At 44.8% G+C, this 64,505-nt stretch overlaps 7 non-coding genes across 7 annotated transcripts; all 7 read right to left on the bottom strand.

The window, feature by feature from the left end:
• Positions 1-827: 827 nt before the first annotated feature.
• Positions 828-909, bottom strand: trnal-cag (transfer RNA leucine (anticodon CAG)). The gene has a single exon. It is a non-coding gene; the product is annotated as a tRNA-Leu (tRNA).
• Positions 910-4,260: 3,351 nt separating this feature from the next.
• trnal-cag (transfer RNA leucine (anticodon CAG)) lies at positions 4,261-4,342 on the bottom strand. The gene has a single exon. It is a non-coding gene; the product is annotated as a tRNA-Leu (tRNA).
• Positions 4,343-7,696: 3,354 nt separating this feature from the next.
• trnal-cag (transfer RNA leucine (anticodon CAG)) lies at positions 7,697-7,778 on the bottom strand. The gene has a single exon. It is a non-coding gene; the product is annotated as a tRNA-Leu (tRNA).
• A 3,355-nt stretch (positions 7,779-11,133) lies between these two features.
• Positions 11,134-11,215, bottom strand: trnal-cag (transfer RNA leucine (anticodon CAG)). Its single transcript has one exon. It is a non-coding gene; the product is annotated as a tRNA-Leu (tRNA).
• A 3,352-nt stretch (positions 11,216-14,567) lies between these two features.
• On the bottom strand, positions 14,568-14,649 carry trnal-cag (transfer RNA leucine (anticodon CAG)). Its single transcript has one exon. It is a non-coding gene; the product is annotated as a tRNA-Leu (tRNA).
• A 3,352-nt stretch (positions 14,650-18,001) lies between these two features.
• On the bottom strand, positions 18,002-18,083 carry trnal-cag (transfer RNA leucine (anticodon CAG)). Its single transcript has one exon. It is a non-coding gene; the product is annotated as a tRNA-Leu (tRNA).
• A 3,355-nt stretch (positions 18,084-21,438) lies between these two features.
• trnal-cag (transfer RNA leucine (anticodon CAG)) lies at positions 21,439-21,520 on the bottom strand. The gene has a single exon. It is a non-coding gene; the product is annotated as a tRNA-Leu (tRNA).
• Between the last annotated feature and the right edge of the window lie 42,985 nt (positions 21,521-64,505).

Raw genomic sequence — 64,505 nt, 5'->3', positions numbered from 1 at the left:
AGCAGCAGGGGGAAAGGAGAGTGTTAGAGATGGGGAGGAGGAGAGTGGGTGAGGTGTGGGGGCGAGGAGGAGGAGAGCAGAGGTGGATATTAGCGGGGAGAGAAGAGGTGAGGGGGAGGAGGTGGTGGTGCGGAGAGAGGGAGAAGACAGCAGGAGGGGGTGGGAGCAGAAGGAGGTGGCGAATCTCACAACTAACAACAGGGCAATTCCAAACTAATCTTTCAAACATACTGCAGCCTTAGTGCACCAACACTTCCCAGACAATGCTGAAAAGAGAGAAAGAAAGAACATAATAAGAACGGGCCAGAAAAAGTGAATTTCACCAATCACAGTCTCAATGAGATTCCCTTTCCCTTCCAATGTCTCCAGGACGGAAATAAAGGAAATGGGAGAAATTCAATAACATGTGACATCGAAATTCATTGGATCGATTTTCCCATTGGCCAGAAAACCAAATAACGACGAGTCGAGTCACCACATTCCGAGTTAACAGGGTTTCTGAGGTAACTTCCAGCAGCAAAAATCCTCAACTGTGGGTCTGGGAAAATTTCACGGAGTATGGTCAGTCGGAGCAAAAGTAAGGAAGTCGTTCGTTTCTGCAGTGTTTCATCACAACAGCGATGAAATAACAGTCTCCATTCGGTTCCAGCAAACGCACAAATTGCCTGGAACATCAGAGCTGTTTGCGATTTTCCGCGTGGGACTATCCCACACCACAGTTAATTCCCCGGGAAGCAAACCCATTTTACTTTTGTTTTCAACATCAATACAGTGGGGGCGGAAACAGCATTTTAACAAGCTGCAGCATTGGAGTTAAACAGCAGATATAGCAGTGGCGGGACTCGAACCCGCGCCCCTTTCAAGACTGGAACCTGGATCCAGCGCCTTAGACCGCTCGGCCACACTACCAGCCGACCGCACGACCCGTTTTCTTGCATTTCCAATTGGGCCCCTGCAGAACAACAGACGCAAAGTCACATGAAAAGGGTTCCATGATCCCTCTCCGACTCGCACAGCTGCTGGGATGTGCCCGGCTACAATGTCAATGTCGCAGTAGATAATGATAGCCAATCAATCCAGACAAAAATCAATGGTAAGCTGAGTCTATCTTCTCAGACTCTTTCCGGCTACATATGTATCTGTGAGTGCGTGACAATATACGTTCGCTTAAGATTTGGTCAAATAACCATGAGCTGCTTGACATTACTGCAATTTCGATTCTTGCTTTGCTAAATGATTTCACCCATTGCTCGAAACAGGACGACTTTCACGTTTACACGGAACACGAAACTCGCCGGACTACAGGGAAAATGCACAAAACTGAGCAGGCCGTGTTCCAAATCATACCGTGCAGCATTTATTCAGTCACTGTGTCTGTTTTGCAGAATAAGGGTCCCAAAGAAAGTTCTCTACCCTAAAACCGGAGGTCGCATTACATTCCGAGAGCGACAGATCACATTGTGAGGATGCTCTGACCTCGGAGCCTGTTCGAGATGACACTTTCCGTGCCTTTTACCTTAACCGTGCAATTTGCTGCAGAGATGTTCACTCCTGGACATGAGCCACATGGATACCAAGTGAGTCGGAAACCTGTGCGGGAATCGACGAGAAGCGACTCAATACATTTTGCTAACTTCCATGGTGCTTATTAGAAATGGCGTTTCTGTTCACCTCAATCTAAAAGGCAGTTTCTGAACATAGTAACAGAACTCAAAAGGTAATTACCTCACCCCACCGCCACTCCGGAAGAGGTGCTAACTGCCCTTGATTGCTTTTTGTTCTCGATGTGAAGAGCTCTCACGCCTGAGTCACCTTCACGTCTCTGTTTGCTGAGTGAATCACAAAGAAGGAGTTTCACCAGAGCTTCAATTGCCACACTTCTCCACTCGCCCTCTCCGTGAACATTTTCCTGCTCGTCAGTGATTTAAAGAAAATCAAATGGATGCGATGTCATTCTGTAGCCTCTCTGTCGATTCCTCCGTTACAGTTGCAACATGGCTTAGATCTCGGGGCGCACCTTAATACTAGCGACGCTATGACAGCACAGGTCCGGAGGTTCCTCTCAGAGTGTATGTTTTTTTTTCATTGCTGTTGCTGATTGAATGAGCCACTAACGTGCGAACTGCTCCAAAACATGATTCAGGACCTCCGGTGCCAAATCTCGCGCGTTGAATAACGACAGACAGCTTCCAAATGAAGCCTTTCAGAGACGACTTTGGGGTACGTTTGACAGACAGACAAGTTCAGGAATTCGTGGTGCGCTGTGACACCAGCGCATCAGCTTCTTCCCTGCCTTTGAACCGGGTCGCCTGCGCAAGGAATGCAAATGCGGTACTGCTTTTCGTGGAAGGATCAGAACGCGGCAACTACACTCTCAAACAGAATGGCATATGATCAGAACCAGGTTGGAGAAAAACTTTATAACGCTTTGCACAGTAATTAAATGGAGTTGCCTTGCATTTCACTACGAGAGCAGATTCGTTCAAGCAAATTCGAAGGCAGGTTGCAGATGGGAAAGCAAGCAAGGAAGCTCCGTTCTTGTGCATGTGAAAGGCTGCACTTGAAAAAGAAAGCAGTTTCTACCCAGTCTCGAACTGGGGACCTTTCGCGTGTTAGGCGAACGTGATGACCACTACACTACAGAAACCAGCCGAGGCAACCGTACTGCAGCTCAGTGGCATCCAGCACTGAAAGTTGAAGCAATTCTACGTTTCACCTTTCTGTTTCCAATAGCTTGTTATTGTCCAGCGAAATTAACATCTTGAAAACGTAAAAAAAAACACGTGAAATTGATGACAAAATATAGACAAGGATGTCGTCAATGTTTGGACCGTAGGGCGAGGTGGAATAAGCTGGGACGACTTTCCCCGCAGCATAACGGCTGCGACATGATCTTATGGAAGGGTTGTAAACTGAGTATTTATGTGTTTTACCCAAGTTGGGGTGAGTTGAAAAATCGAGAGCATCGGTTTAATGTGAGTGGGCTGAAATTGACAAAGGACCTGAGGCACATTTCCCACACGGAAGGTTGTGCGTGTTTGGAATGAGCTACCAGAGGAAGTGGAGGAGGCGATTACACTCAGAAAATTGCAAAGGTAATCGGATGAGTTTCTGGATAGGATGGGTTTAGCGGGATTGGGGCCAAATGCTGGGGAACGGGACTTGTTTAACTTTGGCTATGTGGTGAGCATGGACGAGATACACCGAAGTATCTGATTCCACGCGGTGTACCACAATACCGTCGTGTTGCTTCCACCGGCTTTAAAGGATTACTTTTTAGCAGAGCTTGCCGTCGCAGTCTGTGGCACAATCGTTTCGTCTGTTCGACTGCTCACGGGAAAGGTAGTATTGTGAAACACTGCAGAAACGAACGACTTCCTTACTTTTGCTCCGACTGACCATACTCCGTGAAATTTTCCCAGACCCTCAGTTGAGGATTTTTGCTGCTGGAAGTTACCTCAGAAACCCTGTTAACTCGTAATGTACTGAGCGAATCGCAAAACAGTAAGCATTTAACACGGAACACAAACAAAACTGGCATGCCTAATGCATTTTCAGACACAGAGATGCATGAATGCTAAATGTGAGACAGTCCGAGGGCATGAGTCATAAAGTAATCTCACAACTAACAACAGGGCAATTCCAAACTACTCTTTCAAACATACTGCAGCCTTAGTGCACCAACACTTCCCAGACAATGCTGAAAAGAGAGAAAGAAAGAACATAATGAGAAGGGGCCATAAAAAGTGAATTTCACCAATCACAGTCTCGATGAGATTCCCTTTCCGTTCCGATGCCTCCAGGACGGAAATGAAGGAAATGGGAGAAATTCAATAACATGTGACATCGAAATTCATTGGATCGATTTTCCCATTGACCAGAAAACCAAATAACGACGAGTCGAGTCACCACATTACGAGTTAACAGGGTTTCTGAGGTAACTTCCAGCAGCAAAAATCCTCAACTGTGGGTCCGGGGAATTTCACGGAGTATGGTCAGTCGGAGCAAAAGTAAGGAAGTCGTTCCTTTCTGCAGTGTTTCATCACAACAGCGATGAAATAACAGTCTCCATTCGGTTCCAGTAAACGCTCAAATTGCCTGGAACAGCAGAGCTGTTTGCGATTTTCCGCGTGGCACTGTCCCACACCACAGTTAATACCCCGGGAAGCAAACCAATTTTACTTTTGTTTTCAACATCAATACAGTGGGGGCGGAAACAGCATTTTAACAAGCTGCAGCATTGGAGTTAAACAGCAGAAATGGCAGTGGCGGGATTCGAACCCGCGCCCCTTTCAAGACTGGAACCTGGATCCAGCGCCTTAGACCGCTCGGCCACACTACCAGCCGACCGCACAGCCCTTTTTCTTGCATTTCCAATTGTGCCCCTGCATAACAACAGACGCAAAGTCACATGAAAAGGGTTCCATGATCCCTCTCCGACTCGCACAGCTGCTGGGATGTGCCCGGCTGCAATGTCAATGTCGCAGCAGATAATGATAGCCCATCAATCCAGACAAAAATCAATTTTAAGCTGAGTCTATCTTCTCGGACTCTTTTCAGCTACAAATGTATCTGTGAGTGCGTGACAATATATGTTCGCTTATGATTTGGTCAAATAACCATGAGCTGCTTGACATTACTGCAATTTCGATTCTTGCTTTGCTAAATGATTTCACCCATTGCTCGAAAAAGGACGACTTTCACGTTTACACGGAACACAAAACACACCGGACTACAGGGAAAATGCACAAAGCTGAGCAGGCCGTGTTCCAAATCATACCGTGCAGCATTTATTCAGTCACTGTGTCTGTTTTGCAGAATAAGGGTCCCAAAGAAAGTTCTCTACCCTAAAACCGGAGGTCGCATTACATTCCGAGAGCGACAGATCACATTGTGAGGATGCTCTGACCTCGGAGCCTGTTCGAGATGACACTTTCCGTGCCTTTTACCTTAAACGGGCAATTTGCTGCAGAGATGTTCACTCCTGGACATGAGCCACATGGATACCAAGTGAGTCGGAAACCTGTGCGGGAATCGACGAGAAGCGACTCAATACATTTTGCTAACTTCCATGGTGCTTATTAGAAATGGCGTTTCTGTTCACCTCAATCTAAAAGGCAGTTTCTGAACATAGTAACAGAACTCAAAAGGTAATTACCTCACCCCACCGCCACTCCGGAAGAGGTGCTAACTGCCCTTGATTGCTTTTTGTTCTCGATGTGAAGAGCTCTCACGCCTGAGTCACCTTCACGTCTCTGTTTGCTGAGTGAATCACAAAGAAGGAGTTTCACCAGAGCTTCAATTGCCACACTTCTCCACTCGCCCTCTCCGTGAACATTTTCCTGCTCGTCAGTGATTTAAAGAAAATCAAATGGATGCGATGTCATTCTGTAGCCTCTCTGTCGATAACTCCGTTACAGTTCCAACATGGCTTAGATCTCGGGGCGCACCTTAATACTAGCGACGCTATGACAGCACAGGTCCGGAGGTTCCTCTCAGAGTGTATGTTTTTTTTTCATTGCTGTTGCTGATTGAATGAGCCACTAACGTGCGAACTGCTCCAAAACATGATTCAGGACCTCCGGTGCCAAATCTCGCGCGTTGAATAACGACAGACAGCTTCCAAATGAAGCCTTTCAGAGACGACTTTGGGGTACGTTTGACAGACAGACAAGTTCAGGAATTCGTGGTGCGCTGTGACACCAGCGCATCAGCTTCTTCCCTGCCTTTGAACCGGGTCGCCTGCGCAAGGAATGCAAATGCGGTACTGCTTTTCGTGGAAGGATCAGAACGCGGCAACTACACTCTCAAACAGAATGGCATATGATCAGAACCAGGTTGGAGAAAAACTTTATAACGCTTTGCACAGTAATTAAATGGAGTTGAATTGCATTTCACTACGAGAGCAGATTCGTTCAAGCAAATTCGAAGGCAGGTTTGCAGATGGGAAAGCAAGCAAGGAAGCTCCGTTCTTGTGCATGTGAAAGGCTGCACTTGAAAAAGAAAGCAGTTTCTGCCCAGTCTCGAACTGGGGACCTTTCGCGTGTTAGGCGAACTTGATGACCACTACACTACAGAAACCAGCCGAGGCTACCGTACTGCAGCTCAGTGGCATCCAGCACTGAAAGTTGAAGCAATTCTACGTTTCACCTTTCTGTTTCCAATAGCTTGTTATTGTCCAGCGAAATTAACATCTTGAAAACGTAAAAAAAAACACGTGAAATTGATGACAAAATATAGACAAGGATGTCGTCAATGTTTGGACCGTAGGGCGAGGTGGAATAAGCTGGGACGACTTTCCCCGCAGCATAACGGCTGCGACATGATCTTATGGAAGGGTTGTAAACTGAGTATTTATGTGTTTTACCCAAGTTGGGGTGAGTTGAAAAAAAGCGAGAGCATCGGTTTAATGTGAGTGGGCTGAAATTGACAAAGGACCTGAGGCACATTTCCCACACGGAAGGTTGTGCGTGTTTGGAATGAGCTACCAGAGGAAGTGGAGGAGGCTATTACACTCAGAAAATTGCAAAGGTAATCGGATGAGTTTCTGGATAGGATGGGTTTAGCGGGTTTGGGACCAAATGCTGGGGAACGGGACTTGTTTAACTTTGGCTGTGTGGTGAGCATGGACGAGATACACCGAAGTATCTGATTCCACGCGGTGTACCACAATACCGTCGTGTTGCTTTCACCGGCTTTAAAGGATTACTTTTTAGCAGAGCTTGCCGTCGCAGTCTGTGGCACAATCGTTTCGTCTGTTCGACTGCTCACGGGAAAGGTAGTATTGTGAAACACTGCAGAAACGAACGACTTCCTTACTTTTGCTCCGACTGACCATACTCCGTGAAATTTTCCCAGACCCTCAGTTGAGGATTTTTGCTGCTGGAAGTTACCTCAGAAACCCTGTTAACTCGTAATGTACTGAGCGAATCGCAAAACAGTAAGCATTTAACACGGAACACAAACAAAACTGGCATGCCTAATGCATTTTCAGACACAGAGATGCATGAATGCTAAATGTGAGACAGTCCGAGGGCATGAGTCATAAAGTAATCTCACAACTAACAACAGGGCAATTCCAAACTACTCTTTCAAACATACTGCAGCCTTAGTGCACCAACACTTCCCAGACAATGCTGAAAAGAGAGAAAGAAAGAACATAATGAGAAGGGGCCATAAAAAGTGAATTTCACCAATCACAGTCTCGATGAGATTCCCTTTCCGTTCCGATGCCTCCAGGACGGAAATGAAGGAAATGGGAGAAATTCAATAACATGTGACATCGAAATTCATTGGATCGATTTTCCCATTGACCAGAAAACCAAATAACGACGAGTCGAGTCACCACATTACGAGTTAACAGGGTTTCTGAGGTAACTTCCAGCAGCAAAAATCCTCAACTGTGGGTCCGGGGAATTTCACGGAGTATGGTCAGTCGGAGCAAAAGTAAGGAAGTCGTTCCTTTCTGCAGTGTTTCATCACAACAGCGATGAAATAACAGTCTCCATTCGGTTCCAGTAAACGCTCAAATTGCCTGGAACAGCAGAGCTGTTTGCGATTTTCCGCGTGGCACTGTCCCACACCACAGTTAATACCCCGGGAAGCAAACCAATTTTACTTTTGTTTTCAACATCAATACAGTGGGGGCGGAAACAGCATTTTAACAAGCTGCAGCATTGGAGTTAAACAGCAGAAATGGCAGTGGCGGGATTCGAACCCGCGCCCCTTTCAAGACTGGAACCTGGATCCAGCGCCTTAGACCGCTCGGCCACACTACCAGCCGACCGCACAGCCCTTTTTCTTGCATTTCCAATTGTGCCCCTGCATAACAACAGACGCAAAGTCACATGAAAAGGGTTCCATGATCCCTCTCCGACTCGCACAGCTGCTGGGATGTGCCCGGCTGCAATGTCAATGTCGCAGCAGATAATGATAGCCCATCAATCCAGACAAAAATCAATTTTAAGCTGAGTCTATCTTCTCGGACTCTTTTCAGCTACAAATGTATCTGTGAGTGCGTGACAATATATGTTCGCTTATGATTTGGTCAAATAACCATGAGCTGCTTGACATTACTGCAATTTCGATTCTTGCTTTGCTAAATGATTTCACCCATTGCTCGAAAAAGGACGACTTTCACGTTTACACGGAACACAAAACACACCGGACTACAGGGAAAATGCACAAAGCTGAGCAGGCCGTGTTCCAAATCATACCGTGCAGCATTTATTCAGTCACTGTGTCTGTTTTGCAGAATAAGGGTCCCAAAGAAAGTTCTCTACCCTAAAACCGGAGGTCGCATTACATTCCGAGAGCGACAGATCACATTGTGAGGATGCTCTGACCTCGGAGCCTGTTCGAGATGACACTTTCCGTGCCTTTTACCTTAACCGGGCAATTTGCTGCAGAGATGTTCACTCCTGGACATGAGCCACATGGATACCAAGTGAGTCGGAAACCTGTGCGGGAATCGACGAGAAGCGACTCAATACATTTTGCTAACTTCCATGGTGCTTATTAGAAATGGCGTTTCTGTTCACCTCAATCTAAAAGGCAGTTTCTGAACATAGTAACAGAACTCAAAAGGTAATTACCTCACCCCACCGCCACTCCGGAAGAGGTGCTAACTGCCCTTGATTGCTTTTTGTTCTCGATGTGAAGAGCTCTCACGCCTGAGTCACCTTCACGTCTCTGTTTGCTGAGTGAATCACAAAGAAGGAGTTTCACCAGAGCTTCAATTGCCACACTTCTCCACTCGCCCTCTCCGTGAACATTTTCCTGCTCGTCAGTGATTTAAAGAAAATCAAATGGATGCGATGTCATTCTGTAGCCTCTCTGTCGATAACTCCGTTACAGTTCCAACATGGCTTAGATCTCGGGGCGCACCTTAATACTAGCGACGCTATGACAGCACAGGTCCGGAGGTTCCTCTCAGAGTGTATGTTTTTTTTTCATTGCTGTTGCTGATTGAATGAGCCACTAACGTGCGAACTGCTCCAAAACATGATTCAGGACCTCCGGTGCCAAATCTCGCGCGTTGAATAACGACAGACAGCTTCCAAATGAAGCCTTTCAGAGACGACTTTGGGGTACGTTTGACAGACAGACAAGTTCAGGAATTCGTGGTGCGCTGTGACACCAGCGCATCAGCTTCTTCCCTGCCTTTGAACCGGGTCGCCTGCGCAAGGAATGCAAATGCGGTACTGCTTTTCGTGGAAGGATCAGAACGCGGCAACTACACTCTCAAACAGAATGGCATATGATCAGAACCAGGTTGGAGAAAAACTTTATAACGCTTTGCACAGTAATTAAATGGAGTTGCCTTGCATTTCACTACGAGAGCAGATTCGTTCAAGCAAATTCGAAGGCAGGTTTGCAGATGGGAAAGCAAGCAAGGAAGCTCCGTTCTTGTGCATGTGAAAGGCTGCACTTGAAAAAGAAAGCAGTTTCTGCCCAGTCTCGAACTGGGGACCTTTCGCGTGTTAGGCGAACTTGATGACCACTACACTACAGAAACCAGCCGAGGCTACCGTACTGCAGCTCAGTGGCATCCAGCACTGAAAGTTGAAGCAATTCTACGTTTCACCTTTCTGTTTCCAATAGCTTGTTATTGTCCAGCGAAATTAACATCTTGAAAACGTAAAAAAAAACACGTGAAATTGATGACAAAATATAGACAAGGATGTCGTCAATGTTTGGACCGTAGGGCGAGGTGGAATAAGCTGGGACGACTTTCCCCGCAGCATAACGGCTGCGACATGATCTTATGGAAGGGTTGTAAACTGAGTATTTATGTGTTTTACCCAAGTTGGGGTGAGTTGAAAAAAAGCGAGAGCATCGGTTTAATGTGAGTGGGCTGAAATTAACAAAGGACCTGAGGCACATTTCCCACACGGAAGGTTGTGCGTGTTTGGAATGAGCTACCAGAGGAAGTGGAGGAGGCTATTACACTCAGAAAATTGCAAAGGTAATCGGATGAGTTTCTGGATAGGATGGGTTTAGCGGGTTTGGGACCAAATGCTGGGGAACGGGACTTGTTTAACTTTGGCTGTGTGGTGAGCATGGACGAGATACACCGAAGTATCTGATTCCACGCGGTGTACCCCAATACCGTCGTGTTGCTTCCACCGGCTTTAAAGGATTACTTTTTAGCAGAGCTTGCCGTCGCAGTCTGTGGCACAATCGTTTCGTCTGTTCGACTGCTCACGGGAAAGGTAGTATTGTGAAACACTGCAGAAACGAACGACTTCCTTACTTTTGCTCCGACTGACCATACTCCGTGAAATTTTCCCAGACCCTCAGTTGAGGATTTTTGCTGCTGGAAGTTACCTCAGAAACCCTGTTAACTCGTAATGTACTGAGCGAATCGCAAAACAGTAAGCATTTAACACGGAACACAAACAAAACTGGCATGCCTAATGCATTTTCAGACACAGAGATGCATGAATGCTAAATGTGAGACAGTCCGAGGGCATGAGTCATAAAGTAATCTCACAACTAACAACAGGGCAATTCCAAACTACTCTTTCAAACATACTGCAGCCTTAGTGCACCAACACTTCCCAGACAATGCTGAAAAGAGAGAAAGAAAGAACATAATAAGAATGGGCCATAAAAAGTGAATTTCACCAATCACAGTCTCGATGAGATTCCCTTTCCGTTCCGATGCCTCCAGGACGGAAATGAAGGAAATGGGAGAAATTCAATAACATGTGACATCGAAATTCATTGGATCGATTTTCCCATTGACCAGAAAACCAAATAACGACGAGTCGAGTCACCACATTACGAGTTAACAGGGTTTCTGAGGTAACTTCCAGCAGCAAAAATCCTCAACTGTGGGTCCGGGGAAATTTCATGGAGTATGGTCAGTCGGAGCAAAAGTAAGGAAGTCGTTCCTTTCTGCAGTGTTTCATCACAACAGCGATGAAATAACAGTCTCCATTCGGTTCCAGTAAACGCTCAAATTGCCTGGAACAGCAGAGCTGTTTGCGATTTTCCGCGTGGCACTGTCCCACACCACAGTTAATACCCCGGGAAGCAAACCAATTTTACTTTTGTTTTCAACATCAATACAGTGGGGGCGGAAACAGCATTTTAACAAGCTGCAGCATTGGAGTTAAACAGCAGAAATGGCAGTGGCGGGATTCGAACCCGCGCCCCTTTCAAGACTGGAACCTGGATCCAGCGCCTTAGACCGCTCGGCCACACTACCAGCCGACCGCACAGCCCTTTTTCTTGCATTTCCAATTGTGCCCCTGCATAACAACAGACGCAAAGTCACATGAAAAGGGTTCCATGATCCCTCTCCGACTCGCACAGCTGCTGGGATGTGCCCGGCTGCAATGTCAATGTCGCAGCAGATAATGATAGCCCATCAATCCAGACAAAAATCAATTTTAAGCTGAGTCTATCTTCTCGGACTCTTTTCAGCTACAAATGTATCTGTGAGTGCGTGACAATATATGTTCGCTTATGATTTGGTCAAATAACCATGAGCTGCTTGACATTACTGCAATTTCGATTCTTGCTTTGCTAAATGATTTCACCCATTGCTCGAAAAAGGACGACTTTCACGTTTACACGGAACACAAAACACACCGGACTACAGGGAAAATGCACAAAGCTGAGCAGGCCGTGTTCCAAATCATACCGTGCAGCATTTATTCAGTCACTGTGTCTGTTTTGCAGAATAAGGGTCCCAAAGAAAGTTCTCTACCCTAAAACCGGAAGTCGCATTACATTCCGAGAGCGACAGATCACATTGTGAGGATGCTCTGCCCTCGGAGCCTGTTCGAGATGACACTTTCCGTGCCTTTTACCTTAAACGTGCAATTTGCTGCAGAGATGTTCACTCCTGGACATGAGCCACATGGATACCAAGTGAGTCGGAAACCTGTGCGGGAATCGACGAGAAGCGACTCAATACATTTTGCTAACTTCCATGGTGCTTATTAGAAATGGCGTTTCTGTTCACCTCAATCTAAAAGGCAGTTTCTGAACATAGTAACAGAACTCAAAAGGTAATTACCTCACCCCACCGCCACTCCGGAAGAGGTGCTAACTGCCCTTGATTGCTTTTTGTTCTCGATGTGAAGAGCTCACACTCCTGAGTCACCTTCACGTCTCTGTTTGCTGAGTGAATCACAAAGAAGGAGTTTCACCAGAGCTTCAATTGCCACACTTCTCCACTCGCCCTCTCCGTGAACATTTTCCTGCTCGTCAGTGATTTAAAGAAAATCAAATGGATGCGATGTCATTCTGTAGCCTCTCTGTCGATTCCTCCGTTACAGTTCCAACATGGCTTAGATCTCGGGGCGCACCTTAATACTAGCGACGCTATGACAGCACAGGTCCGGAGGTTCCTCTCAGAGTGTATGTTTTTTTTTCATTGCTGTTGCTGATTGAATGAGCCACTAACGTGCGAACTGCTCCAAAACATGATTCAGGACCTCCGGTGCCAAATCTCGCGCGTTGAATAACGACAGACAGCTTCCAAATGAAGCCTTTCAGAGACGACTTTGGGGTACGTTTGACAGACAGACAAGTTCAGGAATTCGTGGTGCGCTGTGACACCAGCGCATCAGCTTCTTCCCTGCCTTTGAACCGGGTCGCCTGCGCAAGGAATGCAAATGCGGTACTGCTTTTCGTGGAAGGATCAGAACGCGGCAACTACACTCTCAAACAGAATGGCATATGATCAGAACCAGGTTGGAGAAAAACTTTATAACGCTTTGCACAGTAATTAAATGGAGTTGAATTGCATTTCACTACGAGAGCAGATTCGTTCAAGCAAATTCGAAGGCAGGTTTGCAGATGGGAAAGCAAGCAAGGAAGCTCCGTTCTTGTGCATGTGAAAGGCTGCACTTGAAAAAGAAAGCAGTTTCTGCCCAGTCTCGAACTGGGGACCTTTCGCGTGTTAGGCGAACTTGATGACCACTACACTACAGAAACCAGCCGAGGCTACCGTACTGCAGCTCAGTGGCATCCAGCACTGAAAGTTGAAGCAATTCTACGTTTCACCTTTCTGTTTCCAATAGCTTGTTATTGTCCAGCGAAATTAACATCTTGAAAACGTAAAAAAAAACACGTGAAATTGATGACAAAATATAGACAAGGATGTCGTCAATGTTTGGACCGTAGGGCGAGGTGGAATAAGCTGGGACGACTTTCCCCGCAGCATAACGGCTGCGACATGATCTTATGGAAGGGTTGTAAACTGAGTATTTATGTGTTTTACCCAAGTTGGGGTGAGTTGAAAAATCGAGAGCATCGGTTTAATGTGAGTGGGCTGATATTGACAAAGGACCTGAGGCACATTTCCCACACGGAAGGTTGTGCGTGTTTGGAATGAGCTACCAGAGGAAGTGGAGGAGGCGATTACACTCAGAAAATTGCAAAGGTAATCGGATGAGTTTCTGGATAGGATGGGTTTAGCGGGATTGGGGCCAAATGCTGGGGAACGGGACTTGTTTAACTTTGGCTATGTGGTGAGCATGGACGAGATACACCGAAGTATCTGATTCCACGCGGTGTACCACAATACCGTCGTGTTGCTTCCACCGGCTTTAAAGGATTACTTTTTAGCAGAGCTTGCCGTCGCAGTCTGTGGCACAATCGTTTCGTCTGTTCGACTGCTCACGGGAAAGGTAGTATTGTGAAACACTGCAGAAACGAACGACTTCCTTACTTTTGCTCCGACTGACCATACTCCGTGAAATTTTCCCAGACCCTCAGTTGAGGATTTTTGCTGCTGGAAGTTACCTCAGAAACCCTGTTAACTCGTAATGTACTGAGCGAATCGCAAAACAGTAAGCATTTAACACGGAACACAAACAAAACTGGCATGCCTAATGCATTTTCAGACACAGAGATGCATGAATGCTAAATGTGAGACAGTCCGAGGGCATGAGTCATAAAGTAATCTCACAACTAACAACAGGGCAATTCCAAACTACTCTTTCAAACATACTGCAGCCTTAGTGCACCAACACTTCCCAGACAATGCTGAAAAGAGAGAAAGAAAGAACATAATGAGAAGGGGCCATAAAAAGTGAATTTCACCAATCACAGTCTCGATGAGATTCCCTTTCCGTTCCGATGCCTCCAGGACGGAAATGAAGGAAATGGGAGAAATTCAATAACATGTGACATCGAAATTCATTGGATCGATTTTCCCATTGACCAGAAAACCAAATAACGACGAGTCGAGTCACCACATTACGAGTTAACAGGGTTTCTGAGGTAACTTCCAGCAGCAAAAATCCTCAACTGTGGGTCCGGGGAATTTCACGGAGTATGGTCAGTCGGAGCAAAAGTAAGGAAGTCGTTCCTTTCTGCAGTGTTTCATCACAACAGCGATGAAATAACAGTCTCCATTCGGTTCCAGTAAACGCTCAAATTGCCTGGAACAGCAGAGCTGTTTGCGATTTTCCGCGTGGCACTGTCCCACACCACAGTTAATACCCCGGGAAGCAAACCAATTTTACTTTTGTTTTCAACATCAATACAGTGGGGGCGGAAACAGCATTTTAACAAGCTGCAGCATTGGAGTTAAACAGCAGAAATGGCAGTGGCGGGATTCGAACCCGCGCCCCTTTCAAGACTGGAACCTGGATCCAGCGCCTTAGACCGCTCGGCCACACTACCAGCCGACCGCACAGCCCTTTTTCTTGCATTTCCAATTGTGCCCCTGCATAACAACAGACGCAAAGTCACATGAAAAGGGTTCCATGATCCCTCTCCGACTCGCACAGCTGCTGGGATGTGCCCGGCTGCAATGTCAATGTCGCAGCAGATAATGATAGCCCATCAATCCAGACAAAAATCAATTTTAAGCTGAGTCTATCTTCTCGGACTCTTTTCAGCTACAAATGTATCTGTGAGTGCGTGACAATATATGTTCGCTTATGATTTGGTCAAATAACCATGAGCTGCTTGACATTACTGCAATTTCGATTCTTGCTTTGCTAAATGATTTCACCCATTGCTCGAAAAAGGACGACTTTCACGTTTACACGGAACACAAAACACACCGGACTACAGGGAAAATGCACAAAGCTGAGCAGGCCGTGTTCCAAATCATACCGTGCAGCATTTATTCAGTCACTGTGTCTGTTTTGCAGAATAAGGGTCCCAAAGAAAGTTCTCTACCCTAAAACCGGAAGTCGCATTACATTCCGAGAGCGACAGATCACATTGTGAGGATGCTCTGACCTCGGAGCCTGTTCGAGATGACACTTTCCGTGCCTTTTACCTTAAACGGGCAATTTGCTGCAGAGATGTTCACTCCTGGACATGAGCCACATGGATACCAAGTGAGTCGGAAACCTGTGCGGGAATCGACGAGAAGCGACTCAATACATTTTGCTAACTTCCATGGTGCTTATTAGAAATGGCGTTTCTGTTCACCTCAATCTAAAAGGCAGTTTCTGAACATAGTAACAGAACTCAAAAGGTAATTACCTCACCCCACCGCCACTCCGGAAGAGGTGCTAACTGCCCTTGATTGCTTTTTGTTCTCGATGTGAAGAGCTCTCACGCCTGAGTCACCTTCACGTCTCTGTTTGCTGAGTGAATCACAAAGAAGGAGTTTCACCAGAGCTTCAATTGCCACACTTCTCCACTCGCCCTCTCCGTGAACATTTTCCTGCTCGTCAGTGATTTAAAGAAAATCAAATGGATGCGATGTCATTCTGTAGCCTCTCTGTCGATAACTCCGTTACAGTTCCAACATGGCTTAGATCTCGGGGCGCACCTTAATACTAGCGACGCTATGACAGCACAGGTCCGGAGGTTCCTCTCAGAGTGTATGTTTTTTTTTCATTGCTGTTGCTGATTGAATGAGCCACTAACGTGCGAACTGCTCCAAAACATGATTCAGGACCTCCGGTGCCAAATCTCGCGCGTTGAATAACGACAGACAGCTTCCAAATGAAGCCTTTCAGAGACGACTTTGGGGTACGTTTGACAGACAGACAAGTTCAGGAATTCGTGGTGCGCTGTGACACCAGCGCATCAGCTTCTTCCCTGCCTTTGAACCGGGTCGCCTGCGCAAGGAATGCAAATGCGGTACTGCTTTTCGTGGAAGGATCAGAACGCGGCAACTACACTCTCAAACAGAATGGCATATGATCAGAACCAGGTTGGAGAAAAACTTTATAACGCTTTGCACAGTAATTAAATGGAGTTGCCTTGCATTTCACTACGAGAGCAGATTCGTTCAAGCAAATTCGAAGGCAGGTTTGCAGATGGGAAAGCAAGCAAGGAAGCTCCGTTCTTGTGCATGTGAAAGGCTGCACTTGAAAAAGAAAGCAGTTTCTGCCCAGTCTCGAACTGGGGACCTTTCGCGTGTTAGGCGAACTTGATGACCACTACACTACAGAAACCAGCCGAGGCTACCGTACTGCAGCTCAGTGGCATCCAGCACTGAAAGTTGAAGCAATTCTACGTTTCACCTTTCTGTTTCCAATAGCTTGTTATTGTCCAGCGAAATTAACATCTTGAAAACGTAAAAAAAAACACGTGAAATTGATGACAAAATATAGACAAGGATGTCGTCAATGTTTGGACCGTAGGGCGAGGTGGAATAAGCTGGGACGACTTTCCCCGCAGCATAACGGCTGCGACATGATCTTATGGAAGGGTTGTAAACTGAGTATTTATGTGTTTTACCCAAGTTGGGGTGAGTTGAAAAATCGAGAGCATCGGTTTAATGTGAGTGGGCTGAAATTGACAAAGGACCTGAGGCACATTTCCCACACGGAAGGTTGTGCGTGTTTGGAATGAGCTACCAGAGGAAGTGGAGGAGGCGATTACACTCAGAAAATTGCAAAGGTAATCGGATGAGTTTCTGGATAGGATGGGTTTAGCGGGATTGGGGCCAAATGCTGGGGAACGGGACTTGTTTAACTTTGGCTATGTGGTGAGCATGGACGAGATACACCGAAGTATCTGATTCCACGCGGTGTACCACAATACCGTCGTGTTGCTTCCACCGGCTTTAAAGGATTACTTTTTAGCAGAGCTTGCCGTCGCAGTCTGTGGCACAATCGTTTCGTCTGTTCGACTGCTCACGGGAAAGGTAGTATTGTGAAACACTGCAGAAACGAACGACTTCCTTACTTTTGCTCCGACTGACCATACTCCGTGAAATTTTCCCAGACCCTCAGTTGAGGATTTTTGCTGCTGGAAGTTACCTCAGAAACCCTGTTAACTCGTAATGTACTGAGCGAATCGCAAAACAGTAAGCATTTAACACGGAACACAAACAAAACTGGCATGCCTAATGCATTTTCAGACACAGAGATGCATGAATGCTAAATGTGAGACAGTCCGAGGGCATGAGTCATAAAGTAATCTCACAACTAACAACAGGGCAATTCCAAACTACTCTTTCAAACATACTGCAGCCTTAGTGCACCAACACTTCCCAGACAATGCTGAAAAGAGAGAAAGAAAGAACATAATGAGAAGGGGCCATAAAAAGTGAATTTCACCAATCACAGTCTCGATGAGATTCCCTTTCCGTTCCGATGCCTCCAGGACGGAAATGAAGGAAATGGGAGAAATTCAATAACATGTGACATCGAAATTCATTGGATCGATTTTCCCATTGACCAGAAAACCAAATAACGACGAGTCGAGTCACCACATTACGAGTTAACAGGGTTTCTGAGGTAACTTCCAGCAGCAAAAATCCTCAACTGTGGGTCCGGGGAATTTCACGGAGTATGGTCAGTCGGAGCAAAAGTAAGGAAGTCGTTCCTTTCTGCAGTGTTTCATCACAACAGCGATGAAATAACAGTCTCCATTCGGTTCCAGTAAACGCTCAAATTGCCTGGAACAGCAGAGCTGTTTGCGATTTTCCGCGTGGCACTGTCCCACACCACAGTTAATACCCCGGGAAGCAAACCAATTTTACTTTTGTTTTCAACATCAATACAGTGGGGGCGGAAACAGCATTTTAACAAGCTGCAGCATTGGAGTTAAACAGCAGAAATGGCAGTGGCGGGATTCGAACCCGCGCCCCTTTCAAGACTGGAACCTGGATCCAGCGCCTTAGACCGCTCGGCCACACTACCAGCCGACCGCACAGCCCTTTTTCTTGCATTTCCAATTGTGCCCCTGCATAACAACAGACGCAAAGTCACATGAAAAGGGTTCCATGATCCCTCTCCGACTCGCACAGCTGCTGGGATGTGCCCGGCTGCAATGTCAATGTCGCAGCAGATAATGATAGCCCATCAATCCAGACAAAAATCAATTTTAAGCTGAGTCTATCTTCTCGGACTCTTTTCAGCTACAAATGTATCTGTGAGTGCGTGACAATATATGTTCGCTTATGATTTGGTCAAATAACCATGAGCTGCTTGACATTACTGCAATTTCGATTCTTGCTTTGCTAAATGATTTCACCCATTGCTCGAAAAAGGACGACTTTCACGTTTACACGGAACACAAAACACACCGGACTACAGGGAAAATGCACAAAGCTGAGCAGGCCGTGTTCCAAATCATACCGTGCAGCATTTATTCAGTCACTGTGTCTGTTTTGCAGAATAAGGGTCCCAAAGAAAGTTCTCTACCCTAAAACCGGAGGTCGCATTACATTCCGAGAGCGACAGATCACATTGTGAGGATGCTCTGACCTCGGAGCCTGTTCGAGATGACACTTTCCGTGCCTTTTACCTTAAACGGGCAATTTGCTGCAGAGATGTTCACTCCTGGACATGAGCCACATGGATACCAAGTGAGTCGGAAACCTGTGCGGGAATCGACGAGAAGCGACTCAATACATTTTGCTAACTTCCATGGTGCTTATTAGAAATGGCGTTTCTGTTCACCTCAATCTAAAAGGCAGTTTCTGAACATAGTAACAGAACTCAAAAGGTAATTACCTCACCCCACCGCCACTCCGGAAGAGGTGCTAACTGCCCTTGATTGCTTTTTGTTCTCGATGTGAAGAGCTCTCACGCCTGAGTCACCTTCACGTCTCTGTTTGCTGAGTGAATCACAAAGAAGGAGTTTCACCAGAGCTTCAATTGCCACACTTCTCCACTCGCCCTCTCCGTGAACATTTTCCTGCTCGTCAGTGATTTAAAGAAAATCAAATGGATGCGATGTCATTCTGTAGCCTCTCTGTCGATAACTCCGTTACAGTTCCAACATGGCTTAGATCTCGGGGCGCACCTTAATACTAGCGACGCTATGACAGCACAGGTCCGGAGGTTCCTCTCAGAGTGTATGTTTTTTTTTCATTGCTGTTGCTGATTGAATGAGCCACTAACGTGCGAACTGCTCCAAAACATGATTCAGGACCTCCGGTGCCAAATCTCGCGCGTTGAATAACGACAGACAGCTTCCAAATGAAGCCTTTCAGAGACGACTTTGGGGTACGTTTGACAGACAGACAAGTTCAGGAATTCGTGGTGCGCTGTGACACCAGCGCATCAGCTTCTTCCCTGCCTTTGAACCGGGTCGCCTGCGCAAGGAATGCAAATGCGGTACTGCTTTTCGTGGAAGGATCAGAACGCGGCAACTACACTCTCAAACAGAATGGCATATGATCAGAACCAGGTTGGAGAAAAACTTTATAACGCTTTGCACAGTAATTAAATGGAGTTGCCTTGCATTTCACTACGAGAGCAGATTCGTTCAAGCAAATTCGAAGGCAGGTTTGCAGATGGGAAAGCAAGCAAGGAAGCTCCGTTCTTGTGCATGTGAAAGGCTGCACTTGAAAAAGAAAGCAGTTTCTGCCCAGTCTCGAACTGGGGACCTTTCGCGTGTTAGGCGAACTTGATGACCACTACACTACAGAAACCAGCCGAGGCTACCGTACTGCAGCTCAGTGGCATCCAGCACTGAAAGTTGAAGCAATTCTACGTTTCACCTTTCTGTTTCCAATAGCTTGTTATTGTCCAGCGAAATTAACATCTTGAAAACGTAAAAAAAAACACGTGAAATTGATGACAAAATATAGACAAGGATGTCGTCAATGTTTGGACCGTAGGGCGAGGTGGAATAAGCTGGGACGACTTTCCCCGCAGCATAACGGCTGCGACATGATCTTATGGAAGGGTTGTAAACTGAGTATTTATGTGTTTTACCCAAGTTGGGGTGAGTTGAAAAAAAGCGAGAGCATCGGTTTAATGTGAGTGGGCTGAAATTAACAAAGGACCTGAGGCACATTTCCCACACGGAAGGTTGTGCGTGTTTGGAATGAGCTACCAGAGGAAGTGGAGGAGGCTATTACACTCAGAAAATTGCAAAGGTAATCGGATGAGTTTCTGGATAGGATGGGTTTAGCGGGTTTGGGACCAAATGCTGGGGAACGGGACTTGTTTAACTTTGGCTGTGTGGTGAGCATGGACGAGATACACCGAAGTATCTGATTCCACGCGGTGTACCCCAATACCGTCGTGTTGCTTCCACCGGCTTTAAAGGATTACTTTTTAGCAGAGCTTGCCGTCGCAGTCTGTGGCACAATCGTTTCGTCTGTTCGACTGCTCACGGGAAAGGTAGTATTGTGAAACACTGCAGAAACGAACGACTTCCTTACTTTTGCTCCGACTGACCATACTCCGTGAAATTTTCCCAGACCCTCAGTTGAGGATTTTTGCTGCTGGAAGTTACCTCAGAAACCCTGTTAACTCGTAATGTACTGAGCGAATCGCAAAACAGTAAGCATTTAACACGGAACACAAACAAAACTGGCATGCCTAATGCATTTTCAGACACAGAGATGCATGAATGCTAAATGTGAGACAGTCCGAGGGCATGAGTCATAAAGTAATCTCACAACTAACAACAGGGCAATTCCAAACTACTCTTTCAAACATACTGCAGCCTTAGTGCACCAACACTTCCCAGACAATGCTGAAAAGAGAGAAAGAAAGAACATAATAAGAATGGGCCATAAAAAGTGAATTTCACCAATCACAGTCTCGATGAGATTCCCTTTCCGTTCCGATGCCTCCAGGACGGAAATGAAGGAAATGGGAGAAATTCAATAACATGTGACATCGAAATTCATTGGATCGATTTTCCCATTGACCAGAAAACCAAATAACGACGAGTCGAGTCACCACATTACGAGTTAACAGGGTTTCTGAGGTAACTTCCAGCAGCAAAAATCCTCAACTGTGGGTCCGGGGAAATTTCATGGAGTATGGTCAGTCGGAGCAAAAGTAAGGAAGTCGTTCCTTTCTGCAGTGTTTCATCACAACAGCGATGAAATAACAGTCTCCATTCGGTTCCAGTAAACGCTCAAATTGCCTGGAACAGCAGACCTGTTTGCGATTTTCCGCGTGGCACTGTCCCACACCACAGTTAATACCCCGGGAAGCAAACCAATTTTACTTTTGTTTTCAACATCAATACAGTGGGGGCGGAAACAGCATTTTAACAAGCTGCAGCATTGGAGTTAAACAGCAGAAATGGCAGTGGCGGGATTCGAACCCGCGCCCCTTTCAAGACTGGAACCTGGATCCAGCGCCTTAGACCGCTCGGCCACACTACCAGCCGACCGCACAGCCCTTTTTCTTGCATTTCCAATTGTGCCCCTGCATAACAACAGACGCAAAGTCACATGAAAAGGGTTCCATGATCCCTCTCCGACTCGCATAGCTGCTGGGATGTGCCCGGCTGCAATGTCAATGTCGCAGCAGATAATGATAGCCCATCAATCCAGACAAAAATCAATTTTAAGCTGAGTCTATCTTCTCGGACTCTTTTCAGCTACAAATGTATCTGTGAGTGCGTGACAATATATGTTCGCTTATGATTTGGTCAAATAACCATGAGCTGCTTGACATTACTGCAATTTCGATTCTTGCTTTGCTAAATGATTTCACCCATTGCTCGAAAAAGGACGACTTTCACGTTTACACGGAACACAAAACACACCGGACTACAGGGAAAATGCACAAAGCTGAGCAGGCCGTGTTCCAAATCATACCGTGCAGCATTTATTCAGTCACTGTGTCTGTTTTGCAGAATAAGGGTCCCAAAGAAAGTTCTCTACCCTAAAACCGGAAGTCGCATTACATTCCGAGAGCGACAGATCACATTGTGAGGATGCTCTGCCCTCGGAGCCTGTTCGAGATGACACTTTCCGTGCCTTTTACCTTAAACGTGCAATTTGCTGCAGAGATGTTCACTCCTGGACATGAGCCACATGGATACCAAGTGAGTCGGAAACCTGTGCGGGAATCGACGAGAAGCGACTCAATACATTTTGCTAACTTCCATGGTGCTTATTAGAAATGGCGTTTCTGTTCACCTCAATCTAAAAGGCAGTTTCTGAACATAGTAACAGAACTCAAAAGGTAATTACCTCACCCCACCGCCACTCCGGAAGAGGTGCTAACTGCCCTTGATTGCTTTTTGTTCTCGATGTGAAGAGCTCACACTCCTGAGTCACCTTCACGTCTCTGTTTGCTGAGTGAATCACAAAGAAGGAGTTTCACCAGAGCTTCAATTGCCACACTTCTCCACTCGCCCTCTCCGTGAACATTTTCCTGCTCGTCAGTGATTTAAAGAAAATCAAATGGATGCGATGTCATTCTGTAGCCTCTCTGTCGATTCCTCCGTTACAGTTCCAACATGGCTTAGATCTCGGGGCGCACCTTAATACTAGCGACGCTATGACAGCACAGGTCCGGAGGTTCCTCTCAGAGTGTATGTTTTTTTTTCATTGCTGTTGCTGATTGAATGAGCCACTAACGTGCGAACTGCTCCAAAACATGATTCAGGACCTCCGGTGCCAAATCTCGCGCGTTGAATAACGACAGACAGCTTCCAAATGAAGCCTTTCAGAGACGACTTTGGGGTACGTTTGACAGACAGACAAGTTCAGGAATTCGTGGTGCGCTGTGACACCAGCGCATCAGCTTCTTCCCTGCCTTTGAACCGGGTCGCCTGCGCAAGGAATGCAAATGCGGTACTGCTTTTCGTGGAAGGATCAGAACGCGGCAACTACACTCTCAAACAGAATGGCATATGATCAGAACCAGGTTGGAGAAAAACTTTACAACGCTTTGCACAGTAATTAAATGGAGTTGCCTTGCATTTCACTACGAGAGCAGATTCGTTCAAGCAAATTCGAAGGCAGGTTTGCAGATGGGAAAGCAAGCAAGGAAGCTCCGTTCTTGTGCATGTGAAAGGCTGCACTTGAAAAAGAAAGCAGTTTCTGCCCAGTCTCGAACTGGGGACCTTTCGCGTGTTAGGCGAACGTGATGACCACTACACTACAGAAACCAGCCGAGGCTACCGTACTGCAGCTCAGTGGCATCCAGCACTGAAAGTTGAAGCAATTCTACGTTTCACCTTTCTGTTTCCAATAGCTTGTTATTGTCCAGCGAAATTAACATCTTGAAAACGTAAAAAAAAACACGTGAAATTGATGACAAAATATAGACAAGGATGTCGTCAATGTTTGGACCGTAGGGCGAGGTGGAATAAGCTGGGACGACTTTCCCCGCAGCATAACGGCTGCGACATGATCTTATGGAAGGGTTGTAAACTGAGTATTTATGTGTTTTACCCAAGTTGGGGTGAGTTGAAAAAAAGCGAGAGCATCGGTTTAATGTGAGTGGGCTGAAATTGACAAAGGACCTGAGGCAAATTTCCCACACAGAAGGTTGCGCGTGTTTGGAATGAGCTACCAGAGGAAGTGGAGGAGGCGATTACACTCAGAAAATTGCAAAGGTAATCGGATGAGTTTCTGGATAGGATGGGTTTAGCGGGATTGGGGCCAAATGCTGGGGAACGGGACTTGTTTAACTTTGGCTGTGTGGTGAGCATGGACGAGATACACCGAAGTATCTGATTCCACGCGGTGTACCCCAATACCGTCGTGTTGCTTCCACCGGCTTTAAAGGATTACTTTTTAGCAGAGCTTGCCGTCGCAGTCTGTGGCACAATCGTTTCGTCTGTTCGACTGCTCACGGGAAAGGTAGTATTGTGAAACACTGCAGAAACGAACGACTTCCTTACTTTTGCTCCGACTGACCATACTCCGTGAAATTTTCCCAGACCCTCAGTTGAGGATTTTTGCTGCTGGAAGTTACCTCACAAACCCTGTTAACTCGTAATGTACTGAGCGAATCGCAAAACAGTAAGCATTTAACATGGAACACAAACAAAACTGGCATGCCTAATGCATTTTCAGACACAGAGATGCATGAATGCTAAATGTGAGACAGTCCGAGGGCATGAGTCATAAAGTAATCTCACAAATGTGTAACAAAACACCTTAGCTGTGCTGGCTCTCTGCAGAGATAAATGTGCTTCTCTTTTCGTATCATTCTCTTGCCTTCTCCCTGTAACTCTACACATTTTTACTTTCAACATGAACATTGAATTAGTTTTTCAAAAACTCGATTGAAACTGCGTCTTTGTCAATGTCAGACTCTAACCATTCCCTTTGTGAAAACATTTCTCCTCATGTACATTTTTCTTCTTTTCCTAATGTCTTTAAAACTGCCGAATCGTTCTCGATCCTTTCAGGCGTAGGGATCATTCCCCCTTCCTTATTCCCTCTGTCTAACCCACTTATGTCTTGGAAAGGTTTAACCAGGCCAGCTTTTGGCCTTCTGCTCTCCAAGGAGACCTGTCCCAACTTTCCAAATGACCTTTATTGTTGACATTCCTCGTACACAGCACCATTCTCATCAACCTGCTCCGCGCTGTTTTCAATCATTTCACATCCCCACTTCCTGAAGTTTCACAACCAGAACAGTGCAATTATCCAGATGGTTGATTTAATCAGAGGGAATTCTGTGGGTGAACATCCTCTAACACTTGTTTGACTTTCACCACATGTGGTACTGTGCCATGCCCACAACAATGACACTTCTGATCCCAAAACTCAAAGGTATTTCAAAGGGCGCAACTTAATGATTTACATCTTTTTATCAAACAGTTGATAGAACGACCGAGCAACAGTGAAACCAAACAACCAAGGCTCGATGGCGATTTGAAGTCAGACATTCTCCCATGCCAGCATTAACACCAGCTTCTAAGTGAAGATCGTGCCCTAGACACTCTTACATTTCCAACACCAAACCAGCTGAGATTCTTTCAGGTCCAAATACATCCCAATTTGTTCTCAGATTTCTAAGCATCCAAGTATATAAAGAATATCGCCTTGTCATTCCATCTCCTTGTTCACGGGACAGTGCTGTTTATCCCTTCTGTTTGGACTAAGTTGTCTCCATCGGCAGAGTATTCAGCTATTTCCCTCCACCGACAAGCAGTGTGAGGAGAGGCAAGTGTGGTTACACTCTAAAGCTCGCTCTCATCGGCACAGCCAGTTCCATCAAGTGCTGGGAATCAGCAAGTTTGATTAGGAACTTCCTGCAAATATCATTTATCTGAGCCAACGATAAAGATGTTAAGCTGGCGGGTAAGACTCAAATGTACTCCGGAATCTTTACCCTCAGGTAAATTCATGTGAGGGCATTTTTGTGCAGCCTGTTTGTTGTTCAAAATCCATCTTCACACAGCAATCCTGCAGAAAGGCTTTTGCAACAGTAACATCAGCTTCTTTGCTGCAATCGAGCAGCAGTTAACATCTGAGCCCCAACTTTCCCAGATAAAGACAATCCGAGTGAAAGTCTCACTCACTGAGAGCCATCCCCATGTCCCTGAGCTGCGGGGCTGCAGACAGTTTAACGCAGAAGGTAGGGTTAACAATGAGACTTTGTTTCACCATCAGCCACTCTGTCCCAGAGACAGGAAGAGGGACAGCATCAATGTGTGGCGTCACTCGCGCGCCGACAGAAGCTGTTCAGCCCATCGAATCCATAACGACTCTCTGACGCTTGTATATCCCTGTGGTTATTCACAGTTGATGATGTATGTCTTAATAATGTGGAGCTGTGCTTGGATCGCAATTCTGTCTCCAACAAATTGATGGAATTGTAATTCACAGATTTTCATTTCACAGGGAGAACACTGCTGTGTGAAACGGCGTGGGGAATAACTGCAGGGCGTCATGCGCATAGAGACCTCTACGACATCTGATGTGTCTCATCTTCACCAGTTTATTCCCAGCTCTGGCAAGAGATTTTGTGAGTCAGATCAGAGCACACCGACAGAGAACAGGTAAAGAGCTTCCAGTACTTCACAAGTGTGTTTCCTCATTTGTGTAAATTTCCCGTGTGTATCGGTATGAAATATTCATTTCAGATACATTGAATGAAAGGATGCAGAAAGTGAAACAACATGTAATGCGTAGAATGGAGAATTATTATGGAGAAACACTGGCGAATACAGTACACACAATGAAACATGGAATTGTCAACGAGTAGAGGATGTTTTCAATCCATTAATTTCATGGTTATGAGCCCAATACGCTCCCGCTGGGCCGCTATGTTAGCGCTGACCATAGCAGTTTCACACAGACTTCAGCTTTTTGTCTGGCGTGTGGCATGTACCTCAGAGGATGATTTCAAAAGGTCTTCACGATTATTGTGTGACACACTGTGGTGCAGATGTGTCCCGGTTGTGTCAATGCAACCTGTGACTAACTTGCCACATTCTGTTAATTTAACTGTGATTTCACTCAAAATCACAAAATATGTCACAGTGCAAAGTGAGGCCATGCAGCCCACCTTCACTGTGCTGGCACCAAACAATAGGGAAGCGTCTGTGTAGTTTGATTGATTGACTTTATTTGATTGTCACGAGAACAAAAGCAGGAACCAGGAACTGCTTATCTTGTTTCTTAAGACAGGCGTGAAAATTTGCACAGCATAAATACATCTCCCTGCTGTTAGTGAAATGATGAACAGCACAGTACAGTGCACAGAATATGGTCTGATCTCTGGGTTATGGGCTCAGCACGCTCCAACTGGGACCCTCTGCTCACAGGATTTGAAAACAAACAAAGGAATGACTCAGTGACAAAATCTGTTGAAACGGATTCTGTGAGGAATTGAAAGCAATGGAATGAGAAGCCCCACTGAGAGCGGGATGTAACATTATCTGTGAAGGGATTGTTTTCCAGACACGAGGAGAGAGCGCAGTGCTGTTTCCATGGGTCAATCAGGATAGATAGATTGAATCAGCGTCGAATGTTATTGTCGGGTGTCCTGTCGCTTAGACATACTGCACCTCTTGCACAATGGTGCAAAATTTCGGACGTTTTGTGTAGAGGGGACAACTTCAAAATCGTTAATGAGGCAAAATGCACAAATGAGCAAAACAACAAAGCAACCACAGAAACTGGTGTTAGGTGACGAGGTAAATCTAATGTAAAACAGCAAAACACAAAGGATTCACCCTGTGCTGTATTCTGCTCTCTTTGGTGTTCTTTGCCGCTCTGGGTAACTGTTCAAAATGTCCGATATTTGTCCCATAAAACGTCTGATCGTTTCATTGGTTTTAACAGTGTAAAAATACCACATTCAAACTTGATTGGGGCATAATTTAAACTAATTGGCCGGATTTGAATTTGTTTTTTTTGTATCCATATATCGGAATTGATTTTTCAGAAAGAAAAAAATCATTTTAGAAGATGATTCCAGAATTGTTGAAAAACCACGTGCCAGCACACAAGGAACGAATTTAACAGAGACAGGGATTCTGGGCTGCGTGGATAGAGAGGCAAAAGTGACTCACTCACGAATTGTTCAGCGTTCATCAGAAAGAAATTGCATAACACCAGCAACTGAACATGTTAAGTGTAAGAAAAGCTTGTGGTGTTGAAAGGTGTAGCAGCTGGTTCTCCGTGAAATACTACGGATTGTTAATGTACTGAGCTGTTTGTTTTAGCTTTGCATTACATGGAAGCCGGTTAGCTCAGTCCGCTGGCGAACTGGTATATGGGATAGAGTGAGAAGAACAACGTGGGATTAATTGTCGCACAGTCTCAGGTTGCCATAAGGATCATCAGCTCCTCCGCTCACGTGATCTGTAATACGATGTGACTGGTGAGGAGAAATGGACCTGTCAATGTCAAGCATCATTATCATTGCCATCTGTTGCCTTGAACATTTGTTCACAATGACAAGGAACGGGACTGAGTCCATTTAATACTCACTGATCTCTGTCCGAAAAATCCAGCGACAAGACTTGTCCTTATTTCTGTTTGAACCCTCTGTTCCACACAGCAGCAAAACTATTTGTCATGAATTTACCAGATACGCTGACAACATTCAATCTACCCAAAGAGATAAAACTAATTCCTTTCGAATGGTTGAATGAGCTGTGTGAGTTTGCAGCAAACAGGATTCTATGAAACAAGTTGAACAGCCTTTTCAAGAATGTAATCCAGTGCAGTGTCAGAGATTTGAAAAAGGTCATCAAGCTAAAATATCACCTCTGTTTCTCGATCCACATATGGATAATTACCTGGTGAATATGTGCAGTTTTACGGTTAATAATTGACTCCCTTCCCAAAGACAGAACAATCCCACAAATCAGAAACTGGCGTTTTCGAATAGATTCTGCTTTATTTGACATTATTCTTCAACTACACTTCAGTCTAATGTTCCAATAATTCCTGATCAAAGTCAGTAAATGCAGCTTTAGATAAGGATTGAAATTACAACTGCGGCATGTTTACACGCTGTTAAGGACCAAACGCTGATCAGTTGCTCCACTGGAGCCCACCGGCAGTAAGCCTATAACGTGCCCTACTCGTACCGCTGGGACCTTCGACCCGCCTGTTCTACTTTTGCTGTGGTTCTGAAATTAATGCTAAGGCAGAAGAGGAGGAACTGATCTGGACCTGTGATTATTCGAGCATCAGGTTCAGGAACCGGGACACAGAAAAATGGGATTTAAAACTGGGTTTCTGTGGCTCGCTGCGTTGTTTACAATGTGACATTATCGATGTCGCAGGGCTTCTCATTGGGTCGGCTTCAATTTAGCACAGAATTCGATTCATCGACACTTCCCGAACTTCCTTCTGCAAGTTCCTACCGACAACATGAAACATACTGCACTCATCACCAAACTTCACCATGGCTACTTCCAAGGACATGTTGCACAGTTTTCGTGAATACTGAAGATATAAGAATGTTATACAGAGAAAGTTAAATTTCAGTTTAAATTGTAAAGTGATAAGAATCCAGGGTAAGATACTGAATGTCCCAAATTCATGTTTATTACTGTGGCCAGAACTCTAGCCAGGCAATGGGGAAATCTGTCCCTGAATCCCCAATACCTACTCGGCCGTTTGCTCCATGTGCCCAGTTGGAAACCTGTGGGAAGGAGCATACAGTCTGAGAGAGCGCCTGGGAGAATCCTCCACTGTCTGATCTAAAGCTACAACAGGAGCTGTGTATTCCAGCTGTGAGAGCAGTGGGATAAAGGGGAGGTCCTTGGTATTCCGTGGTGGAGATTCACAGGGTTCTCATGATGTTATTGTTTAAAACCCTCTGTCAGAAACAGCACAGACAGGAATAGGAGAGGGGCCATTTCACCCACCAGTGCTACCGCGCCATTTGATATCCTTATGGCTGACCGAACACGTCAATGTCTTTTCCCAACCCACCCACAACAACCTGTCGCCCAAAGGGAAAAAGACACTGAATAAACCGAAAACCTCTGTGTAACTGTGGGAGGGAAATGTGTTTCGAGACAGTGGGCTTCTGCAATGGGTTTTATGAAAGAACAGCCGATTGTGGGCTGATCATATTTCAAATGATACGATTCCTTCAAAACTCGCCACCCAGAAAGTGAGGAAACTTCTCCGGTCAGGAGCAGGGACGAGAATTCCAGACGATGGGAACTGATGCTGAGTCAGTGGAACAATCATTGATTCAGCTGAAATCCGAACTAAACTCCGATTCTGGTGGGACTCAAGCCCACAAACTTTGAATCGCAATCTTAACAATGCAGCAGATGTCCAACACGTCTCTCATTGTGCCACAGAGCTGCGCTAGCCTCCATTTTACTGCACCCAAAGTAATGGTGTTCAAGTTTTTCATCAAACATCTGTTTATCCTCGCCTCACTTTCCAGTAACTAGTCCTTATCCGTGAATGCTACAGCTCCTAAAGTGTACGGCCGAATACTCCTGAAGACACCACACGTTCAAAGAGTGAGGTCTACACAAATAACACTCTCAGGATGTAAACATTCTTCCTAAATCTTCTCTGAACATCCTCTCTCTTGCATTTCATCTATAGCCCTGGTTATTAACACTTCCCATAAGAAGTTTCTTCCTGTCACACATATCTATCCCCTTTCTGTGCACGTTAGTAAATTCCTCTCTCAGCTTTCTCCGCTCTCAGGTAAAGAGCCCCAGTCGAGCTCTGCAGTGGTGAGAGTGGAGTGCTTTAAAAGCACAGCAGGTCAGGCAGCATCCGAGGAGCAGGAGAATCGATGTTTCGGTCATAAGCCCTTCATCAGGAATGAAGATTTTGAGTCGAGATTGAGGGAGATGAATGGGGTTGGTGGTCAGGTGATGGGAAAGTGGATGAAGGTGAGGGAGAATGTGATAATTCAGAGGAGGGATTGATGGACGTGTCCAGAGAGCAGTGGCTAATTGGGACTGGGATAATGATGGGGAGGCGAAATGAGGAAGCTGTTGAAATACAGATTTATCCCGTCTGGTTGCAGGGTCCTAAGGTGAAATATGAGACGTTCTTCGTCCAGGCATCGGCTGGTAATGAAATAGCGGTGGCTTGTGCCCGAAACATGGATTCTTCTGCTCCTCAGATCCTGTCTTATGTGTTGTGATTTTGCAGCACGACACTTTCGACTCTGAGCTCCAGCACCTTCAGCCCTCACTTTCGCTTATCTTTGCAGGAGGAATAGTCGAGCTCAGGCACCACCTTGGTAAATCTCCTCTGACCACCCTCCAGTGCAAACACACGTTTCCCGAAGGCTGTCAATCAGAACAGAACAAAATTATCAAAAGAAAAGCAGAAATATCTGAACAAAATCAGCAGGTTTAGTGCATCGGGGAGAGATTTCCGAGGCAAACCATCCACCTTTGGAACGAATGATATGTGTAGGTGGGGCAGGAACGTGAAAGAAGGTGTACAGTATCTAAAATAATTGAACTCGATACTGGGTATTGAAGATTTCACAGTCTCTCAGCAGGAAATGACGTGACACTCTTTCAACTCGCGCTGTGCAATGCGGGAGGTCTGCAGGAGACCAAACTGAAATGGAGACATGGGAACACAGTGGGGTGATGCAGTGACAGGAACCTGGAAGCTCATGGTCTTTTTTTGCTTGCAGTTAGAACGAAGGTGCACACATGTTTGTTACCCGCTCTGTTTTTCTCTCCCCAGTCTGGACGAGATCACATTGTGAGCTGGAAAATCTGTTTGCTAAATTGAGTGATGGGCAGATAAATCAATGAACCTTTCACAGTGAGGAGAGACCTCATAAACGATCAGCATTACACCCGAGGTCAAGAAGGATTGGACGATGGCGTACAGAGCGAAAGTTTCCTGCATAGTGCCGGTATTCAGTGGTATGGGCTAGTGGGAAAGGGCAGAATGTATATCTTCCTGAGCTACCTGCTCTAAAAACAGCTCACTACAGAGCAAAAGTATTTAATGATTTTCATTCCAACACTGACACTAGGTACAGCTTGCAGAATTCACGTGTTTGCACTATCGCTGTCACTCTGTCTCCGCGGGAGCAGTAGTACTCCCCACGTTGATTAAAACAGAACAGTTCTTCCTGTGAAATGTCCCTTCGAGAATGGAAGGACAGCTATTAATAACAATCACTGAACTGTCCAAACTCCATTTCAAATAACTTGACCCATAGCCTTGTATGTCTTGGCATCCCAAATTCCAATCTGAATATTTTGGAAGGTTATGGGGATTTCTGCCTCTCCGAGTCTTGCAGACACTGGATTCCAGATTTCAACCACCCACTGTTTGAAAACGGTTTTTCTACGTCACTCTAATCTTGCCGCCCCTGACCTTGAATCGATGGCCAACCATGATCGAAGCCTCCATCAAAGTGTAACATGTATTTCAGTCTACTCTATCCATATCCCTCAGTTCTTTTTTACACCTTAATCATGCCCCCCCACAATCTCCTCTGCTCAAAGAAAAACAACTCGACTTTGTCCAATCTCACTTCTTCAGCCCAGACAGTAACTTACCAAATCTCCCCTGCATCGTTTCCAGTGCTATCACATCCCTGCTCTAATATAAATGGCATAGCGACACACATTGGTCTCGCTTGAGCCGAATGAAAAAGTGAAATAAATGATGCGCAATTCGACAAAAAACTGGTGTTTTTTTAAAATAAAGTTTATTTTCCTCAATGCTGCCCTGTGCCCTTTTCCTGAGCCTGATGTTTCAATAATCGCTGGTTCATTTCAGTGAAAGCAGCTACATGAGGATTGATCTCATACCCGGGGTATCCGAATGGATCAACTGGTTTGAAGGTCCCGATGGTGAGACTTGGGCATGGTCACCCAGCAACAGTGAGCGCAGCAACACCAACTGAACCGGGTCAATGTGAAAATGATTGTAAGGGAAATGGGAGGGGGAACGTAAAAGACCTAAGTGATTGCGGGAGGGAGGAAAGACTCTGAGAAGGGGTGAGTCTAAATCCTGATATATGACTCGCAGAGATGTGTGTGTGTGAGAGGGGTTTGTTGGCAAAGTAATCATAATGTCTGAGAATGTTTTCAAGTAAAATAAACTAATTTCTTTCTGTGCTTCCTCTGCATGAGTCACAAGGAATAAAATGCAGTGACTCGGATTCATAGGAGCTCACTGCGGCCACAATGCAGAATATTTTATCATTGAAACCATCACTGAGTCATGCAGAGACACGCGTTTAAAAACAACAATAATTACAGTGACAGAATATATGTTAGGAAGACAAGCAGATGCACAACAATAATATTAAGCGAAGGACTGGAGGTATGTGGGAATTCAGAATTGGCTGAATTTTAAATTCGATATCCTCAGACGCTGTGGTGGTTCCATCAGACTGCATGTTGAAGACTGAGTTTGATGGATTTCGAGAAACAGAAAGTTTCAGAGGATAGTGCGAGATATTGGTGCAATGTATGTTTCAATAGCAATGAGTTTTAAAATTTTGCTTCACTAACTTACCCACACAAGGAGGTTCCCATTGCTGCAGTCAGTAACATAACCCCTGTTCATATAACCAGAATCAGGCAAACTTTTTGGCATGTCTGCTAATATCAAACCGGAAGTGGGGGAGGAAATGAGCACGTGAAGCTATTCTGTGGCACCAATGACATGATTGGTAAAGGTGCGGTCATTGAGTCAGAGATGTGCAGCATGGAAACAGACTATTTGGTCCGACCCGTCCATGCCGACCAAATATCCCAACCCAATCTAGTCCCACCTGCCAGCACCCAGCCGATATCCCTCCAAACCGTTCCTATTCCGATACTCACCCAAATGCCTTTGAAATGTTGCAATTGTACCAGCCTCCACCACTTCCTCTGGCAGCTTATTCCATAGACGAACAACCCTCTGTAAAAAAAAAGTTACCCGTTAGGTCTGTTTTATATCTTTCCCTTCTCAACCTAAATCTATGCCCTCTAGTTCTGGACTCCCCGACACCAGTGAAACGACATTGTCGATTTATTCAAGCGTGTGAAATGCTGAGGATGGGAGTGCTTCTGGTCAAAGGCGAGGTGGAAGGGCATCTTGGTCTCAATTTATTATATTATTAAGGTTCAGCAGCAGCATTAACCAGCACTGAGGATTGGCTCAGAGGAAGCTTACTGAAGCCTTAAGTGAGAGGCGGATGTATTGAAAGCATTCAAAGAGATTATCCTTAACAAAGTGGTATTTTGTTACTTTGACAGTAAGAACTGATTTTGCTCACATCGTCTCCACATCATTCTCTTGCTCCAGTAAACACTCCAATCCATTGTACATTGCTTCCATTCTAACACAGGGACGCGTCGTATTCTCTCTCCATCTGGGATAATCTAAATTGACAATGTCATTCTTTGAATGGAGAAATGCAGCAGGGAGATGTTAGTGCAGCGGCGATATATTGGGCCAGTAATCTTTGAAGACTGGAACGTGGCAGCTGCTGTTATTTAAATTCGATAAATAAAATCTGGAAAATAAACCCAATCTCAGGAACAGAGACAATAACATTACATTGCTGAATACTCATTCATTCATGTCCCTTTGAAAGGGAAATCTGCCGACCATAACGAGTCCTGTCAACATGTGACTCAAGACCCACAACAATGTGGTTCACCCCTAAATTCTCCCTGACTAAGTTCAAGGCGAATTAAGAATGAAGAACTAATGGCCTTCAGACCAATGATAACAATCTTTCGTGGGAAAATAAGGAAGCACAAAAATATATGGACAACGGGGAAATGGGAATCGTGTCTGTGTGGATTCGAATTCAACTGTTTATCAAACTAAGTAGACAAAAAGATACCCGCAATGCCAAGAAGTCAGGGCCATGGGGTGACTGCAGGAAGGGATTCAATTACCCGCTGAGGTGTAAACTCACTTGCTCAGTCACAATGCGCACAGGTCACTCACCACACCCATATGTGAGAAGTGATCACTCTGGAGAACAACTGACAGAGTGAACAGCAAGTTTACAAATAACAGCAGGAGGCCGATTTTGCTGTTATCGCAGCTGTTAACCCCGACCAGCAATGAACCATGTTTGTATGCGTGTTTGCAGTGGAGTTCCACTGTTTTTTTGATGTAGACCAATGATTTAGACTTAGTTATAGGAGCCATGATTCAGAGGTTTGCTGATGATTTAACAATTGGTCGTGTAGTTGACTATGACGAGGAATGACAGAGACTGCAGTGATGTATCAATAAGATAGAAAGGAAAAATGGCGAATTGCATTGAATTCAGACCAATGAGTGTTAACGAAATTGGGGAGAAGAAACAAAAGCAATGAGTATTCTGTATGGTGTAGACAGACAAAGAGATCTTGGAGTAGACATTCATGATCGCTGAAGGTCAATGGGCAGGGGAATTAGTTGGACGGTCGTCAGTATTGTAGCTGCTGGAGATTAGAGTCAAGATGAGAGTGGTGCTGAAGAAGCACAGCAGGGCAGGCTGCATCCGAGTCGCAGAAAAAAAAGGCGTTTTGGGATAAAGGCCTTCATCAGAAATAAGGCTTGGAGCCTCGAGGTTGGGGAGATAAATGGGTGGGGTGGGGTTTGGGAGAATTTAGCTGAGACAGCAATAGGTGGATGGAGGTGGAGATAAGAGTGTTAGTTTGGAGAAGAGGTTTGAGTGGATCGGTGCGAAGGAAGATAGACAGGTGGGACAGGTCAGAAGGACGGTGCCAAACTGGAAGGTTGGAACTAGGGTAAGGTGGGAGGCGGGGGGAAATGAGGAAACTGGTGAAATCCACATTGATGCCATGGGGTGAACTGTCATGAGGCAGAAGATGAGACGTTCTTCCTCTAGGCTTCGGGTGGTGTTGGAATGGTGGTGGAGGAGGCCCAAGACCTGCATGTCCTCGGGAGGGTGGCGGAGGGGGGAGTACAAGTGTTCGGTCACTGGGCGTTGGGGTTGATTGTTGCCGGTGTCCTGGAGATGTTCTCTGAAATGCTCTGCGAGAAGGTGTCTGGTGGCCCCACTGTAGAGGAAACTGCATCGGGTGCAACTGATGCAATAACTGGCATGTGTGGAAGTGCAGGTGAATCTTTCATGGATGTGGAAGCTTCTTTGGGCAGAGGGCAGAGGTGGGGTTGTGTGGGAGCAGGTTTTACAATTCTTGTGGTGGCAGAGGAAGGTGCTGGGAGGGGAGCATTGTTCATTGGAGGGCGTGGACTTGACTAGGTAGTCATGGAGGGACTGGTCTTTGCGGAAAGTGGATAGGGGTAAGGAGTGAAACATATCCCTGCAGGTCAGTGTTACTGATTTTTTTTAGAAACCCACTGACTCTCACAGCTACCTGGACTTCAACTCCTCCCACCGCACCTCCTGCACCAATGTTATCCTGTATTCCAAACTCCTCCGCCTCTGCCACATCTGCTCCAAGAGGACCAGTTCCTCAACCGAACACAACAGATGACCTTCTTTAAATACCGGAACTTTCCCTCCCATATGGTTGAAGATGCCCTCTAACGCATCTCATCCATGTTCTGTACGTCCAACCATGAACCCCATATATCCAAACACAACAATTACAGATCAAGGACACGAGGAAGGTCCTCAAGTTCCATTCCACCAATCTCCACAAAAATCACATCATCTGCCGACATTTTCACTACCTCTAAATTGACCCCACCACCAAGGATATATTTCCCTCTCCAAACCCATTCGTTTTCCTCAGAGACCTTTCCCTCCGTGACTACCCATGCCCTCCAGTGACCCACCATTCCCTCCCAGCACCTTCCTCTGCCACCTAAGGAATTGCAAAACCTGAACCTACATCGTACCCCTCACTTCTGTCCAAGGCTCCAGTGGAGCCTTCTACATCCATCAAAGGTTCACCTACACTTCCACAGATGTCATTTGTTGTATCTGCTGTTCCAGATGCGGTCACCTCTAAATTGGGTAGACCGGATATCTTCTGACAGAGCACTTCAGAGAAAATCCCCAGGATACCTGCAAGAATCAACTCCACTAACCTATGGCCAAACATTTCAACTTCGCCTCCCACTCTCCTGAAGATATGCAGGTCCAGAGCCACCCCCTCGCCATTCCCTCACTACCCAATGCCTCATCTTTTTCCTTGGGACCCTTGAACCCCATGGCATCAATGTGGACTTCATTAGTTTCCTCATTCCCACTCCCTCATCTGACACCAGTTCTAACCTTCCAGCTCAGCACCGTCCTCCTGACCTGCCCCACCTGTGTATTTTCATTCCCACCTATCCATTCCACCTCCCTCTTTGACATATCACCGTCAACCCCCACCTCTATCCACTTACTGCACTCTAAGCGACCTACTCCCCAGAACCACGACATCCCATTTATCTCTCCACCCTATATACAGTCTCATTCCTGATGAAGCGCCTTTGCCCGAAACGTTGACTTTTCCTCAGATGCTGACGGACTTGCTGTGCTTCTCCTGCATCACTTTCAGCTTGAGGGGAATAAGTTGATTGAGAGGGATTTTGGTTTTTCTGTTGTTGACCACAGAATGTTTCAGCAAGTAGAACTTTAGCAAACACCATTTTAGGGAATACCTAAAGGTCGGAGCACAAGTGTGGTCACTGCATTAATCAACATTTATTAAGTTTTTAGATTAAAGATGGAGGGCTGAAGTATGCAACTTTGCCCATCAAGACTGATTCACCACTCAATGAGTTTATCATTGATTCCTTTCAAAGTCAGGCTGCTCTTGGCCTTGGAGGGTAACTTGCAAATGGTGGCGTTTCGTTGAATGTTCCAACCTTGTTCTGTTAGTTAGTTCAGCTGTTCAGCTTTGAATGTTCGGTCAAAAATTCTCGGGTGACTGACTCCAGTGTATCGTGTAGTTGGTGCACTCTGTTGTAATTGTGCCGTAACGGTGAAAGGAATAAATATTCAGGTATTAAATAGGGGACAATAAAGTGACTGCATTGTCGTGGATGGTGTCCAGTTCCTTAAATGTTTTTGAAGTCACACCCATCTCGACAAATGGAGAGAGTTCTGTTCCACATCTCATTTGTACCTTGCAAACGATGTAGGATTGACGGAGCAATGAGTTGTGTTTACAATCCGAAACTGTCTACCAACAGACATGTTTTTGTTGTGAAAGTGTTTATATAGCCGTATCAATCCGTTTTTCTCAAAGTCTAGCTCCGTAAACGATGACACAGGGGAATTAGGTTACAGTAAAACCATTGAATGTCAATGGAATATGATTAGGTTCTCATTTGTCAGATTTATAATTACTCTATTTCATCCTTGTGTGGACCAATCTGATTTCAATCGCTCGCTGATTTCAAGTTCCAATTCTCGGCTGTGCTTAAAATTTCAAACGTTGCCTCACATAACTTTCTCCACCTGCCTTAATAATATGTGAGGACGGTATGAGGGACAGCAGAGATTTACAAACATGGTGCCAACCCTGTATAAAATGGAGCTCTATAATCACATAATAACAATTATAAACTTTCAATATTCATGTGATCTTGACAGGGCAGATACGGGCAGATGGTTTTCCCTCTGGTATGAGTACAGCACCAGAGGACATGAACTCAGAATTAGATATTGCCTATTTAATTCAGAAATGAGGAGGAATTTCTTAGCTCAGGGCCCAGTGATTCTGTGGAACTCTTTCCTGAAACTGTTGTTGAGGCAGATTTTTTGTGTATTTTCAAACTGTGCCAGACAGATATTTAACCAGAAAGTGGATGAAGCATTATCGAGGTTCGGCAGGAGAATGGAGGTGAAGATTATCAGATCAGCCATGAGTTCGTTGAATGGTGGAGAAGACTCGATGGGCTGAATGGCCGACTTCCAATCCTATAGCATTTGATGTAACGCCTTATTTTATTGATAAGTTTAGAATTCTGAGGGATGGGCTGAAGTAATATAAAAGGTTTATCAAACTGATCAGACAGATCAGGAACTAGGCTCATAAGCTCTTGAACAAGAAATATGCACACCACAGATGGGTATGTGCAGACACTGTCATTGCTAAAGAAAATTCGTAAATCTTATATTGTTGCCAACTTCGTGATCACGCTGGATGATGGATTGCGCTATGATTCACACAGCAAAAAGTTGTGAAAGAAGGAATGATTTGTTTCATTGGAAAAGTTTTCAGCATTTCCAATTCAATTGACTGTTTAAAATACTGACCAGAACTTTGTGTGGAGTGTTACATTAAAATTCACAATCCCACTGGATAACTATTGCACCCAATCTCTCCTTATTTGTTCCCCTTTCATTCGATGTAAATTCATAGACAGTCAAGATGGAATGAAAGGAGGAAAGAAACGTTGCACTCTTTTTCATTATCCCAATTTAACTTATAACAGAAACAAATTGCTTAATTACAAATTTGATGAGGTATTGATTTATCACAAATCTCCGGTGCAATGAAGGGCAAGAGCAAGATTCTCCATCCAATGTACACTGAAGATGCGAGGCACAAAGGAAAACCACAGCTGCGTTTGATAGAAGTAACAGCCCGAGTCGGATTCACACCCACACATGCACAATGGAAGAGCAACCCGCCGCCTTCACCTCTGGGCCACTTCAGCCCACAGCAAAGGGGCTGACATGTGACCACATCAAGATTACATACGGGGCACCGAGGGGATAAGAAATTCCCTGAGCGGAATCGAATCCACACCATTATGTTTCTGCTTTCAGCAGAATAATAATACCAGCAAAATCCAAGGAATTGACCTCGTCCTTGGAAGGAATACCTTGTCCTTGATTTATTCCGATTCGGAACCGTCTCAGAATGAACCAGCAAACATGAAATTCCAGTCACATTCACACACACATTTAGTCTTGACGCATAATTTCTTCAGACAGTTTCCATCTCACGTGAAGAAGTATATGCAGAGAGAGAAGTGAAGGTGATGTTTTAGCTCGATGGGCTTTCTCATATGGCTGAACCTGAAGTGGGTAAAGTTCCCGGAAATGCAGTGTTGTTGGTTTCATTTTATTAATTTGCTGCAACTTCACTCTGTTCATTCCAATGATCGGAAGTGAATTGGATTTATATGATTGGAACGTTTAATGTTGCATTCAATTTTGCTCCGAATTTATTTCAGCTTAAAGAAAATACTGATGAGAAAAACAGAAGGTTAAACTACAAAACAAGATGCCAGTTTTGATGCTCAGTTACTTTGGTAGATTTCAGTGGGTTTCAAATGAACCCAACATCATGGCGATTGTCCTCCCATCTTTAAACTATTGGATTATAGCAGAAAATCGAACTCTAAGAGATGGATCACTTCCTATTCATTATGGAATAGCTTTCCTTGACAATATACAAAATCTGCTCAGTTCCATTTATAATGCTTCATGTGGAATATTAATATAAATCTTTCAAAAATCTGAGCTTTTTTTTGCTGAATCTTACTCAGCTGCAGACGTTTCCGATATTTCTTTACATCTAAAGTCGTCCAAATTAGAAATTGTTTCCTTGAACCTTCTACCCCCTCCACCCCACTTTTACACTTTTACCTGACACAGGCTGTCTCTCTCCTGGTGAAACTCAGTGTTTGTGTGTCTCTAAATGTGCCTTTCCAAATATTTTGGCAGTGGATTTTCTAAGTGACAGAAATGATGCTCCCATCATTTCTGTGTCATACATCGATGGGTTTGAAAACCTAACGTTCAGAAATATACGAACTTGAAAGAGTGAATTTACCACCTACTTACTCTCTTTAAACCTCAAATACTCTGGAAAACTTCCTTTCAGTTTTACTTGGTTCAGTGTCAAATTTTCCAAAACACAAATAAATAAAATTCCATCCCCACTAAACGCCATCAGCATCGTCTCTAATGCCGTGCATGTTCAGTAAACGCTGACAGTGTCCTCTCTGATAGAATCACAGATTCCCTACCATCAGAAAGTACAGTTCAGTCAATCGAGTCTGTTGGGACACTCTGAACACCATCTCAACCAGACCGAGCTCCCTTCACTATCCCCGCAGGCCTCTGGCTTGTGATTTCAAATAAACCTGTTGGAATAAAACCTGGCAACGTGTGACTGCTGACCTTATCACTGCGTTACCCATGGATAATTCACTTAACTTACTGAATTCGCTCCCTGGACACATCAGCTCAATTTAACATGGCCAATCCACCTAACCTACAGAATTAACAGCAGTGAGAACCACTGAGCAAATGTAACATCACATTGAACACTATTTGAATCATGTGTAATGGCTTTACACACTGGAAATCCCACCTAGTGAAAGCAAGTTGCGCCCACCAACCCGAATTCAATGCATCCACACGCGGTTCTACGCTGTACATCCTCATTAGTGCTGCTGGAAATGGTTCTGCACTCAAATCTGAATGGGTTTGCTCTGTTTTCTTCCTCAGATTCCTGCTTTAAATAAACTAATCAGTCAGGAACAACTCTATATAATGGTTTTCATAAACACAGCATGTAGTTTGCTGAAGTTACGTGTTTGCACTTTCACTGACACTCTCTCTCCCCAGGAGCTGCTGTCCTTCCCCAGCTGATTCAGACAGCACTGTCCTTCCTGTGACATATCAAATCGAGAATGGAAGGCCAAGCATTAATAACCTTCAGTAGGGAACAGATCGACAGGTTTCAAACATTTACGATGCCCCCAGCGGAGAATTGAGCCCAGTGACAGGCGGGGACACTAACCACGATACTGTGGAGGACAACAACATCGAAGGAGACCCTTCAGCCTGCTGTGGCCGCACTTGTCCAACACAACTGCTTAACGACCTGAATCAAGTTTTCCATGATTTAGCACATAGTCTTATATGTTTTGCCATCACAAATTCACAACCCTTTTTTTATTCAGGTTAGAAGGATTTCCGCCTCTCTGACCATTTCTGCAAATCTACTCAAACTTTTCTGCCTTTTCCCGAAATCTCTTGGCCCCAGTGTTCGATCCCTCCATCAATAAGAAACGCTTCTTTCAGTCTATCCCATCCATATCCCTCAGTATTTAGTACATCTCAGTCATGTCTTCTCCAATCACCTCTGCTCGGCGACAAACAACCCCAGTTTGTCCAATCTCTCCTCACAACTGAAACTCTTCAGCCCAGACAATATCCCAGTAAATCACTTCTGCATTATTCCCAGTGCGATCACATCCATGCTCTTCTGTGAGTTGCAAGACTGCACACAGTAATCTAGCTGGAACCGAATGAAGTTTTTTTTTTACGATTCTGTTACAGTATGAGGATATCGCTGGCTCGGCAGTATTTATTGCTGTCCCGAATTGCACAGCGGGTAGTTGAGAATCAACTGTAATGCAGTGAGTCTGGAGTCACATGGAGGCCCGAACAGGTAAGAATGGCAGTTACATTCCTTAAATGATGTCAGATGGTTTTGTTTTTTTCAACAATTGGTTATAGATTAACAGGAGCTATTAGATTCGTATTCCAGATATTTATTGCATCCAAATTCTACCACATAGCATAGTCGGAGTCAAACCTGAGTCCGTGGTTTCTGAATAAACAGTCCAGTGGTCAGTGGTAATAGCGCTCGGCCACTGCAGAAAAGCGGAGATTCTGATCTTTTCCAGTGAAGTCACTTTTCCCCGATACTGACCTGTGCCATTTTCCTGAGCTTGACCGCCCCACCCCACCCCACAATAATCTCTGGTCCCTGTCGGTAAAAGCTTCTACATGAGGATTGATCTCACAACAGTGGTAACCAAATGGATCAAATGGTCTGTCGGTCCCGATGGTGGGGTTGGGGCACGTTCACCCAGTAACAGTGACCGCAGCCACACAGACCGATCGGTATCAATGGGAGAGTCAGTGTTAGATTCTGCAGTGCCTTAATGAAATAGGAAATGACTCCACAAACACATGATGAAGGAGTAGCGCTCCCAAAGCTAGTGCTTCAATTAAAGCTGTAAGATCATAACCTGGTGTTGGGTGATTTTTAACTTTGTACTCCATCGTCCAACACTGGCATCCCCAAATTAATGAAATGGGGGTATGGGATGGAAAGTTCGGTTAGTGATTGTAGGAGGGAAGAAATCTCTGAGAACGGGTGGATTTGAATTCTGAAACACAGAGATGTGAGCGAGCAGAACTTGAAGGAAAAAGTCATCACTTTGGAGAAAATTACCATGTTAAAATAACTGATTCCTTTGTGTTTCACAAAAGACTGGGACAAATATAGCGATTGCTGCCGTGACTCGGATTCAAACCGAGGTCACTGCTGCCACAATGCAGAGTACTAACCACTATACGATCACGGCACCCCACCGATGAGCACACAAGATCACAGCAATAAGTACAGTATCATAAGAAATGTTAGGCAGAGCACCAAATGCACAATACCAGTGCTTACCGAACAGTGCCAGACATGTGAGAACTCAGAATGGGCCGACCGTTAACTTCAGTGCCCCAAGTGGCTGTGGTGATTCCATCATTAATATGCTGAAGGCTGAGACAAATAGATTTCTCTAAAACATCAAAGACTCCGGAGACAGTGTAGCTTTTGTTGAAATGTATGCTGCAATAGCAATGCAGTTAAACGTCGGCTCCTTCACCAGCTCCCCACAGAAGGCAGTAACCACTGCTGACACATCGTCCCAATTCCTAGCGCCAGAATCAGAGGAACTGAGTGGCGCAGTCACGAAGATCCAACTTGAAATCGGGATGAGAATGAGAATGCAGAGATACTCGATGGCTCCAGTGACACAACCGGAGAATGCACGGTATTTCTATGACGGTTTAGAGGCTCAAGCAATACCGAGGTTGGGAGTGCTCCTGGTCAAAGGCGGGGCAGAAGGGAAAATTTGTTGCCGTTTATAATAACAGCAATCTACAGTGCATCTTGCTGAGACAGCTGAGTGCCACAACTGGAGCGTGGGCAGCTGGTTTGAAGTTTGATTTTAATTCACTTTCACCCACTTCCCTGGAATGAATTGCTTTCACCCTGTAGTCTGCGGCTTTCTTCCTCATGGTTAACTGCATGATTAACTATTGTATGATCTGCACACTGCTAAATCACGGCCACTGCAAGTAAATATGAATCATTGATCTATATGAGAAAGCAGTGGAACTCACAGCAGGCGTGTAGCATAGGTTTGCAGGCGACATCAGTATTGTAGACAATGAAGAATATTATCTAAGCTTCAAAAGGATCTTAATCCAATGAGTCGTTGGACTGAAAAATGTAAAATGGAGTTCAATCTGGATAAGTGGAAGGTATTCCATTTTGGTACAGCAAAAGGAGCAGGGCTTTACGTCGTATTGGAGAACACGGAAGCTAGGGATGCAGGAACATAATTCCTTGTAGTTTGCATCACAAACAGACAGGATGGTTCAAAGGCATTTAACTTACTTTCCTTCATTACTTAGTCTTTAGTATACACTCGTTGGGACGTTAAGTTTAAAATTTTCAGGACATTGATGAGGCCTATTCTGGAATATTATGTCCAGTTCTGGTAGCCCAGTTGTAGGAATGATATTATTCAGCTGGTGCAGGTTCAGAAAAGGAATGCACGCATATTGCCGTGCGTGGAATATTTGAGTTATAATGAAAAGCTGGACAGGCTGAGACTATTTTAAGATTCGAGATCGGGGTGTTGGAAAACCAAAACGGGTTAGGCAGCATCCGAGGAGCAGGAGAATCAACCTTTCGCACAAGTGTTGCTCATCAGGCTCTTGCCCGAATAATCGATTCTCAAGCTCCTCAAATACTGCCTGACCTGCTGTGCTTTCCCAGCACAACAATCTCGACTCTGATCTCTCATCTGCAGTTCTCACGGTCTCCTCGTTGCGACTGTTTTCACTCCAGGTTAGGGGTTTGAGCGGCGACCTGATGGAAGTTTATGAGAGGTAAGTTAGAGTTAACCATAGCTGCCTTTTCCCAGCAGGGTAATTTCAAGACGAGAGGGCATATGTTCAAGATGGAGAGAATTTTTTTTTAAAAAAAGACATGTGAGGCATTTTTCGAGAGAAGGTGTTTTACGTGCGCAATTAACCTGCTGAGGAAGTGATGGATGAGGGTACATTTGCAACATTTAAAGGACAATTGGATCCAAAAATGAATGGGAAAGTGGGATTTTTAAAATACATTTATTAATGCCTCGCACATCAGTTATTTCCCAGAGGACAGTAAAGAACCAACCACGATATTATCCTTCTGGAGTCTCATGTGGGACAGAGCAGCTGAATATGACAGTTTGCTTCCCGAAATCGGATGGGATTTTCCACACAACTGATTCAGGTCACCACGAGACACTTCAATTCCAGGTGGTTATTGAATCAAACTCCACCATCTGTCATGCCAGGACCTAAACCTTTTGTCCCCAAGATATTACCTGGGTTTTTGGATTAGCAACACAGTAATAAAACTACAAGGGCATTATAACCACTCAGCTGGTTCAACAGGAGACAGATGGGACAAGATTAGTTTGGCAGCACGTTCAGCATGGATTGGTTGGACTGTAGGCCTGTTTTCATGCTGTATGATTCTATGATTGACGCTATGGAACAAATAGCTGGTTGGGATTTACAGCAGCATTGACACCATAATCGAAAACCTGATGGGATATGTCATCCTGCTGAAGTCTCCGGAGGTTGTTTTGTTCAGTGATCCCTTCCCACACACGGGACTGGTGAACGGTATCTCTCCAATGTTACTGATTAAATAAGTTTCCATTTCTGTGCGTAATTGAATCTCTTCCTGCAGTTCCCACATTGCCCTGCTTTCTCTATCGTATTGGTGTCCTTTTTACAACCTCGGGTGAACGATCCTTTCAAATTGTGTCCACACAGATAAAAATTCCGTTTTCCAAGTCGTGAATGTGTTTTCATTCTTTCTCATTCACCCACAGGGTGTGAGTATGACTGGTCAGGACAACATTTATTCTTCGCCCCTTGTTCGTTGCTGCCTAGCTCCACCACAAACCCGGGTGTGATCCCAGCCTCGGGTGTCTGCCTGTGCGCAGACTGGACATTCTCTGTGTGTTTGCGTTTTTATTTCTCCCTCTGACCAAAAATGTGCCAGTTACAGGGATAGACAATGGGAAATGCAGGCTTATGGGATAGGGAATACCGTGGGGTCTGGTGGGATGCGCTTCGGATGTACCGTGTGGACTGGAAGGGCTGACTTGCCTGCTTCCCCACATGACGGGGATTCCTGAATTAAGGGTAAGCTCATGTTTTTCTGCTTTTGGAGTCCCTCGTAGGCAGGACTGGGTGAACATGGTAGAATCCCCTGCGTAAGGGTCATGAATGAATGGGATTGCAGGAACTTAAATTTATTATCTCTGTTCCTGAGGTCAGGCTTGCATTCCAGGTTTTTTTCGTCGAACTTAAACATCACCGTTTCCGTGTCCCAGTCTCCAAGGATGACCAGTTTAAAATATCAGCCCAACACCACCTTCTCCAGGTTGAAGTCTTGACTGTGTGGAAGAAACTGATACTGAGCTGATGCAAGCAAATGTAGCTGCCACCGCCAGTGTCGGAAACACAGATCCAAATAGTAAAATCATCTTTCAAACCCACCATTGCAAAGTCAAGGGCTCAAGCGGCTCCAGTTGTGCCACTCAGCTGTCTTAGCAAGATGCACCGGAAATCGCTATGATAGTACAAACGGGGACAACCATTCCCTTGAACAGGACCACACACAACCTAGGAATTTTTTGCCTCTCCATACCATCATAAAAGGACTGCACGCTCAACTGTTGCATCACTGGAGCCAGAGAGTAACTCCGTGACTCATTCCCATCCCAATTCCCTTTGGATCTGGGCTGCTGTGCCGCAGTTTCTCTGATTCCGAGGCTGGGAACTGGGATTGTGTGTGATTATCTGCAACACTGATTACAACTTTAGGAAGCTGGTGAAGTCGCCGATGTTATGCTAAAATGCTATTGAAGCATACGTTTCAACAATATCCTGTACTATCCCCTGAGTCTTTGATGTTTTGTCAAAAGCTATCAATCTCAGTTTTCAACATTCTCATTAAAGGGATCTCCACAGCCTCTGAAGACTTCGAACTGAAAGATTCAGCTCATTCTCAGCTCCCACATATCTGTCACTGTTCGTTGAGTACTGATATTGTACATTTGCTGTTCTTCCGAACATTTCCTCTGCTAATATACGTATTGCTGCTTGCAAGCATCCTGTTCTGTGGTTACTGTGATCCTGGTTGTCGGTATTTTGCATTGTGACCACAGCAACCTCGATTTGAAACCAAATCACGGCACTAAGTGTTCCCTCCGTTATCTTTTTTTGTGACACATGCTAAGAAATTAATTGTTTTACCTTCAAATTCCGCTCTCTCACATCTCTGCGTTTCATATATCAGGATTCAAACACAGCCGTTGTCGGAGATTTATCTCCTTCCCACGATCATTAAACCTCCTGACCGTCCCTCCCCCCATTTCTCTGAGGCAATGCACAGTCTATCACTCTCTTTCACATTCATACTGTTCTGTCTGTACTGCTGCTGCGTTGACTGTTGTTGGGTGAACGTGCCCCAATCCCACCATCGGGACCTTCAAAAAAATCGAACCATTTGGATACCGCAGTTGTGAAATCAATCCCCATGTAGCAGCATTTACTGACATAGGACAGTGACAATTGGAGCGTCAGGCTCATGGAAAATACCCAGGGTAGTTTTGGCGAAAAGACATTTTATCGGAAAAGATCAGCTTTGTGGCTTTCTGCGTTGGTCTTGTGATAATTTCATTGGACTGATAATCCAGAGACCGAGGTAATAGTCTCATGACTCGAGTTTGAATCCCACCGTACTATAATCGTCAAATTTGGATTCAATAAATATCTGCAATGAAGAATCTAATGACTACTATATATCCATTGACAATTGTTGAAAAAAAACCTGTTTCACTGATATCATTTCGGAATGGAATTTGCTATCCTTACTTGGTCTGGGCTGCATGTGACTTCAGACTCATAGCAATATGGTTGAGTCTCAACTGCCTTCTGGGCAATTAGGAATGGGTAATAAATTCGACTTAGCCAGAATCGCCCTCATACTAATTCAGAAATTTTAAAACAACTGCTCGTAAGGCTTACACAAGAGTGTTGTTGTGCAGTTTTGCAAGTCACATTATAGCAGGGACGTGGATCACACTGAGAAAATTGCAGGAGATATTTACCGGGATATTGTTTGGGCTGAGGAGTTTCAGTTAGGAAGAAAGACAGGACAGAGTGGAGTGTTTATCGCAGTGAAAAGGAGATGTAGACAAGACATGCCTGAATGAGGGTATAGAAAGGGTTGACTGAACGAGTTTCCCATTGATGGAGGGATCGATCAGCAGGGGCCAGAGATTTAAGGAGAAAGGCTGAGTAGTTTGAGAAGATGTGCGGAAAAGCTTTATCAGCCAGCGCGGGGGGAGGTGGGGTGGTGGGTGGTTGGAATTTGGAATACGTTGTCTGTATTGTTCAGTAAGGCAGAAACCCTAATGACCTGAATAAATATTCAGATGTGAATGTGTGATGCCAAAACAGATAAGGCTGTGGGATAAACATAGTGAAATGGGATTCAGTTCATTAAGCAGTTGTGTTTGACTAGTGTGGCCACAATTAGCTGAAGGGCCTTCTTTGACACTCTTGTCCTTGGTAGTATAATGGTTTGTGTCCCCGCCTGTCACAGGGCTCAGTTCTCTGCTGGGGACAGTGGAAATATTTTAAAACTGTCACTCCATTTCCAAGTGCGGGTATCGATACCTGTCCTTCTATTCTCGATGGGGCGTGTCACAGGTAGGACACTGCTGCCTGATTCATGGTGGGGAAGGGCTACAGCTCTCAGGGAGGCAGAGTGTCAGTGAACGTGCAAACATGTGACTTTTGCAAGCTGCATCTTGTGACTGTGATGGAATGAAAACCATTTGACAGACTTGTTCCGGATTGAAGTGTTTACCGGAAGCATGAAGGTGAGGAATAAACAGGATAAAAGCATTCAACTATAAGTGCAGAAACACTTCCCGCAGCACGAATGAAATTGTAGAGTAGAGGATAGTGTTTCGATACATTGAATTTGGGTTGATTTGCATTGATGAGGCTGAGTTACCAGGGTATAAAGCTAATAAAAATGATCCACCATTTGCTCACTATGATGGAACATTGACTCAGTAATTCGCACTGCTGTTCGGTCGGAGGGTTAGGTTGATTGGCAAAGTTAAATTTCCCTCTCGTGTCCAGGGATTGAATAAAGCATGGTAAGAAATAATTAACCATGGGTTATGCGGGGACTTGGTCAAAAGTCACAGAACACCAGGTTATAGTCCAACAGGTTTATTTGAAATTGTAAGGGAGACGGCTGTCCCTTCTTCAGGTGAAATACACGGGAATACAGAGGAGAACTAGGTCTGGGTGAGATGCTCTTCAGGGTGTCGACACCGGCTCGATTGACTTAAATGCCCTTTCTGCACTGTGGGATTCTGTGATTCTATCGGAGTGGGTAATGATGGTAAATAATGGGGTGTAACACCATGAGAGACGATGCTGACGGGGTGTACTGAGGATGACATTTTATTCACTTGTTGCCTTGGAAAATTTACAACAGTTATCCCTGTACTAAGGGAGACTTAATGGGGCTTATGAAATATTTGGACAGAGTAGATCGGTGGAAAATTCCCTTTCAAGTAAGTAAACATCTCGACGTCAGGCATTCAAAGCATTTGAGAAAACCTTTGAAGGACAAAGAAATGATGAGAGCAGAATCGCTGTCACTCTGATAATCTGTTTTTCAAAATATTTGGAAAGGCACATTTGGTGACACACAAGGAAAAAAAATCACAAGGAGAGAGATAGCGAGGGGCTAGATAAAGGTATTGGGGTGGGATGTAGTTGGTCAGAAGTTGCGGGAAAAAAATGCCTAAGTTGGTTGACTTTAAATATAAAGACATTTCGTGAACGCGTGCAGCTGAATAAGATTCGGTTCCAAAAACTCTGGATTTTGAAAGATTTGGCATAATATTCCACCTAAATCATTGTAAATGGAACTGAGTGGATTTTCTTATTGTGAAGGGAAAATATTACTTAATGAAAAGGAAGTGATCAGTTGCTTGGAGATATACCTCCAACTTTAATCAAATGTGTTAAGGATGTGAGGGCAAACACCATGATGATTGGTCTATTTAATACTCGGTGAAATCTGCCAAAGCAACGAGGAATAAAACTGCTGGGTTTTCTTTTGCACTTTAACCCGCTGTTTTTCTATGCAGTATTTTCCTTGAGCTGAAATAAAGTCGGAACAAATTTGAATACACCATTTATCATTCCAATGAGATAAGTTTAATTCACTTCCGATTGTTACAATGAACATTGTGAGGTTGCAGCAAAAATAAAATGAAATGAACAAAACAGTGTTTCTTGCGATTTAATCCAATCCAGGTTCAGCCACGTGCGAAAGGCCATTGAGCCACAACATCGCCTTTATTTCCCTCTCCATGGCTGCTTCTTCACGTGAGAGAGAAAGTGACTGAAGAAATTACGAGTCAAACGTAGGTGAGAAGATGACGGAAATTTCTTGTTCTGTGTTTCACTGTGACATAGTTCTGACTCAGAATGTGTCAATGACAGCTATTCAATCTGCGAACATGGGTATTTATTGATATTTGTTGTTATTATAATTCTGGTGAAAGCAGAAACACCATGGTGTGGATTCGATTCAACTCTGGAAATTTCCATGACTTTCACCACATATAACCTGATGAGGTTACAAGTCACACCTCTACAAACCGTGCTGAGGAGACTGAGCGATTATGGTGGTGGGTTATTTCCCGCTGTGCTCCACATTCACGGGTTAGAGTCACACTCTGGTTGCTAACTTCACAAACCTCTCCAGCAGTTTTTCTTTGCACCTCTCGTATACACTGGTTCGAGGATCTTGTTCTTGCTGTTCACTGCACTGGTGATTCACGAATAATCGACACCACATTAAAGTCGCAATGATGAGTGAGAGCAGTCATTCCATTCAATTTTCGATTAAATTGGTGTAATGAGATTGAACGCATTTTTCTTTCAGCCCCACATTCCGTCTTGTCTTTCTATGAATTTTCGTCGAAAGAAAGAGAAACAAATATCCAGTGGGGTCGTTCATGAGTATTTTAAACTAACACTTCACTCAATGATCTGATCAGTTATTCAAACAGTCACTCGGCATTCGAACCGCAGAAAACCTCTCCAATGAGATGAACTTATCATTCTTTCACAAATTTCTGCTGTGTGTGAATCATACAATGATCCATCATCCAGCGTGATCACTGACTTGCCAACTGTATAAGGTCTACCAACTTTCTTCAGCAATCACAGCTTCAGTGCACAACCACGTGTGCTGGGCCCAGTGTCATTTGTTGCCCCCAGGTCATAGCACATTTCTTCCTCCTGAGTTTATGAGCGTTTTTCCTGATTTGTCTGATCTGTTTATTAAACCTTTTCTATCACTTCATTCCATTCCCTCACAATTCTGAATTTATGAATAAAATAAGGCGTTAGAGCAAACGTTAAGCAAGTGGAAGTTTGCCATTCAGCCCATGGAGTCTGCCCCACCATTCAAAGAAATCATGGTTGATCTGATAATCTTTAATTCCTTTCTGCTCACTTACCTCGACAAAGTTTTATCATCTTTCTGATGAACTATCTGGCACAGTTTGAAAATGCCCACCAACACAGTCTCAACAGCGATTGCTGAAAAATGCTACATATTTTTTGGTCCCTGTGAAATTACTCCTCATTTCTGAATTAAATGGGCAATATCTAATTCTGAGATTATGTCCTCTGGTGCTCTCCTCACAGCTTCGGGAAAACCACATGCCCGTTTCTCCCCAGTCAAGATTCCACGAATATTGAACGTTTATACTTCTCCCCTCCACCTCCTTTGTTTCGAGGAGAAAAAGCCCAGCCTAACCAATCATTTCACGAGCTCCATTTGATACAGAGTTGGCAACATCCTTGTAAATATCTGCTGTCCCCTGCAGCGTCCTTACATTTATTAAGAAAGCTGAAGAAATTTCGGCGAGGAAACGGGTTGAAATTTCAGGCGCAGACGGAATTGGAACTTGAAATCAGAAAGTGATTGGAATCGGACTGATGTATAGAAGGACCAAATACAGCAATGATTACTCCGACCAATGTGAATCTTATCATATTCGATGGCCTTTAAAGGTTTCATTGTAGCTGAATTCCTCCGTGTAATCGTCCTGGGAGCTAGTATTTAGGAGAAATGGAACCTGATCGCCCATATAAAGAAGTTGACTCCAAAATAATGTCCGTCGGTCGACTTTGTTTGATTATTAATTCAACTCTTCTCACCGTGAAGGCTACATCGTCTGCAACGCACAAATTAGACGTTTAACAGAACCCTCTCCATTTGCCTAAGTCGGTGTCGCTTCAATACCATTGAAGGAACTGGACACACTCCACGACAATACAGTCACATAAGTGTACATTGTTCAACACCGGAATATTTATTTCCTGAACTGCTAAGGCACAATTTCAGCAGAGAGCACCTCCTAGAAGATTCCCTGAAGTAAGACATCCAGGTTTTGTTGACACAACCGTCAAAGCTCAAAAACTGTACCGACTATCACGACAAGGTTGAAGATGCACTGAAACGTCACCATTTACAAATTACCCTCCAAGGCACATACCAGCATGACTTGGAGAGGAATCAGTGGTAAATTCATTGGGTGATGAAGCGGTCTTGATGGGCAAAGACTTATACTTCAGCCATCCACCTTTTATTTTACAATTTTTAAAAATGTTGATTATTGCATGGACCAGACTTGTGCCCATTCCTTAAGTTGTTCCCTAAACTGGCGGTTGATAAAGATCGAATATCATCCTGAGCATGTGGTCACCATTAGAAAATATGCAAAAAGCCTCACAAACATCTGATCTCCCTGTCCAACAATCTTCAGGGATCTCTGAATGTTTACTCCAAGATCTCTTTTTTCCTGTACACCACTCAGAATCCTCACTGCTATTATTTCAACTCCCCAACTCCCCAAGTGTCTGTTCCTGGGCTGCGAATTTTCTCTGTGTTCTTTGTTCTTCTTTGTTAATACTCTGCCAACTTCATGTTACATTGCTGCATCTCAGAGAATGACATTGTCAATTCTAATTATCACAGAGGGAATGAGATCAAAATATGTGGCTGTGTCGGAATGTAAGTGATGTATGCTGGATTGGAGTGTTTACTGGGAGCAAGCGGCTGATGTGGAGACGATGTGATCAAAACAGGCCTTACTGTCAAAGTAACAAAACAGCGCATTGTTAAGGAAAATTTCAGAGAATGCTTTCAATTCATTGACCTCTTGTTCAAGGCTCCAGCACGCTTCAGCTGAGCTACTCTGCAGTGCAGTTAATGCTGCTATTGTATTTTAATAATCTAATAAACAGAGACAAATATGATCCTCCTCCCCGCCTTTGACCAGGAGCACTCCCAGCTTTGGCATTTCTTGCGCCTCTGTGACATTATAGAAGAAACACGTGTCCGTGTTCAAATCAGTCAATCGATTTCGATACAATGGTTGTGACATCAATTCACATGTAGCAGCTTTTACTACATATACCAGAGATTATTGGAACATCAGGCTCAGGAAAAGTGCACAGGGCAGCACTGAGGAAAAGAAACTTTATTCGAAACTACCTCTTTCTGTGGACTTCTACGTCATTTATTTCACTTGCTCATTTAGCTCTATCTTGTCTATTGTGTGCAGTTCTGCAATTCGCATGATAGCATCGATACGATAGCACTGCAAATGATGCAGCAGAGATTTACCAGAATATTGTCTGGTAGAAGAGTTTCAGTTATGAAGAGAAATTGTATAAACTGGAGGCGTTTTTCTTAGAGCAGAAGAAATTGAGAGGAAACATGATTGAGATGTACAAAATAATAAAGAATATGGACGGCGTCGATTTAAATAAACGTTTCTCTAGGATGGTGAGATCGATCACGGGGGGAGGGGTAGGGTGGCATAGATATAAAAATAGAAGAGGAAAGATTTGAATGAATGTGCAGACAAATGTTTTGAAACAGCCGTTGAATAAAATCTGGAACTCAGTGCATGCAAAGTTTGCAGAGGCAGAAATGGTCATAACTTTCAGAAGTTTTCAGATGTGAATTTGTGATGCCAACACATACAAGGCTATAGTCCAAGTAATTTAAAAAAAAGAGTTCGGATAGTTAAGCTAATGTTAATTTCCAGTATTAGCAAATAGGCTTCTTTTTGCACAGAATTCCTGGGTAGTACCACCACCCGTCACAGCGTGAGGTCGGGTTCAATTGGCTTCCAGGACGTGCACTGGTATATTGGGAGGGCTCAGTGAGTGAAACTGTACCATTCAGCGTCAGAAACCCGGCTTCATTCAAGTCTTGTGTGACTTACTGTGTGGAATTTGCACACTCCTGCTCCCTCTCTCCCGTGTGAGTTTCCTCTGGCTGCTCCGATTCCTTCTCACAATGCAAAGGTGTGCAATTCTGGTACATGGCAAACAAAATCTGAATGGAGTGTAAGTGCTGTAAATAAGAGACAAAAGTCAGAATTGCAGCTCGGGGAACACAGAATGACCATTTCGGGACAACAGACCCTTCCTCGGAACTGTTTTGAATTCTCAATGTTAACTCTAATTTCTCTCCACTGAGGTTGCCTGACTCGCTAAGCTTTTGGAGTAATTTCTATTTTTGTAGGGTGATCACAAATGCGGGTTTAGAAAGATATAGTGGGGGAGTGTGAATCTCTTCCACGGCACAGTGCAGATTCAACTGGCCAGATGGTTTCTGTCTGCACTGTGTCGACTTCCATAAACTCTGAATCTATTTGCTTTTCTCCTTTTTTTTCAGTCCTTGGTTTTCACATCTCTCCTGTCATGTGAATTGCAGAGCAGGACAATCGACGTTTCGGGCATAAACCACCACCAAACCGTTACCACCTGACGCCTCGAAGATAAACGCTTCATGTTCTGCCTTGGGACCCTGCAACCAAACGGGATAAATGTAGATTTCAGCGGCTTCCTCATTTCCCCTCTCTCGACATTATCACAGTCTGAAGCATTCAAACTCAGAACCACCCTCCGGACCCATTCATCTCCCCGCCCTCTGACTGATCACCTTCTCCCCGCCTGTATCCACCATTCGCTTTTCCAGCTATCTTACACGCAACCCCCACCCCCTCCCATTTAGCTCTCAGTCCCCACCCACAAGACTCATTTCTGATGAAAGACTTATGCCAGAAAACGTCTATTCTCCCGCTCCTCGGATACTGCCTGACTTGTTATACCTTTCCAGCACGACACTATCGCCATGGCGAATACAGACGAGCTCAGCTCAGGCGCCTTCTCTGAGAGCGGGGAGGGCTGAGTGAGGAAGTCATTAAGCTGCACATTAAAGGGATAGATATGTGTGATAGGAATAAACTTCTTATGGGAAGAGGTAACTACCAGGGATCTCCGTCAAACCCCAGTAAGAGGATGTTCAGAGGAGAGATAGGAAGAACGTTTTCACTCTGAGAGTGTTGTTTATTTGGAATTCACTGTTTGAACGTGTGGTAAAGCTATGCGTCAGGAGTATTTAGCCGAATGCTTGAGAAGTTAGAGCACACATGGATAAGGACCAGATACTAGAAAGTGGGGTGAAGATAAATAGAATTCTGATGAAAAATCCAAACACTGGACAGAAAATACAGAGCATGAAAACATGGAAAGGGTAAAGACATGGAAACTACTGACGATCTGTTACAAGGGGTCTGCGGAATGCTACGCGCGTCAAAAGGTCACTGGGGCAGGATGGGGCCAGTGTGGCAGGATGGGATAAGAATAGTGGAATGCTGCTACACCAATTAGCAGAGTCAGACTGGGCTGAAAGGTTACTATGGCAGGCTGAGATAATAACAATTAATAACGTCAGACTCACCTACTAAATATCATCATGGCAGGCTGGGACAAGTCGTGACAGTAAATACTTAGGACATGACTTTAAATAATAAATCGATAGTAGAGTCAGCCTGCTTGAGACGCTTGTAGCAGGACATGACATTAAATATCTAATCAGTAGTTTGTCGAGTCAGCTTGGGACAGGAAAACATTGTGGTAGATAGGGTAGCTAAATATCTAATCATGACAGGTTAGTCTGGGATGGAAGATCATTGCAGCACAGATGGCAGTAGAATACCTAATAGTGAGAGTAGAATAATATTAAATAGAATTATGAAAAACCATAGCGGCAGAAGTAGAACGATAATGGGAACTAACACTATTGGTTTATTGTATAGTTGAAATGAGGTAATTCTGACTAACACAGTTGGCCATTTTGATCAGCTAAATAACATGATTCAAGGAAAGGGAAGAAGTGATGGAGTTTAACTCAGATACATGCGAGGGGCTGCACTTTGGGAAAGCAAATCTTAGCAGGACTTATACACTTAATGGGAAGGTCCGAGGAAGTGTTGCTGAACAAAGAGTCCTTGGAGTGCAGGTTCTTATCTCCTTGAAAGTGGAGTCGCAGGTAGATAAGATAGTGAAGAAGGCGTATGCTTTCCTTTTTTGGTCAGAGTGTTGAGTACAGGAGTTGGGAGGTCATGTTGCGGCTGTACAGGACATTGGTTAGGCCACTGTTGGAATATTGCGTGCAGTTCTGGTCTCCTTCCTACTGGAAAGACGTTGGGAAACTTGGAAGGGTTCAGAAAGATTTACAAGAATGTTTCCAGGGTTTGAGGATTTGAGCTAAAGGAAGAGGCTGAAAAGCTGGGGCTCTTTTCCCTGGAACGTCGAAGGCCGAGGGGTGACCTTATAGAGGTTTACAAAATTATGAGGAGCATGGACATTATAAATTGACCAAGTCTTTTTCCTGGGTCGGGGATTCCAGAACTAGAGGGTATAGGTTTAGTTTGAGAAGGGAAAGATAAAACAGAGACCTAATGGGCAACTTTTTTTCACACAGTGGGTCGGACGTGTATGGAATGAGTTGCCAGATGATGTTGTGGAGGCTGGTACAATTTCAACGTTTAAGAGGCATGTGAATAGGAAGGGTTTAGAGGAATATGGGCCAGTTGCTGGCAGGTGGGATTAGATTGGGTTGGGATATCTGGTCGGCATTGACAAGTTGGACAGCAGGTTCTGTTTTCATGCTGCATATCTCAATAACTCTCTGACTCTATGCCATGGACCCTGAGGTTCGGGGGGATTCAAGAATTTGTTTTCAGAGTGTCACGGTTTTTGTTTGCAAATAAAAGATCTTCTCCTTGAAAAACTCTCCGAAATCTCCTGGTGATTGTTAACATTTTCTCCACGACAACCGCAAATTTGGATGCAGGAAAATTGTGGCGACTGCAGCTCTGTGGTGCAATGAAAAGTGTGTTAGATTTCTACAAATTTGTTAACTTTGCTATTCAAGGTTTGTGGGTTTGAACCACACCAGAATTGGAGTTTAGTTCAGTGAAGCATCAGGTTGCAGAAGTCACGTGTTTGCACTTTCACTGACACTGTCTCGCCAGGAGCTGCAGTCCTTCCCCACACTGATTCAGACAGCACTGTCCTTCCTGTGACATGTCCCATGGAGAATGGAAGGACAGGCATTAATAACCCGCACTTCAGATATTAGCGACAGTTTTAAAACATTTGCACTGCCCCATCGAGGAATTGATCTCCTATCTCCCGCATAACATGCGGCGACACGAACCACTATACTACCGAGGACAACCGTTTCAAAGGAGACCCCTCAGCCCGTTGTGACTCCATTTGTCAAAAAACAACTGCTTAACGACTGGAATCGTTTAGCCCATAGCCTTATAGTTATTGGCAGAACATATTCACATCTGAATATTTTTTCAGGTTCTAAGTCTTCCTGCCTCTCTGACCCTCACAGACACTTTGTTGCAAATTCCAACACCCGCCGGCCTATAACGCTTTTCCACACATCTCCTTAAACCTTTCTGCCTTTCTCATTAAATTTCTGCCCCCCTGTGATCGATCTCTCCGTCGATGGGAAACGTTACTTTCAGTCTGTCTTATCCATACCCCTCATTATTTTGTACATCTGAACCTTGCCTTCTCACAAATGTCTCTGCACTGTGACAAACAACCCCAGTCTGCCCTGTCTCTCTTCATGACTAAATCTCTTCAGCCTAGACACTATCCGAGTGAATCTCTCCTGCAACTTTCCCAGTGTGATCACATCCCTGGACTTATGTGAATTGCAGATAATTGTCGAGGAAGAGTCAAAGTGAACCTTTTCTTACATTCTGTGCCAGCATGCAGTGTGGCTCTGCAGCATATATTGCCTATATAATATGATATATATTGCATCGCGGTCGGGAGTCACATGGAGGCCAGATCAGTTCTGGATGGCCGATTCCATCCCTCAAGGCCTTTGGTGAGGCAGATGCGCTTTTCACACAACGGGTTTAGCGTATTCTTAATTGGAGGCATTTCTTTCATTGATATTCTACCACCGGCGTGGTGTGGTGAGAACCGAACCTGTCTCACCAGAATGTGACCTGGCCTTTTGTGTTAACAATCCAGCGATAATACCAGTAGGCTATTGCAGAAAGCCGTCATGGCTGATCTTTTCCAATTGAGTCGCTTTTCCCCAATTATTCTCTGTGCTCATTTATTGAACCTCACGCTCCAATAATCTCTGGTCCATGTCAGTAAAAGCTGCTAAAAGAGAATTGATCTCACAGCCACGATATCCAAACGGATCGAATGATTTGAAGGTGCCAATGAACCGATTGGGGCATGGTCGCCCAGCAACAGTGAGTGCAACGGCACAGACTAGATGGTATCAACGTGAAAGTGTATGTTAGATTGTGCAATGCCTCCGTCAAATGGGACGAGGGACGGAAAAGTGAGTGAGGGCGAGTGGGAGGGAGGGAGGGACATCTTCGAGAACATTTGGGTTTAAATCCTGATACATGAAACGCTGAAATATCAGAGAACGACATTCGATGGAAAACAAATCATCACCTCGGAGAACATTATCATGGAAAAACGAGTTATTTCTTACCGTGTCTCATCAAAAGATAAACTTTGAGAGAACTGACCGCTATGATGTGGATTCGATACGAAGTCGCAGCAATCCCAAAGCAGAAAACGAAATACTAAATGGTTGCAGCACTCCACAGACCACACTTGCCAACTGAAGCCAGAATGGTAGCAGAGGAAATGTCAGGAAGAATACACAATATCAGGACTTAGCGACAGGCATGTGGGAACTCAGAATGGGCTGAATCTTTAACTTTAACGTCCCCAGAGACTGTGGAGATTCCAAGAATAAGAGTACTGGAGAATGGGATTAATGAAACTCTCCAAACTCATGGGACAGTGCAGGATATTGTTGAAACGTATACTTCAAGACCATTATAGTCGAACATCGGCTCCTCCATCACTTTGCCCACACAAGGCAGTACCAACTGTTGCATACAATCGCACTTAATTCCAGTCCCAGATCCGGAATCAGGGAAACTGTGTGAAGCAGCCAAGAAGATCCAATTGGAAGTTGGGATGGAATGACGGGAGAGAGGCGCATGTATTTCTGAGATTGGGAATGCTTCTGGTCAAAAGCGGGACGGAAGGGAATACTTGCCCCCATTTATTCTATTATAGCCATAAGCAGTAAATGTTGTTGATACAGCCAAATGGCTTATCTAAAGCGTGTTGGACCTTTAGATTTGGGGTGGCAATGTTCGAAATTTCATTTTCCTATTTGGATCAATGTTCCTGACATTGGCAGTAGCAGCTGTTTATGTTTGCATCAGCTCAGGATCAGCTTCTTGTTCCCAGTAAATGCTGGAACCTGGAGAAGGTGGTGTTGTGGTTATAGAAAAACGAGTCAACTTTGGGGACTCAGACACAGAACTGGTAATGTTAAAGTTCGACGAATAAAACGTGGAATGGAAGCCTGACCACAGGAACAGAGAACATGACTTTAATTTCCTGCAATCCCATTCATGCATGACCCTTATGCAGGGGATGCTACCATCTTGACCCAATCCTGCCTGCGTGTGACTCCAGGTGCAGAACAACATGGCTGACCCTGAGTCCAAGAATTCCGACACTGTGCGTAGGCTGGCCATTCGGCCCATTCCAGTCGACACCTTCCCTCCGAAGCACATTCTATCCACCCACACTCCATACCTTTTCCATTCCCCTTCATTTCCCATGGCTGATCCCAGTAACCTTCACACCTTCAGACTGTGGGAGGAAACTCACACAAGCAAAGAGAGAATGTGCAAACTGCACGCAGTCACACGAGACTGGGCTCGAATCCATGTCTTTCGTGCAGCGAGGCAGCAGCGAATCAGCAGCGAATGAACAACAAATGCTGTCCTGACCAGCGACATCCACACCCGTTGGGTATATCAGGAAGAATAAAAACATATTCACAACATGGACAACGTGACTTACGTCTGCGTGGACATGATTTGAACCAATCGGTCACCCTGGGTAGAGACAAAGACACTGATATCACAGAGAAACCAGGGCAATGCAGAATTCAAATACCTGCTGCAGTGGAAACTCATTTACTCAGTCAAACTGGAAACAGACTGGTCAACAGTCCCGTGTGTGGGAAGGGCTCAATGGCCAATAAAAACTCCAGCGTAGCCAGCAAGATTACATATACCAAACGGAGGTCAATTCAACTGTCAATGCTGCTGTTAATCCCAACCAGCTGCCGGTTTCATAGCGTCAAAGTCATAGACTCACGTCGCATGAAAACAGGCCTTTCACTCCATCCAGCTCATGCTGCACAAAATGCCAAACTAAACGAGTCGCATCTGACGGCTCCTGTAATTGCTAAGAGTTAATAATGCCCTTGTAATATTATTACTGCATTGTAAATATGAATGTCCAGAAATAATTCTGTGGACACGTGTTCAAATCCTGGCATGGCAGATGCTGGGATTTTATTTCAATAAATACCTAGAGTTGATGAGCCTAATGATGATATTGAATCAGTTGTTGTGGATCTGATTCACTAATGCCTGACAGGGAAGGAAACTGCCATACTTATCTGGTCTGGCTGGTATGTGACTCCTGATCCATAATATCGTGGTTGATTCTGAACTGCCCTCTGGACAATAAATAATGGACTAGGTATGAATGAATAGCTTTCTTCTAATCCCACGGAAACTTTCCAATTCATTTATCGATCCAAATATCCTGTAAATATTGTAAATGTACTTTCATCCACCACTGCCTCAGGAAGTGAATTGCACATATCAACCATCCTCTGTTAAAAAAGCCTCTCATGTCTTATTTTAAAACTCTCTCTTTTCACCTAAAACATTTGCCCTCTCGTCTTGAAGTGCCCCTCCTTGGAGAAAAGACAGTTAACTCGAGGTGAACTCTCAATAATTTATAAATTTCTATCAGGTCGCCTTTCAAACTCCAGTGCTGGAGTGAAACTATTCTCAGCCTATCCAGCCTTTCGTTATAACTCAAACCTTCCCCACTAGCCATACGCTGGTATACCTGTTCTAAACCTACTCCAGCTGAATAATTTCCTTGCTATTACTGGGCGAAAGAACTGGATGCAGTCGTCCAGAAGAGGGCTCACACAATGTCCTATTCAATTCAACATAACATACCAACGCCTACGCTCAAAGGACTGTGCAACGCAGGCAGGATGACAATTTTTTTAACCATACTGTCTATATGTGAAGCAAACTCAAAATAAATATTTAGCTGTATCCCTGGCCTTCGTTTTCCACAACACTATGCAACGCCCGATCACTAATTGTATAAGCCTTACTCTTATTTGATGTAGCCAAATCCATTTATCCAGATTGAACTCCATGTGGATTTTTTCAGCCCAAAGACGCATTGGATTAAGATCCTTCTGGAAACTTCGATCACTTTCTTTACAGTCTCCAATTCTGGTGTCTTCTACAAGATTATGAACCATGGCTTCTATGAGTCCATTGTTTTCTCATATCGGTCAATGATTTATATTTATTTGTCGTGGCCATAATTTAGCAGCTTACAAATCAGGTAACAATTAGTTATGTCGTTAACCATGAGGAAGAAAGCTACAGACTGCAGGGAGATTGGAAACAATTGGCAAGAAAATGTGCTGAAAGGAATTCAATCCAGTGAAGTGGGTGATAATGAATTTGGGGAGGATCAATGATAAAAGTGTGAATACTGAGTCGTTTAAAGTAATAAAAGAGAAATTGGAGTAAACATTCACGAATCTTTGTAGTTGATTGGACAAGGGATCAAGTGGTCTCGAGGTGTTGGAGATACTTTCTGTTCTTGACCGCAGATGGGAATGTAAGAGCAGGGAAATGATGCTGGAACTTTAGCAACGGCCTATTCAAGATCAATGGACAGGGTAATCAGTTGGACGGAAGTGCGTACTGCAGGGGCTGGAAATCAGAATCAAGATTAGAGTGGTGCTGAAGAAGCACAGCAGGTCAGGCAGCATCCGAGTTGCAGAAAAAACTAACACTTTTGGCAAAAGCTCTTCATTAGGAATAAAGCTGGGAGCCTCGAGGGTGGAGAGATAAACGGGAGGACTGGGTCTGGGAAGAATTTAGCTGAGAGTGCAAGAGGTGAATGGAGATGGAGTTAAAGGTTATAGGTCGAAAAAGAGGGTGGAGCGGATAGGTAGGAAGGAAGTTCGACATGTGAGACAGGTCAATAGGATGGTGCCAAGCTAGAAAATTGGAACTCGGATAACGTGGGAGTGGGGAGATAAGGAAACTGATGCCCTAGGGTTGAAGGGTCCCGAGGTGGAAAATGAGGCATCCGGTGGTGATGGAATGGCGGTGGAGGAGACCCAGGAACTGCAATTCCTCGGGAAAGTCGGGGGGGGAGTTGTTGATGTTCTTGTCATGGGGCGTTGGGGTTGATTGTTGCGCGTCTCTTGGAAATGTTCTCAAAAGCGCTCTGCGAGAAGGTTTCTGTTGGCCCCAACGTAAAGGAGACCGCTTCAAGAGCAACAGATGCAATAAATGACTCGTGTGGAAGTGCACATGCACATTTGATGGATGTGGAAGACTCATTGGAGCCTTGGAAGGATGTGAGAGGGAAGATGTGGATGCAGGTTTTGCAATTCCTGTGGTGGCAGGGGAAGGTGCCGCAAGGGGAGAGTGGGTCATTGGAGGGCGAGGACTTGACGAGGTAGTCTCGGAGGAAACAGTCTTTGTGAAAAGTGGATGGGGTGGGGAGGGAAATATATCCCACGAGGTCAGTGTTGCTGACACTTTTTGCAAACCCACTTATTCCCACAGCTATCTGGATTATACCTCCTCCCACCCCAATTCTTGCACAAATGTTGCCCTGTATTCCCAATTCCTCCACCTCAATCGCATCTGCTCCCAAAGGTCCAGTTCCACCCACAGAACACACCAGATGGCCTCCTTCTTTAAAGACCGCAACTTCCCCTCCTATGTGGTTGAAAATGCCCTCCAACGCCCCTCATCCAAGTCCTGTACCTCTGCCCACGAACCCCACACCTTCAACCACAACAAGGACAAAACCCCCTTTGTTCTCATCTTCTATCCCTCCAACCTCCACAAACATCACATCATCCTCCGACAGTTTCGCCACCTCTAAACGGATCCCACCACCAGGGATATGTTCCCCTCCCCACCCCTATCCACTTTCTGCCAAGACCGTTTGCTCTGTGACTACCTAGTCAAGTCCTCACCCTTCAATGACCCACCCTTCCCTCCGAACACCTTCCCCTGTCACTGCAGGAATTGCAAAACCTGCACCCACATCTCCCTCCTCACCTCTGTAAAAGGCTCTAATGGAGGCTTCCACATCCATCAAAATTTCTCCTGCACTTCCCCATCTGTCATTTCTTGTATACATTCCTCCCGATGCGGTCTCCTCTAAATTGGAGAGAGTAGATGTGTTCTCATAGAGCACTTCACTGAATATCTCCAGGATACCCGCAAGAATCAACCCCAGTGCCCCATGGTCAAACATTTCAACTCCCCCTCCCACTCTCCCGAGAACATGTCGGTCATGGGCCTCCTGCATCGCCACTGCCTCATGACCCGATGCCTGGAGGCAGAAAGCCTCATAATCCGCCTCGGGACTCTTCAAACCCATGGCATCAATTTGGACTTCACCCGTTTCCTCATTTCCCCTCCCCCTACCTTACCCCAGTTCCCACCTTCCAGCTCAACACCGTCCTCCTGACCTGTCCCACCTGTGCATCTTCATTCCTACCTATCCACTCCACCTTCTTCTCTGACATTTCATGTTCACCCCCCACCTGCATCCACTTACAGCACTCTCAGCTACCTTCTCCCCAGTCCCACCCCCTTCCCATTTATCTCTCCTTCCCATATGCTGCAGTCTCATTCCTGATGAAGGGCTTTTGCCTGAAACGTCCATTTATTCTGCTCCTCAGATGCTGCCGGACCTGCTGTGCTTCTCCAACACCACTCTAATCTGAAGGGGAGTCTGTTGATTGAGAGGGTGTTCGGATATTTTCTATTGTTGACCACAGGCTGTGGATGATAGCAGACCTTTAGCAACTACCAGTTTAGGAAACAGCTAAAGGACTGAGCACAAGTCTGGTCACCGCATAAACCAACATTGTTTTTAAATTGTAAGATAAAATATGGAAGGCTGAAGGATGGAACTTTGCCCATCAAGACCGTTTCGCCAATGGGTTTATCACTGATTCCTTTCCAAGTCAGGGTGCTATGGGCCTTGGAGAGTAACTTAAAAATGGTGGCGTTTTGTTGCATCTTCCTTATTATTTTTCGTTGTCCTTATAGTCAGTACAGCTGTTGAGTTTTGAAGGTTCTGTCAAAAATGCCCAAATGACTTACTCCTGTACATCTTGTAGTTGGTGCACTCTGCTGCAATTGTGCCTTAGCGGTGTGGGGAATGAATATTGCAGGTATTGAAGAGGGTACACTCAAGTGACTGCATTGTCGTGGACGGTGTCCAGTTCCTTAAGTGTTATTGAAGCTACACCCATCTAGGCAAATGGAGAGAGTTATGTTCCACGTCTCATTTGTG

Source organism: Chiloscyllium punctatum, chromosome 31 (genome assembly GCF_047496795.1).
Source record: "Chiloscyllium punctatum isolate Juve2018m chromosome 31, sChiPun1.3, whole genome shotgun sequence".
NCBI lineage: Eukaryota > Metazoa > Chordata > Chondrichthyes > Orectolobiformes > Hemiscylliidae > Chiloscyllium > Chiloscyllium punctatum.
This window is presented reverse-complemented; position numbering and strand designations above follow the sequence as displayed.